A 55,537-nucleotide genomic window follows, 5' to 3' on the forward strand; every position below is an offset into this window, starting at 1 on the left:
CATGTCAAGCTTGACATAATTATATTATATTCGTTATATTAAACTGTGTCAGTTAACTGCGTTCACTGGCGGATCAACAATCCTACAAAAGGTTACGTGAATGAAGTTTTAAGCTCAATAATAGATTGACTGCTAATTACTAGACATGATTAGACCTTGCAGCCACCAGCCTGATGTAAAATAACTTTTGTATGAATTTTGAAGATACAATACGTTTTAAATGGTTGTACTTGTATTTTGTAAACAAACCAATCTTTTGAAATATAAATTATATATATATATATATATATATTAAATTAAATGAGAAGTTGCTGTTGTCTCACAAACCGTCACTGTGCTAGTGCTACTACTTTTAATGCATATAGTACAACTCCTTGAAGCCTTATCGGTTACACCTGCTATGACACGCATCTTTCTTTGTGTCCTCCATCTTCACCCCCTGTTTCTCTGTCTCTCAACATTATGTTCAAATCCTATAGTTGGTGGGTGTTGCTTTGTCGTCGCCGTTGCTTCAAAGGTTTTCTATTAAATTTCTGTCCCCTGCTTTTGTGTTTCTAATTGCTTAATCTTAATACCGATTCTTCATCATAGAAATAATACACCTACTTGATTCTTCATCGTAGAAATAATACACCTACTTTGTTATTGAATGTGTTTCATTTGGGGCTTAATTGATCTGATATGTCTCTCAGGGTTAGATTTTATGATTGGAACTCTTTGATATGAGGATTACTTGATTATGGTTGGGGGGTTGTATTTTGGATTATTTGATTGATTTGGGTTAATTGTTTTGCTGAATGTAGTTGATTTGGCATGCTTATAAGAGATTTTACCTTATACCTAATACATAATAAAGATCTGCATTGAGCATATATAACGATCGGGTATGATGTTGGTGCTAATTTTGTGAACAAAAGGTTGCGCACACACTTTTACTTTGCGTTTGTTGCTTCAACAGGGTTTTTTGTTTTTATTTGTTAAGTAAATGAGATTGTAATGCATTTTCATGTAAATAAATAACACTTAGGTTGTAGATATATAACCCTATTGAACATTTGTTAATCATCTCCTTTTGCTAATTTATGTTGTTTCCTTCCATTATTGCAGCGTTTGATTTGTTGCTGTCAGTCAACGTGTGTTGGTGGCAATTTCTGTTCCATTAGTGCTTTTTGTTAAATTGCAGGTATAACCGTTTCTGTTTGGTGTGTTGTTTGTTGCCTCGTTGAATACTTTGTGTTCTTTTAAGAAGTCTTCTTCGGTGCCCATTAGTTACATCATTTCGAAACTGTTCTTGCATTACTTTAGTTCATGTCATATGAAACAGTAATGGTGATTGTCTTATTTTGGTTGTCATTGAAAGTGTTCTTGGGAATTAAATGGTAATCTGTAGTTTTATAACTTGGTGTCATAAACTGCAAATATAAAGTTATCAAAACTTTGTAATATTCTTTAACATTCTTAGTGAATACATTTAGGAGAATAAGATATAAATAAATTGTCAGCTAAAGATAAGTTGTGTTATGTGTTTTAGTTTGTCAATTAAATTGTTCATGTTTCTATTATTTGAATGGCAACTTTTGTTTCATCAATGAAAGTTTATAATAAAAACCTATGTGTCGAGTATCTCAACTTCAAAACATTGCTTTGTTAAAAAAGTTGAATATTTATTAATGAGTTGTTGTTTAAAAGTAGAAGCCATTCATTACTTTTTTTTTGCCACTATTTGCTATTTATATGAGGTAATCTTTCGTTTTTTTTTTCTTCGCATATTTTATCTCTGTCTACCCAAACTATTATGTAATACGCCATGTCTGCATTTTAACTAAAGGCTTATGCACTCTATAGTCTATTGATACAATAAACTGCTCTTTTTAATTACCTCAATTTTTCAAAATAGCCATTATTAGCATAAAAAGTTCTCTTATTATTGTGCATTCATTACTTAATGTTCACTGATTTGGGTTCCTGTTCCATATATATGCTCAAATTTCAATATACTCTCATTAGACATTCAAGTGAAGTCAACATCTGCTACTATAGCCAACATCAACCCGCCTCTGCCAGACATTGGAGACTACATAAACAGGTACTAATAATTTAAATTACAATAATCACATACTTACACGACCAAAGTTTACAACCACATACACATATACTAAGATCACACAAAAACCACGACAAGGTCAAAGAAATAGCACCCACCGTTGCAATCAGACATCAAAATTAAACAATCATAGACGTCATGTTAAAACAAGCAAACCACAACATGGCAAAGAAGATGTGGGTGGACATGTGAAATTCAGCTTGAGAGAACGAAGGGATTAAAGTTTGTATGAATGTTTATATGGACAATTTGTTTTCTTTGTGGACTTGCGACAGGAATTGAAGTTTGTATGAATGTTTATATGGACAGTGTGGTGTCCTTTGTGGACTTGCGACATTCAATTAAAGACGATTGATATTCCTGGAACAAATTGGGCATATGCGTTGTTATCAAAATTTGCTATCGTCGCAGCGCGCGAGGGCCAAAATTCTAGTTATATTTTAAAGTATCACAAATTTGTATTTCCACTGTGTATAAGTTATTGGCACAATCACGCCGCATGTCCATTCTAATATGCCATAATTAGGGTGTGACTATGGCTCAATGCACTAGACTTCATAAACAGTTGAATTATTGTCTACACACATGGCCGCCTCTAGGGTGGTGCAAGCCGGACACCCACCGGGGCACGGCTTTTTCAGGAGCACATTGGAACCACCGGAGAGTTGACATCGTTATGGTAGTTTGACCTTTCAATCTATTGTTGACAAAGTAGTAGAACTAAGAGAAAAAAAAATGAAAAAGTCAAGTTGGAAAATTTTCTAGTGACCGAAGAGCAATGTTTTAAAAACCGGTACGTACTGGCCGGTTAAACCGGTTATACCGTGAAAAGGATAAGGTATATTAAGAAAAGGATAAGGTATATTGTGAAGATGAAGTAATAATGGAAATGATTCTCCCATCAATAAAGTTATAAGCTATAAGCTACTATTCTTTACGTATTAATATAATATTTTAATGAAAAAAGAAAAAATGAGTAGGATTGTAATAAATTTTAAAATAAAAATTCTATTTGATTTTTATAAAGTATTTTTATCCTTTTAACATAATAGAAAATTAAGAAATTTTTTATATCATTCATATTCAATTTTACTTTAACCATTATCTATACTTTTAACAAAATACCTAATTAAATTATCAGTTAACAATATTTTTATCATCAAAAGATTTCTCAGTTTTATTAACACGCATACATATTGCTATAATTTCTTAATAGATTTGGAGTTCTAGTAACATGGTAAACAACTTGGCCGACCCTAGGGTAGTGCGAGCCAGACATTTAGCAGAGGCTCGTAATTTTCAATAAATATTTGAAAACAAAATTATAAAATATGTATGAACCTTAATCATCTTCAATATATTAGGCCCAAACTTTCTTTTATCCATAACATTAATCATCATTAAAAAAATTAGCTTACGTATTTCGTTATTTCTTATAGGGCATATGGGTCTTTTTATTTCGGCTCGGCAGAAGAATTTAAATTCTCGAAGCTGGCCCTGTCTACACAAAACCAAAAATACTTAACGCAATGGCTTGAATAGTACCAAATTATTGTGCATACAAAACCAAAAGTACTTAATGCAGTGGATTAAGTGATACCAAATTATTGCCCAAAAAAAACCAAAATTTAAATTTTGATTATGAAATAAGAAACCGACGCCTTATGTACTACTCTTATTTTACACATTCCATTTAGAGCACATTCTCCAAAAGAAAACAAGATGTAGTTAGTAGTTATGCTCATTTATTATCAACCGGTTTGAGCTAGTTCAACCAGAAAATATTATCCTTACACACATGATTAACCCTTATTCCCAAAGTCCACATGGACTAATTTCTGATAACAAACAACACCCATAGAAGTTTACACGCTCGAGGAAAAGCTTTATCCCACCAAGTATAATATCCAAATGGGTATAGATGTACCTAATAAGCAGAGCTGTCTCTGATGATTTAAATACCTTGGCTGAGTCGAAATAAAAAGGTCCGTAGCCTTAACGAGTAACAAAATATATAAGCTAATTTTTTAAACGAGCTTAATGTTATAACAATAAACGTAGAAAAATATATTATTAAAATCAAATACCATAATAACTAACAATTAACCGATGATTCTTGAAGCTCTCCTAACATTGATAAAAAAACATGTGGTATGGTGGTTGGCTTGGTCAACCGCGGAGGATCCTTATGGTCAACGACGAACCAACAGTGGTGGTCGGTTGGGTTAGTTGTTATTCAAGTTTGTTCAGCATTCACAAAGAATGAAGGAACCAATGAGGAATTTCAATTGGCTGCTATTTCTTTGATTTCACATTGGGTTTTTATTTTTTTTTTGTTTTAGTTTGGACCCAATAATGTAAACTTGATTAAATGGATTATGGACAAAAAAAAATTGGGCTTAATAATTATAACTTGGTAAAGATTAAATAACATTTTATAAGTTTTATACTTTTAAACGTATATATAAAAAAAAATTAGCCCCCAAAAATTACATGCCCCGGCCGACGGTCCGACCGACAGTACCCCTTAGCTTGCCCTGCTAACAAGGCCAATCGAAACCCGATAAACTAATCAAAGACTAGGGTGACGGTGATAGTTACCGATACATAAACAGCAAATTGGTCCGGTTATAAAACCGAGCCTTTATAATTAATACAGAAGTGACAAATCCCGACACAACATAATATCCAGGTCCCGTTACCCGATACTAATTTAACTTTTAACCCAAAGCAGAGGGGTAAGCATTGTAACTTTCGTCCTATGTAAAGACCCACCCACCCAGCGGACCGGAGTGCAAAAACCAAGCCACTGCTTCTGCAGCCTTCTTCTCCAATCCAACACACAACACACTTTGGGCTTTTTAGGGCTCATTCTTCAACACCACATAACATAAACCCCCATCAATTCACTTCAATTTTCATGTTATGTTAATCAATCAATCCATCCTCTCTTCTGCCGTTTTCCATACGATTCAACCAATTCGATTGATTACTTTTAATTTAATTTCACCGATTGATTTCTTACCAATTGATGATGTTTGTTGTGTTTGCAGTGATATAAACGAGTGTAGAAGACTGGTAGTTGATATCTAATGGCCGGCACGCTAAGATCGAGCTTGCCGTCCAGGCTACGGCAGCTTTTGTCCGCCGAAGGCCATATCGGCCCGACTGTTAAACTTGATTCCGACACTGTAAGTGTTTGAGTAGGTGGACTGTTTATGTGTGGTTTAATTGATGGAACCTAGGGTTACATTTGGATTGTTTTCTTTGGTGTTGATTAATTGTTATAGAATTTACATTAATTGACTGATGATGTGTAATTAGGGTATTCTGTGATGTGATTAACCTAATTGTATATGTTTTGAGTATAGTTTCAGGTGTTACTTTGATCTACATTTTTTTAGGTTTTTAGTTTTTAATTACTATTTATTGAAATGCTAATATATTTATATGTAAATTGGATATGCCTTTTCTTGCAAATGTTGTTGGGAATTTTCTTTTTCTTTTTTGAAGTTTTGGAATCTATATTTTTTGGTAAGTAAGTTGTGTGATACATAAGGTGAATGGGAGAGTTCTAGTTATGCTGTTTTTGAGTATCGTTATTAGTTATTATGCTACCGCAGTGGGTTTTAGTTGTATTATTTGATGTTTAACAACATTATTAAAAGGTTTTTGTGACTTATTTTTGTAACTTACTATTAACTCATAGTTCGCTTACAAAGGAAAGTTGACTTTTTATGTATGTTTTTCCCATGCCACCAATTTGTGTTTGTTTAAAACCAAGCAGTAGGATGCTAGATTTTTGGCATCTTTTGGTGAAAGTTTGTTCAGTTAACCCTTTGATCAACTGTTTCAATCTGTTGCCAATAATAAGAAACTTAGAAGTTTACCATACAATCAGACACATGGTATCCTAGGCTATATATATATATATAATATTTTTCAATGCAACTTTGTAGTCACAAGAACATTTATCACAAAACCTAGTTAGGTTTGCATCACAGTAAATTTTTTTTTTTAATCTTGTACAAATTTTTAAGGGGTAAGTCTACATTTAAGGGTTGACATAATTTAGTGCCATGACTAACAAGAACAGGCTAAAAGTATAGTTAAAAGTTGCTGATAGGAAAGGTCCAGAAAAAGGCTGAGTACTTTTCATTTCACAAGAATAATTGTATCACCATTTGATGTTTATGGCTTGAAAATATTGTTTCAGTTCGTCTAATATGCAGTGAATTAATAAGAGTTATTGATTTGCTAACATTTCCTTTTATCTTGCAGCCCCCAAAAGTGAAGGCATTCATTGACAAGGTGATTCAGTGTCCATTGCAAGACTTAGCAATCCCTCTTTCAGGCTTTCACTGGGAATACAACAAGGTGATAAAGATTATATCTTTCAGTGTCTTCTTGTGAATTAATAAACTTCCCGCAATTTGTTCAACAAGTTCATTGGTTTCAGGGAAACTTTCATCATTGGAGGCCATTATTTCTGCATTTTGATACATACTTCAAGACTTACTTGTCTACTAGGAAGGATCTCCTTTTAGCTGATACTTTAGAAGATGATACTCTTTTTCCCAAACAATCAGTTCTCCAGATCCTGCGTGTGATGCAAATCATTTTAGAGAATTGCCACAACAAAAGTTCCTTTGATGGTTTAGAGGTACAGTGAAAACAATATTTTAACAAAGTTTCATATCTATCTTTTATTCTTTTTTACATTTAGTTCTGAAGTTTGATTTGTTTCTACAGCATTTCAAGCTTTTGCTTGCATCAACAGATCCTGAGATTCTCATTGCAACTTTGGAGACGCTTTCAGCATTAGTAAAAATAAACCCTTCAAAACTTCATGCAAGTGGGAAACTTGTAGGATGTGGTGCAATCAACAGCTGCCTTTTGTCACTAGCACAAGGATGGGTAGCAAAGAAGAGGGCTTGGGCTTATATTCATGTGTCATGTTAAATGAGAAATCCCAAGATGAAACCCTAAGTTTATTTCCGTCTGATTTACAAACAGAAAGTGACAACTCTCAAAACCGTGTAGGTTCTACACTCTATTTCGAGTTGCATGGTACAAGTTCTTCGAGCACAACTACCAACACAAGTGTTATTCACATTCCTGATCTTCATTTGCGTAAGGAGGATGATTTATCCTTAATGAAACTGTTGATTGAGCAGTATAATGTTCCTCCTGAACATCGGTTTTCATTGCTGACAAGAATTAGATATGCACATGCCTTTCGTTCTTCAAGAATTTGCAGGTTGTACAGCAAGATTTGCCTACTTGCTTTTATTGTTCTTGTTCAATCAAGTGACTCTCATGATGAACTTGTATCTTTCTTTGCAAATGAGCTTGAATATACAAATGAGCTAATCAGATTAGTAAAATCTGAAGAAACGGTACCTGGAACAATTCGCACACTTGCAATGATTGCACTTGGATCTCAACTAGCCGCATATTCATCATCTCATGAACGGGCACGAATTCTAAGTGGGTCCAGCATCAGTTTTGCTGGTGGAAATTGCATGATTCTTCTTAATGTGCTGCAAAGGGCGATTTCGTCTTTAAAGAACTCCAGTGATCCATCATCTATTGCATTTGTTGAAGCCCTTCTTCAATTCTATTTGCTTCATGTGATATCTACATCAAGTTCTGGGAGTGTTATACGGGGATCGGGGATGGTTCCGACTTTCTTACCCCTTTTAGAAGATTCTGATCCTTCACACATGCATCTTGTTTGTTTAGCTGTTAAGACTCTGCAAAAGCTGATGGATTACAGCAATTCAGCTGTTACTCTGTTTAAAGATTTGGGTGGGGTCGAGCTTTTAACTAACAGATTGCAGATAGAAGTAGATAGGGTGATTGATTCTGAAACAGGAGATAGCTAATTCAACGAGCATTGCGGAGAGCTCATACTCAAGTTCTAACCCTAATATTGATTGGCTGTATTCACAAAAACGGCTCATTAGGGTTTTGTTGAAGGCACTTGGTTCTGCTACTTATGCTCCAGCAAATTCAACACGGGCTCAAGGGGCTCATGATGTCTCCTTACCCGCCACGCTGTCAATGATCTTTGGAAATGTGAGTAATTTTGGTGGAGATATATATTCGGCAGCTGTTACCGTTATGAGTGATATGATTCATAAAGACCCCACTTGTTATGCTTCATTGGATGATGTAGGTCTTCCTGATGCTTTTTTACAGTCAATAAAAGCTGGAATTCTTTCTTCTTCAAAAGCTCTTACATGTGTTCCTAATGGTATTGGGGCTATTTGTCTCAACACAAGGGGATTGGAATCAGTTAAAGACAGCTCAGCTTTAAGGTTTCTGGTGGATATTTTCACTGATAAGAAGTACGTGCTTGCAATGAATGATGGGATTGTGCCTTTAGCAAATGCTGTTGAGGAGCTTTTGCGTCATGTAACTTCATTAAGAGTTACTGGTGTGGATATGATTATTGAGATTGTTAACAAAATTGCTTCAATAGAGGACAGTAAGGGTAAGTCGTTAAAAGTTAATGAGAGCAGTGTTATGGATATGGATAACGAAGATAAAGAAAATGTGGGCTCGTGTCTAGTCGATGCTACTGCTACAGACTCAGGGTCTGAGGGAGTTGGCAATGAACAGTTTATTCAGTTATGCATTTTCCATGTGATGGTTTGAGTACACCGAACAATGGAAAATGCAGAAACATGCCGATTGTTTGTTGAAAAAGCAGGAATTGATGCGTTATTGAAGCTTTTATTGAGACCGAGTATAACTCAGTCATCAGAGGGGATGTCAATTGCATTGCATAGCACAATGGTTTTCATGAGCTTTACTCAGCACCATTCGGCTCCTTTAGCACGTGCTTTTTGTTCAGCCCTTCGGGGTTATCTGAAGTTAACTTTGAATGGGTTCAGTACTCTTTCAGGGTGGTTTCTGTTGGACCTGTAAGCCACTCCAGATTCAGGAATTTTTTCTTCACTTTTTCTTGTGGAGTTCCTTTTGTTTCTTGCTGCTTCTAAAGACAACAGATGGGTTACTGCATTGCTTCAAGAATTTGGGAATGATAGCAAGGATGTTTTGGAAGATATTGGCCGGACCCACCGTCAGATCTTGTGGCAGATTGCTTTACTTGAAGATGTTAAGTTCGAAACCGAAGATGACAATGATGGTTCCGATTCTGCTCATGGGCCGCGCCAATCAGAATCTACTACCTCGGAATCCGAGGAACAGAGATTTAATTCCTTTAGGCAGTTTGTCGATCCTTTACTGAGAAGAAGGATGTCAGGATGGAGTTTTGAATCCCAATTCTTTGATCTGATTACTCTGTATCATGATCTCACTAATGCCTCTGGTCTTCCACAACACCTCAGAGGCAGTGGTGGCTACCAATCACCATCATCCGGCACTGCAGATGTTGCCAGCGGTGGTGGTGGTTCACAGGAAGCCGACAAGCAAAGGTCTTATTATTCTTCTTGTCGTGATATGATGAAGTCGCTCTCCTTGCACATTACACACTTGTTTCAAGAGCTAGGCAAAGCAATGCTGCTTCCTTCTAGAAGACGTGATGAAATGGTGAACGTTAGCCCCGCTTCAAAATCAGTGGCGTCTACATTTGCTGCTATAACATTGGATCATATGAACTTTGAAGGTCATGTAAAGCCTTCTGGTTCAGCAGCATCATGGTCTCCCAAATGTCGTTATCTGGGTAAAGTTGTAGATTTCATTGATGGAATTTTACTTGAAAAGCCTGACACTTGCAACCCGATCCTGCTAAATTGTTTATATTGCCGTGGTGTAATTCAGTCGGTTTTGACCACTTTTGAAGCTACCAGTGAGCTGCTATTTACAGTTAACAGGACTCCCGTGTCTCCAATGGAGACTGATGAAGGAGCTTCAAAGCCTGATTCAGAAGAAACAGTTCGGTCATGGATAGATGGCCCGTTAGCTAGTTATGGTAAACTCATGGATCATTTGGTGACATCATCATTTATATTATCACCATTCACCAAACAATTCCTTACACAACCAGTTGTAACTGGTGACGTGGCATTTCCAAGTGATGCCGAGGTTTTAGTGAAAGTTCTCCAGTCTATGATTTTGAAAACCATGCTCCCGGTATGGACACACCCACAGTTCACCAATTGTAGTGATGATTTCATTGCTACTGTTATATCGATTATACGTCACATCTTTTCTGGGGTTGAAGTGAGAAGTGTAAGCAATGCGGGGTCACGTCCTGCGGGGCCCCCACCAAATGAAACGACTATATCCACAATTGTAGAAATGGAGTTTTCAAGAGCTCGAGCTGAAGAGGCGTTAAGACAAGTGGGGTCCAACAGTGTTGAGCTGGCAATGGAGTGGCTGTTCTCACATCCAGAGGAAGTTCCTGAAGATGATGAACTTGCGCGAGCACTTGCTATGTCTCTTGGGAATTCCGGAACCGAGTCAAAGGATGATACTGGTACAAATGAAAATAGTCAACAGATTGAAGAGGAAACTGTGCAACTACCACCAGTTGATGACTTGTTGTCTACATGTAAAAAGCTTTTAGAAATGAAAGATTCTTTAGCCTTCCCGGTTCGCGATCTTCTTGCAATGATATGTTCTCAAGATGAAGGTCAATACAGGTCAAATGCTATATCATTTATTCTAGAACAAGTGAAGCTTTGCAGTTCTAATGCTGATAGTGAAAAGAATAACATGCTATCATCTTTATTTCATGTTCTTGCTTTGATTCTTAATGAGGATAAAGATGCACGAGAAATTGCTTCCAAAGGTGGTCTGGTTAAAGTTGCAGCCGATCTTCTGTCAGACTGGAGTTCTCGTTCACATGATAATGAAGCACTGGTTGTTCCAAAATGGGTGACAGCGGCTTTTCTTGCTGTTGACCGGCTTTCTCAGGTTGACCAGAACTTGAATGCTGATATTTCAGAATTGTTAAAGAAAGACGATGTTGGTAACCAGAACTCTATAGTGATAGATGATGAAAAGCAAAGCAAGTCACAGATTAATTCCAGGTTATCATCAAAACATATTGATGTTGAGGAACAAAAGAGATTTGTTGAGATATCTTGTGGGTATTTAACTACACAACTCCCTGCTGAAACGATCCATGCTGTTTTACAGTTATGTTCTACCCTTACAAGAACACATTCTGTTGCTGTTAGTTTTCTAGAAGCTGGTGGTTTGCCTTTACTGCTATCTTTGCCTACAAGTAGTCTATTTGTTGGCTTTGATAATGTTGCAGCTACTATAATTCGTCACATTCTAGAAGATCCCCAGACGCTTCAACAAGCAATGGAAGGTGAAATCAAACATAATATTGTGACAGCTGCCAATCGACAGTCTAACGGAAGGTTTACGCCCCGCAACTTTCTGTCAAATTTGACTTCTGTAATTTCACGAGATCCCGTGATCTTTATGCGGGCCGCACGAGCTGTGTGCCAAATTGAAATGATTGGTGAACGGCCGTATGTTGTCTTGCTAAAAGATCGTGAAAAGGATAAATCCAAAGAAAATGGCAAGGAAAATGTCAAACCGCAGACTACAACTGATGGTAGTATCAAAATTCCTGAGGCAAATAACAAGAATGTAAAAGCTCATCGTAAGCCGCCTCAAAGTTTTACAACTGTAATCGAGCTGCTTTTGGAGTCAATAATTTCGTATATACCTCCTTTAGAAGTGGCAGCAGAGAGCTCTTCTGTAACAGATATGGAAATTGATGTTGCTTCAAATAAGGGTAAAGGAAAAGCTATTGCTTCAGGATCTGAAGAGAATGAAGATAATGGTCAAGAATCTTCTGCATCATTGGCTAAAGTTGTGTTTATTTTGAAGCTTTTAAAGGAGATTCTCATGATGTATAGTCCGTCTGTTCATGTCTGTTCATGTTCTGTTAAGAAAAGACGCTGAACTAAACAGCAGCAATAATGGTGGAATATTTCATCACATTCTTTGCAAATTTCTTCCTCATTCAAGAAATTCCAAACGGGAAAAAAAGGATGCGGACTGGAGACACAAATTAGCAAGCAGGGCTAGCCAGTTCTTGGTTGCTTCTTGTGTGCGTTCTACAGAAGCAAGAAGGAGAATATTTGTAGAAATTAATCGTGCTTTCACTGAATTTATTGATAATTGTAAAGTTCATCGGCCACCTGGAAATGATACCCAAGCTTTTGTTGATTTACTTGGAGATGTGCTGGCAGCCCGTTCACCTACAGGCTCTTCAGTTTCTGGAGAAGTTTCATTTACATTTATAGATGTTGGTTTAGTGAGATCGTTTACACGAACCTTACAAATGTTGGATTTGGATCATGCCGAGTCAATAAAGGTTGTACCAGGGCTTGTAAAGGTTTTGGAGTTGATTACGAAAGAGCATGTTCATGCTGCTGAAGCTAACACTGCTAAAGATAACCCATCGAAAGCTAATGATTATGGTCAACAAGGCCAAACCGAGAATGCTGTTGATGTGGATGTATCTCGGTCAACTGAAACTGCATCTGTACCTAATGCAGGCTCTGCACCTACGGAAGTTATCGAGTCTTTTAGTGCTGTTCAAACATACGGTGGATCTGAGGCGGTTACTGATGACATGGAACATGATCAGGATATTGATGGAGGTTTTGCTCCCCCAAGTGAAGACGATTACATGCACGATACTTCTGAGGAAACAAGGGGTCTTGAAAATGGCCTTGGTTCTGTTGGAATAAGATTTGAAATCCAACCAGATATTCGTGAAAGCCTTGATGAAGATGATGAGGATATGTCTGGAGATGGAGATGAAGTTAATGAAGATGAGGATGGAGATGATGATGGACAAAACGATTTGGAAGAAGATGAAGTTCATCATTTGCCTCATCCTGACACTGATCAAGATGACCATGAGATTGAAGATGAGTCTGATGAAGATATGATTGAGGAAGAAGATGAAGATGATGAGGATGATGATAGTGGAGTTCTGTTAAGATTGGGTGAGGGAATGAATGGGATAAATGTTTTGGATCATATCGAGGTATTTGGTAGAGAACATAGCTTTAAAAATGATACACTACATGTGATGCCCGTTGAAGTTTTTGGTTCTAGACGTCAGGGTCGCACCACATCTATATATAATCTTTTGGGGAGATCTGGTGACGGTTCTGTTGCGTTTCAGCATCCTCTTTTAATGGAACCTTCTTCCTCACGTACAGTTTCTTCCCGACAAACAGGTATCTCTTATTATATTGACAGTCTCTTTTCTGTTTGGCTATTTGTTTTTTTAATTGTTTTAGTTACTGACCTTTGTGTTATGTTGTCCTCCCAGATAATGCTCGTGAGCCCCTTGAAAGAAATTTGGAGTCATCCTCGTCACGGTTGGATTCAATTTTTCGGTCATTGAGGAATGGTCGCCATGGGCAGCATGGAAACCGTCTTAGCATGTGGACAGACGACCAACCGAGTGTTGGATCTAATGCATCTAGCATCCCTTTAGGCCTTGAAGATTTGTTGGTTTCTCATCTAAGGCGCCCAACTCCAGAAAAGGTTTCTGATCAAGACAAAACGGTTGAGGGTCAAAACAAAAACGAGTCTGATCAATCCCAAGAATTGGCTGGTATGGTACCTGAAACAACTGTTGGCAACAATGGTAATGGTGATCAAGTTGGCTCTCGTGATACTGTAAGCACACCAACAGTAGATGCGTCTCCGCCTGTTGGTCAAAATCAATCTGTTGATATGCAGTTTGATCAAAATGATAGTGCTTCCCGTGACGTTGAAGCTGTGAGCCAAGAAAGTAGTGAAAGTGGGGCCACATTAGGAGAAAGTCTTAGAAGTCTAGATGTTGAAATTTGAAGTGCTGATGGTCATGATGAAGGTCCCAGGAGAATTAATGTAAATGCACCACTCAATCCAACATCAGTAACTGTTAGAGATGCATCTCTACATAGTGTAACTGAGGTTTCTGAAAACCCTAGTCAAGAAACCGACCAGAGTGATCCGGCACAGGATGCACAGCGTGATGGTTCTGGTTCCGGTTCCGGTTCTGCACCAATTGACCCAGCGTTTCTGGATGCACTACCTGAGGAGTTACGAGCCGAGGTCCTTTCGGGTCGGCAGGGTCCAGTGGCTCAGCCTTCAAATACTGAACCACAAAATGACGGTGAAATAGACCCTGAATTCCTTGCAGCACTTCCTCCAGACATCCGTGCGGAAGTTTTAGCACAGCAACAAGCACAAGGGGCCCACCGCTCACAGGAACTTGAAGGGCAACCTGTAGAGATGGATACTGTATCAATAATTGCTACATTCCCATCAGAGCTAAGAGAAGAGGTAACTTTTTAAAAAGATAATTCTAGTTCCAGGAACAATAATCATCTTCTTTGCTGATATTTTTTACTTTCAGGTTCTTTTAACATCATCTGATGCGGTTCTTGCTAATCTTACACCTGCTCTTGTTGCTGAGGCGAACATGCTGAGAGAGAGATTTGCTCGTCGTTACAATCGGTCACTTTTTGGTATGTTACCAAGAAGCAGACGTGGTGAATCTTCTAGAAGAGGTGACGGAGTCGGATCTGGCAGTGGCGGAATTGTTGGTCGCAGGTCAACTGGAAGTAAGCCTATTGAAACTGATGGAGCTCCTTTAGTTGACACGCAAGATCTTAAAGCCATGATTCGCTTGCTTCGTGTTGTTCAGGTCATAATTTCTCATACTGGTTGATTTGGGTTCTTTTTTTAATCTATTACGGGTAAAGTTAAACGTTTATTAAAAAGGATTTGGTCAAGCAGGTCAACAGTCATCCAAAGTATGTTCATATGCATAGAACTACCAAAATTGCTTTGTTATAAATATTGCATTTTTCAATGCATTCATTACTTGCAATATTAAAAATGAAAGCTTTCATGTTCTTATCAGTGTGTTCTTTTACATTGCGCAGCCACTATACAAACCGCAACTCCAGAGACTGCTGTTAAATCTATGTGCTCACGTTGAAACCCGTTCTTCTGTAGTCAAAGTTTTGATGGATTTATTGATGCTTGATATAAGAAAGCCTGGAAATAACGTGAATACATCCGAGCCATCATATAGACTTTATGCATGCCAGAGTCATGTTATGTATTCTCGTCCTCAGTGCTTTGATGGTAACAATCTTATCAATAATGTCAACTGTCTAGGTCTGCACACCATTTTCCATTTTGATGCTAAAATTATATTTTGCTTTTTTAGGTGTACCTCCATTGGTATCACGGCGTGTTTTAGAAACATTGACATATTTGGCCAGAAATCATTCATTTGTTGCAAAACTGCTGCTTCAGTTCAGATTCCCTCCACTGGAGTCTGAGAATCTTGATAAGTCTCGGGGAAAAGCTATCATGGTTGTTGAAGAAAATCAGACACAAAACGAACAAGAGGGTGATTTATTAGCCATAACAATGCTGTTAAGTCTCTTGAATCAACCACTTTATTTGAGGAGTATTGCACATCTTGAGCAGGTATCTTTTGAAAAATATTTATATTTGTAAAAAAAATGTTCAATATTATAACATTGATCACTGTTTTATCCTGTGTTTTTTCAGTTGCTGAACTTGTTAGATGTCATCATTGATAATGCTGAAAGCAAGCAACCTCCGGTTGATCGTGGTGTAACTGTTACTGAAGAACCATCTGGTCAAACGCCTGCTTTAGATGCTGATGATGGTACTAAATCATCCAAAGCTGAATTTACCTCTAAGCCTTCATCTTCTGGTGGTACTGCAGAATACGATTCTCACACCATTCTGCTAAACTTGCCACAAGCAGAACTTCGTCTTCTCTGCTCACTGCTTGCGCGTGAATGGTATCATTTTTATTTTATTTGACTCTTGATTTTTATTTTTTCAATTTGTGTTGTGCTAATGTAGTTTATTGATAATTTCTTTTTAGTTTGTCGGATAATGCATATGCACTTGTGGCGGAAGTATTGAAAAAGCTGGTGACATGGGCGCCACGTCACTGCCATCTGTTCATAACCGAGCTAGCTGGCGCTATGAAGAACCTTACAACAGCAGCCATGGATGAACTACACCGTTTTGGTGAAATTGAAAAGGCACTTATTACTACTACCGCCTCAGATGGTGCAGCAATCTTAAGGGTTATACAGGCACTGAGCTCACTTGTTGGGTCACTTAATCAAGAAAAAGATCAAACGCTTACTGACTCAGATCAAGCTGCTACACTTTCTCTCGTGGGTGAAATCAATTCGGCTTTAGAACCGTTGTGGACCGAGTTAAGCACGTGTATTAGCAAAATTGAGAGCTATTCAGACTCGTCATCTGAAGTATCCGATTCATCAAGACCTTCTGGTGCAATGCCACCACTGCCAGCTGGCACTCAAAACATCTTGCCGTACATAGAATCTTTCTTTGTCATGTGTGAGAAATTGCACCCCGGGAATCCAGGTGGGACCCAAGATTTTGGTGCCAATATTGATGAACCGACCACTTCTTTACCATCAGGTAAAGTAGATGAAAAACATGTGTTTTTGAAGTTTTCTGAGAGACATAGGAAACTTTTGAATGCGTTTATAAGACAAAACCCTGGATGCTTGAAAAGTCGTTCTCGCTTATGCTTAAGGTCCCGCGTTTTATTGATTTTGACAACAAACGGGCTCATTTTCGATCTAAAATCAAGCATCAACATGATCATCATCATCATAGTCCTCTAAGGATCTCTGTAAGACGAGCTTACATACTTGAAGATTCATATAATCAGTTGAGAATGAGGTCCACTCAAGATTTGAAGGGTAGGCTGACTGTTCACTTCCAAGGGGAAGAAGGTATTGATGCTGGTGGACTTACAAGAGAATGGTACCAGTTGTTATCAAGGGTTATTTTTGATAAGGGAGCTTTGCTTTATACAACGGTTGGCAGTGATGCAACGTTTCAGCCAAACCCTAATTCTGTTTATCAGACTGAGCACCTTTCTTACTTCAAGTTTGTTGGCAGAGTTGTAAGTTTCCTTTGTACTTTTGCAGGGTCAATTTTGAAAATTTTATATTTATTCATGAAGGGTTCTGAAATCTTTTTATTGTAGGTTGGAAAAGCTTTATTTGATGGTCAGTTGCTTGATGTTCATTTTACAAGATCGTTTTACAAGCACATTCTTGGTGCGAAAGTGACATATCATGATATTGAAGCTATTGATCCAGCTTATTTCAAGAACTTGAAGTGGATGCTTGAGGTGTGCTCAACATAATTTTTGATTAATTTTAATGAGTTTTTGTTGGGTTTTATAATAACTTTTGTGCTACTTGATTTTTTGCGTGTAGAATGATATCAGCGATGTTCTAGATCTAACATTTAGTATTGATGCTGATGAAGAGAAGATGATATTATGTGAAAGATCAGAGGTAAACTTACATAATTCCAAATTTAGATACAATATACTTATGATAATAATTAATTATTTATGATAATTATTATTTTGGCTAACCAGGTTACCGACTATGAACTGATCCCGGGTGGAAGAAACATTCGAGTGACCGAAGAAAACAAACATAAATATGTTGATTTAATCGGTGAGCATCGGTTAACCACTGCTATACGCCCACAAATAAACGCTTTCTTGGAAGGGTTTAACGAATTGATTTCTCGGGATTTGATAAGCATTTTTCACGATAAGGAATTAGAACTCTTGATAAGTGGCCTTCCTGATATTGATTGTGAGTTTCTTTTATGTCTTCTTATTATCTTTCTAACACTCATTATGCTCCTTTATTTATAAACAATTTGTATGTTTTTTTTTCTTTTTAGTTGATGACTTGAAGGCGAATACAGAGTATTCTGGTTATAATGCCGCATCTCCTATTATCCAGTGGTTTTGGGAAGTTGCTCAAGGATTCAGTAAAGAAGATAAGGCACGATTGTTGCAATTCGTGACTGGTACCTCAAAGGTAGGAGATCATGTTTTATGTTGACTTTACTGTGTCAATTGATCCGGGTCAACAGTTGGTTACATATATATGACTCATCATAATGGTTGTGAATGTTTACTTGCAGGTTCCGTTAGAAGGATTTATGCCTTGCAAGGTATTTCTGGATCTCAAAAGTTTCAGATTCACAAAGCATATGGAAGACCCGACCATCTGCCCTCAGCTCACACATGGTAAGTTAAATTATTTGCTATATTTGTTGGTGGATCAAATGATTATAAACAGAATGAGTGAAGCTTGATTTTATATTAAATAAAAGTTATATAAATAATAGGCTTGCTTATAGGCCTGTAAACGAACCGAGCATTCAGTGAAACGATCGACGGGGATCTGTTTATGTTCATTTTTTAACTAACGAACACAAGCAAGAAAACCTCGTTCATTTTTATGGTTCATGCTCAATTAAAGATAAACGAACGAGCATGAACATGCTCTGTTCATGTTTGTTCGGTTTGTTTACAAGCATGCATCATTTAGGCTCGCAAATCTAATTGAGCTCAATAAGTGAAGTTTGGGCTTGAGCTGGTTTTTAAATAAGCTCCTAGAGGCTCGAGCGCAAGCTTGAACTTTCAGCGAGCCAGATTTAAGGGAAGGGTATAAATGTTTTATTTTATAAATTTTTGTTGGGCAAGTATCATATTATTAATTTGATGGATTGGTAATGGTGGATGCAGTTTCAATCAGTTGGATTTACCAGAATACCCTTCAAAAGAGCATTTGGAGGAGAGACTGCTGCTTGCAATTCATGAAGCCAATGAAGGTTTTGGTTTTGGTTTTGGTTAAAAGGGACATGAAGATGATCAATGTAGATATAATTTATCATGTCAAAAGCCGATCCGTTTTTAGCAGATATACATGTGTTGATATACTGTACAGTTTCGGTTTGTTGAAACTGAAATTGTTTTCTTTATTTTGCGGTTTTCTTGGTTGCCTTGCAAATGTACATTGGGACGGTTTATTGACTATCGATTTGTTAGCGGATATACTTTGATTGATCTGAATTAATAGCATGCATGATTCATCGTCATTTGTGGTTGGTATGCTGGATGAGAATGAGTTTCGTTTTAATTTTATGATGATCAAGATGAATTTTTTTTTCTTAATTTTCATGAAAAAAAAACAGTTTTAACAATAGGTTTTTTCTATCTTTTTTTTTTCACTTCATGTTTTGTTAACCATTAATACTCGTAATTTCCGGATCATGTAAACATGCTAACGAGTAGGATTAGATTAAAACGTAGCTTGCATTAAGCATGTGTGCTCGTGGCTTTAGAAAGAATATGTTATGAAAACGGTTGAAGTAAAATTCGAATTTGAAAACTTATTAATTTTTAACTAAGAATATTCATATTCCATTCTCCATATCCGTGCCACAGCAACACCATTTCTTCACACTACCATGAACCTCTTTATCACTACCAGCACTATCTCAAATATCATAGATGATTGCTAGTTAGTAGTTACCAATTACTTAACTAAACAAGATTGAATAATATTTACTTAAAACCATATAAATATAATTTTTTTGTAGGACAAATTGTTTTACTTTCCGGAACTTGAACCCATGACCTTCAGGTGTTTAAGAGATTTTGTCTCTATCACTATAGCACCAACCATGTAACTTGTTAAAAGGAAAAATGGAAAAGAAAAAATAACACATATACGACAAATAGAATGGATTTAACTTGCCAAGCTTTTCAAGTTGGAATATATGAATAAACATCATAATTATTGATTTACTATGCGAATAAACTAATAATTCATGAAGAAGGATGATGGTTAACTTTTTATTCGACTATATATCAATATTCACTTTTTTTTAACTAATTAAAACATGTAAATTATCATTTATGATGTATCATATTTATAAAGGTGATGTGAATGGCAGCGGACGGGAAGTGATGTCCCATGTGACATTGAAGTGTCGTAGAACATCGCCTTACTCTTACATAGTATGGTATAAGATGAGTGTAGGCAGGAAATGATAGCCGAACTATAATTTAAAAAAAAATTGTTGCACAAGTTAATAAAATATTTTTAAAATTTAACCTATAATTACTTCAACGCATTAGCCATTTCCACACAAGTTTCTAACCAGTCTTCTTCACCCGGCCCTTCTTTCTTTAAAAATATGATTGGATCGTGACTGAAGACAATACTATACAAACCGGAAGTCCTTGGACCAAGAGCATTTTTTTAATAAAATGTAATTGTTATTAAGTATTTTATTAATTGAATATATTTAGTCAGGCCCGGTTCTTGGGCAGTGCAGCCCGTGCAGTGGCACAAGGCCCAAACGTTTAAAGGGCCCAAAGGTTTTTGTAACTTTTATACAATATATAAGGATTAGGGCCAAACCCAATTTGATTAAGTAAAGATGAAGAAGACCTGGACGCAGACATAAATTGGGCCACTACTAGTTAAATTTTAAATAATAACTCATGTTCAAACTTAGTGGATTCGTAATAGATCATAACACGGCTCCTGTCCAATTAATCTAAATAGAGCAGATTTTTTGTTTTTTTTTTTTTTATAGTTTTGAACATTTAACTTTTGTCTAGAGGTATTATTGGAAGAAAAACTTCAATGATGGAATTATCAAAACCCCGAACAAGCCTGTACTTGATTTTTCAAATAAATTGAATAAATTTGACAATAGGTTTATAAAGCCAAATTAATAACTGAAATGTAATATTGATTTCATATCATTAATAACTGAAACTTTAATATTTTTGTTTTTGTCTAGAAATCACGCCTCTCGTTTCCGAACACAAGCACCTCTCCAGTGCCCGAAAGCATAAATTGAAGTTGGGGGGGGGGGGGGGACAGTGGCTGACAAAGGGCCGCGTATACACGAGTTTTTTTTCTCAAAATAACCTCCATGCATTGGTATTGTGATTTTTTTTTATATATAATGATGAGCTTATATTATAAGAAGGAGGCCCAAATTTTATCTCGGACGAGGCCTAAATTCTTTTTATCATTCTCGGAGACGGCCCTGTATTTAGTCTTGGTGGTGATATGTAGTTTTTTTTAGTGTTTAGTAGTTTTCATTTATTTCAAATGTTTTAGTTTAAAAAAACGTTGAGAGGTGGCTAATGATACGAAAGTTTAACATTTCGATAGTTTACTTTATGGATGGTTTTAGAAAAACTGATATGACATTGACGTGAATAAGATAGAATTATATTTCATATGCCAACTTTTATAAATAGCGCATTTAGCATAAATAAAAACTACTAAAAAGATAAAAAAAATGTATTTTATTAAAAAAATATTACAATATTAAAAAAATAGACCGATTTATTAATTAAAAAAATCCCACGTCTAAAAAAACACATTTCGCTAAATAAAATATCTCTGAACCAACGTCTTCTTATTTACTTATTCATTTGTAGTATCGCTTTCAGCTATGAAGGTTCTGTTTGTTTTTACTTAAAAGGTCTACAAGGGGTTTATGTCTGCAGACGTGCTAACATAAGCTTCTGCATACTGTTTGTTTTTTTAGAAAAAAATATTTGAAAACTGCTTTTATAGTCTTAATAAATAAGCTATTGTTCAACTTCTTCACACTTCTTCACATCCTACCAACACCCAATGTCCAACACTACCACCACCCACCGTAAGCCACCACCACCACCCACCGTCCGTTGCCATCATCACCGTCCGCCACCAGCACCCACCACCACCGTCCGCCACCGGCACCCACCGTCCGCCACCACCACCGTCCACCACCCACCACCATCACTATCTGTCTCCACCACGGTCCACCACCCACCATCCGCTGCCGCCACCACCCACCACCACCGTCCGCCGCCGCCACCACCCACCGTCCGCCGCCGCCACCACCCACCACCAACGTCCGCCACCACTACCGTCTACCACCCACCACCACCCACCGTCCGCCACCACCACGGTCCACCACCCACCACCACCACCGTCCATCTCCACCACCACCCCATCGTCCACTACCACCACCCACCACCACTGTCCGCTACCACCACCGCCTTGACACCACCCACTGTTCGCCGCCACCACCGTCCATCACCACCACCACCCACTGTCGGCCACAACCATCATCCACTACTAGGCCTGTAAACGAACCGAACGTTTGGTGAACTATCGTGAACCGTTCGGCGGAAAGTTCGTTTATGTTCGTTCATTTAATAAACGAACGAACATGAACAAAAAATTTGTGTTCGTTTAATTAAATAAACGAACATGAACACATGTTCCGTTCGTTCATTTATGTTCATGAACGTTCGTTTATGCTCGTTTATGTCTGTCTATTTATGTTCATTTATGTATTAATATTAATAGAAAATAATTAAATATTATCTGGATATGTCATATGCTTAAATGTTTTATATTTGTTAATTTGTGTTCATTTAAGTGTTTTCATTTAAGTTCGTTTATATTTGTGTTCATTTACGTTTGTTCATACATGTTCATTTATCTTTATTCAGTTATGTTAGTTTAGATTTTAAACAAACGAACACAAATGTCCATTTCTAAATAAACGAACATGAACATAAATATTTGTTCGATTAAGTGTCCGTGTTCTTTTAAAGTTAAATGAACGAACGCGAACATGCTCTTGTTCGTGTTCATTTGATTCGTTTACAGGCTTTCATTAATCACATTGATGAATACATCGGTCTCAATCTCTAGGCTCTGCCGATTTTATTTGTGTTCGTTTGTGTTCGTGAACACATTAGTTTCCTTAATAAACGAACACGAACATAAAATCTCGTTCGGTAAGTGTTCGTAAACCGTTCGTGAACACATTATTTACTTAACGAACGAACATGAACAAGGCCTTGTTCGTGTTCGTTCGGTTCGTTTACAGCCCTATCCATTACCACCACCGTCCACCGCCACCACCACCCACCGTCGGCCACAACCATCATCCACCACCACCACCACCCACCGTCGGCCACCACCACCGCCACACCCACCACAACTGTCCATCACCACCACCGCACCGTCCACCACCACCGTTCAGCTTATACAAACGATATCCAGTTTATAAAACAAACAGTATTATATTTTCAAATTGTAGACCTTCAGACCACATCTTCAGTTGCAGAAATTAAATCAGATGAAATAAGATTGCAGACAATTTTTGTCTTACAAAACAAACAGCACCTTACATGTTCGTGAGGTTTAACGTAGAACTAGAGATACTTAGGTGGAGGTAGGGTTGCTTGTGGCCTGCTCAGCTGTTTGATTGGTTTTGAAAGCTATTCTTCGCTGAACCGGTAAGTATATTTTTAGAAAAGACAAATCGCATCAACTGAAATTGCTAGTTCGACTAAAACGGCACATCCGAAACTGCTTGGGTTGACGATTTTGATAGTCTTGTTTTTTAAGATGTAAAGATCAAATTTGTTTGTCTTGACGCATCTTAATTTGCCAAACCATCCAGATTATTCAAAAATGACCAACATTATTGAATTTGTTCAATTCAATTGGAGTCCATAGCTGACTATTTATTTCTTTCTCAATAATGAAAATAATATAATATAAAATTGTTTTTATATGAAATTTAACATGCTAAAACCTTAAAAAACTGTGTCTAGATTTAGAATGTAGGGAAAAAGTAGAGATATCATTCAAACCGGTTCCTGGAACCGAACCGGTGGACCCGAACCGGAACCGAACCGGTCCTACCCGTTTTTTGTAGGAACCGGACCCTATCTGATTCAACCCGATGATCAGTGACCGGTTCTTGCGTTTCTGAGTGGGGGCGGGTAGGATCCGGAACCGAACCGGAACCAGTTCCTAACCGGTTCTAGCCGTTGGATCGAGTATAGCCGTTGGAAATCGTTTTTTGGGCAATTTTTTGACCGTTGGGGTCAAAAATAGCCGTTTTTTGGCTCCACCAAGCACCCCACTACTAGTATAAATAGCTATTTGGTGTCATGGGTTCATCACAACACTCAAAACGCAAACCCGAACGCAAAAAAATACAAAAAAACGCTGTTACAACGTTTTGAGTTCTCTAATCTCTTGTTTTCTCTTCTTCTATATTCATATTTGTTGTTATGGCTGCCTCACAATCATCAGTTGGTCAAGGTTCCAACGCCGAACCAAGTTTCGTTCGTATTGTACCTCATAATCGTAATCAAGAGATTTGGTGCAATTGGGATTTGGTTGAATTGAGTGACCATTCATTGAAGGCTCGGTGCAAGTTTTGTGGGGTTTATTTAAACCCACTTTCGAATTCAAATTTGAATAAACACATCGAAAAACCGTATTGCAAGGCGTTGAAAAAGAACGTCGATTCGCAACAAACGCAAATGGATAGTGAAGGCGGAATATTTACATACCAAATTGATCGAGTTCAAGATCGTATGGAGAAGTTTGTGATTCAAGAAGCTTTGCCGTTTAGCCACTTCGACAACCCTCGCTTAACCGCCATGATTCGAGATACGCTTCAACCACAATACACTCACGTAAGTCGTCATACTCTTAAACGTTATTGTTTAAAATTGTGGAAGAAGGCCAAAGAGGTACTAATTGCATATTTTGAAAATATAAATACGGGAATAAACTTAACTAGTGATGTTTGGTCGGCTCCACATGGTCTACCCGAATCTTATCTTTGTGTCACCGCTCATTGGGTAGACCCGTCATCGTGGGAAATGATGAAACGCACCATTGCTTTCGAACTCTTTGAGTATCCACATACGGGAGATAATTTGTTTGAAATTTTAGATTATGTTATAAAAACTTATAAACTAGAAAATAAAATATTTTCAATGGCATTTGATAACGCGTCGAATAATACATCGGCGTTGATAAATTAAAATTAAAATATACGCCGATTTGCAATGGTGTATTTTTTCACTCAAGGTGTGTTGCACATATCATTAATTTAATCGTGCAAGACGGACTTGCTTCGGATGAGGTTACATCGGTTATAAACGATTTTAGACTAATGATACATGAAGTTTTTAAGAAAAGTAAAAAAAGACAAATGGATTATAGAAAATTTTGTAAAGATACGGGAAGAAAAGCTTTGGGAGCTAATTGGGATGTACCTCATCGATGGAATTCCACCTGCATAATGTTTCAAAGTGCTTTGGAACAAAGAGAAACTTTACAAATGTTTCATTCTAGTCTTGCCGAGAATGATTTGGCAATCCCCTTTTCAAATGAGAAATGGGAAATTATCAATGACTTATCGACTTTTCTTGAAGTTTTTAAAACATCAACTACGAAACTATCGGGAACGTATTATCCAACAAGTCCCTTGGTTCTTTCGGAGTTATTTTTAATGGTTAACAATCTTAAAGAATTTGAATATAAAAGTCCAATGTTTTCAAACATCATATTACCAATGAAGTTTAAATTAAAAAAATATTTTCTTGAATTGCCACCGGTTTTTACTTGCGCCGCCGCTTTAAACCCAATGTTAAATGTTACGGGGGTTGAATGTGTGATAGACGAAATTTTTTCAGCCTTAGATATGCATGAAGTTGACCCAAACTTTTCAACAGAGGCAAAAAAATATTTTAACTTAAATTTTAAATTTATGTATGACTTTTATTTAAATAAATATGGGTCAAACATACACATGCCTATGCCGGGGGGGTCTTCATCAAGTTCAAGTGCTACTAGAGTACGAGATCCCATGATTAGCCTTATGAACACCGTTCGCAACGTAACGGCTAAAAAACAAAGGGGTAACACCCCTTCAAGCGAACTAGGAAGGTATAGTGCAAATGATTACTCTACCGGTTTATCCGAAGAGGAATATGGCACTTTTGATGTTTTGGCTTGGTGGAAGGTAAAGGAAACCGAGTTTCCGATTCTTGCCACCATGGCCCGTGATTTACTAACCGTCCAAGCTTCTACGGTAGCTTCGGAATCCGCTTTTTCTCTTAGTGGCAGGGTAATATCGGTGAGAAGAACAAGACTAAATTCGGAGTCGGTGGAGATGTGCATTTGCTAAAGGATCACTTGGACTCAATCGATCGTATTCAACACGTAACCACTCTCGAAGATGAAACACCACTTGATGTTCGAGTGCACGACGAACAAGAAGGCATTTCTACAAGTAATTCCGAGGAAGAAGTCGCCGCTCAATAATTACGACGAACAAGAAGGCTTTTCTATAAATAATATGTCACAACTTTATATTTATAAGTTTAATGTTTTGTTAGTTTGTTTTTGAAGATTTTAAAACATGTAACCTTTTTTTTTTAACTTCTTAAAGTAAATAAAATGAATTTTATGTTAATTGTTTTTTTTATTTTTCATGTTATACAAATACGAATCGTAGTTTAGAATCCAAATCGCAAACGAAAAACGAAAAAAAAAAATTTTTTTTTACACTGACCGGTAAGAACCGGTTAGATAGGTTAGGGGTCCGAGGGTGGGAGAACCGGTTCGGTTCCCTAACCGGTTCGAGCCTGGAACCGGTTTATAATGGGGTTTTGAATATAGGAACCGATTAGGAACTGGTTCCGGTTCCTAGTCCCAAACCGTTTTGAACATCTCTAGGAAAAAGTGGTCAACATGATAGCAACTACAAAACACGATCATGATATCTTTATGCCAACAACATTTGTTTCTTTTTCAAAAACATCCCCTAAGGTATTGTCATATGTTTACAAGTGTCTTTTGACCCGTCATTTTGTTCAGCTAGGTTATGGTTTGAACTTTTTAAATATGGGATTAGTTTGAATACGAGATGGATATAATATTAGGCATTGCTAATCCAGTTACACGAATTTGTTTATTGTTTACCCGCATAAAAGCTTAATATATTAAATTATACAACATTAAAGACATACGATATAATATGTTGAAGTTGTCAGCTTGATATTATCAAATTACATAATTGTTGAAAGTGTACTTGAGTATTTTATATTTCTAGTTAGTTTTTGAGTTGAACTTTAAGAACAGGTTATAGACATTCCAATGAGTAACTTTAACAAAATAAGAGCATAAAGTGTGTAAGGCTGATACCCGCAACCTCGATGGATGAGGGGTACATGTATGGCGGGACCCGTTTTTACAATCATGTATGAGACTATGATTACAGAACTCGTCTCATATCTAATCAATATCCACCCTTGGTCATTGCATAGCCCCCATCTTTAGTCAACGTTGACATAAATTTCAACTCCGCGTTAGGCTCTACATCGATGAAACAAAGCATAATATTTACCTCCCATTTCACTAAACCATTGAATTTTGAGTTAACTTTAGATATTTCACTTAACCAATTTACCTGTGGTTTACCCTCTGTTTAAGCATTAGTTTGAACCATGGATCTATACACATGTATACTTGCACATAGCACACCTATGAAAATGAATCACGTCGGGTCGCCATCCTATGTTGTTCAATTCCATATGAACACGTACATGAGAAAGAAATAATTGTGGGTTGAAGGGGCTCATGGGAGTTACAAGTGTTAGGCACTTAAAGGGGGTCGGTGGAGGACACAGCCAACGATTGAAGAAGGTTGGGGACACCTGCTATAAATTTTTGAGGGGCCTATGGTTGGTTGAAGATGAGAATTAGAAAGAAAGTGTCACCCTTTTTTGAATATAAGAGTAAAACATAAATTTACATGATCATGACATTATTTTTCGTTGGATATTTGATGCAAACAATTGAGAACCGAGAACAAATCTATAACTTAATAAAAATCATAGTTCAAATATAAATTTTAGTTTACCACATTTTTATCTTACCCAATTCACTATTCTCACAATTTACTTTATATCATTTTTATTAAAGTTCGATTGGTCTAGTGAAAAGTCGATTGTTTGGTAAGGTGGCAAAACATGAAAAGACGTGTCTTGATAATCAACATGTATTTATTCCTTTTGTTTTTGACACTTTTGGTTTCCTCGCGCTTGAAGCTATGGAGCTACTTACCATTGTTCAGCGGGTCATGTATAGTAATGTTATGACTCCAAGATCAGCAAATATAGTTTTTAAAAGATTGGGTTTTGCGATTCAAAAAGGGATAGCGGCGCAGCTTGTTGCTCGCTTGCCTTCTGTTTCGATGTAATCCAATATCTAGATTGCTGATTAAAATCTAGATAAAGAACTATGAAAATCATTTGTGACTACTTCAATACATCTGCCGTTTAACTTTCATCAACTCTTTCTTCCTCAAACATATTTAAACTTGCAAACATTGTTACTCTATTCATAAACAAAAGCAGTAAACCTTAAATCATATTACTTAAGTCTTACACTGTTACATACCAAGACATTTACCGAGGAAGCAGAAGCCATTTTAAAAGAAGCTATTCAAGAACTGAGGAAACATTTTATACTTCAGGAACAAGCAGCCTAAACAGGTGCTCACACGATACGACAGTTGTTTGAAAACAAGCCTTGATAATCACATAACAATGCTATTCTAAAACCTTAACTTAGTTTAACCAAAACCCACCATCTCAAAACAAAAACTTCAATTTAAGACCCCAATTATAACAATCCACACTCCAAGGACCACAATTGTAACAACAACAAAACTCAAAGGATGCAATTCATAACTTGCCTCGAGAATGCCCCCATCCACACACCTCCCTTGATCCCAAAGATGTCTCGCACACACCACCAAAACCACTCTTCCACCCTTACGCACAACCATTAATCCACAGAGTACAAGCACGTACTGCATCCTTACTCTGGATTTAATAAACCCCATTCTGTAACACCAAATCACAACCGACAGACCACCACACACCTCTTACTGCGTAAAGTACAACTTACCAAAGCTCAGTCGCCCTGTCGGTAGTAATTTCAGCTCTGGAAAAACTAATTACCACAATTTTGGCTGTATTGCATCGACAGTCTATAAATCGTGCGTTTTGACCTTCTTTTACTTCCTTTATTTCAATTTCAATAATAATAATATATGTTATGTTTATTTATTATGAGGTAGCTTCGTGATCTGCTTATTATTATTTGTTTGTTAGAATTCGAATCGATTGGTGATGACCTAGGGTTTGCTGATGCTGCCGGTGGAGTGATGCGTACTCAATGAATTGATGCTGGCTGCTTGTGTGTTCATCGAATGAAGTAGAGCGAATTAGGATTTGATTCGAGATGTCGCCGGTCAAATTCCTGTTTACGTTTCTGTTTATATCGATTATATTATGGCTTCTGTTTATGTAAGTGATTGATCAGATGCTTAATTTTGCTTAATTTGATGCTCAGAGGTTCAATTGTGAGCTGTAGTTAGTATAGATTGATTTAAGTTGGATATTGTAATTGATATGTTCGTTAGACACGTTGTTTTATGTTTTAAGTGGCTAGTTGTATCGTGCTTATGTAAGTAATCGATCGCCTGGTTAATTTGATGCTTAGAGGTTGGATTTTGAGCTGTAGTTAGTATAGATTGATAAGTTGGATATTGTAATTGATATATTTGTTAGACACTTATTGTTTTAAGTGGCTAGTTGTATCATGCTTATGTAAGTACTCGATTGCCTGGTTAATTTTGGTTAATTTGATGCTTAGTTGAATTTTGAGCTGTAGTTAGTAAATATTGATAAGTTGGATATTGTAATTGATATATTTGTTAGACAGGTTGTTTTATTATTTAAAGTGGCTGGTTGTATTATGTTTTGTAATTTTGTTATGAATTGTGAGTGTTTGTTGTAAATGTAGTGCTGTGATTTTTATGTTTTTTAGGATGTGAAATTATCTATAGCTAGAAATCAGCAGCTGATTAGTGGATTTGCTAGTTATGATTTATGATGTTGGTATATATAGATTCATAAGTTGGATATCGTAATTGATTGTTTTATTTTTTAAGTAGCTAGTTTTATCATGTTTTAAGTGGCTAGTTTATCATGTCTTATAATATTTAAAGAAATTGTGTGTAAATTGTAAATGTAGTGCTGTGATTTTTATGTTACCAATAGATGCTATAGGTGTTTGGATGTGTGCTTAGGCTAGTTAAATGATTAGAAGTTACAACATGAATTATGATTAGGGTGTTCGGTTTATCAAGAAAAGAGTAGTTGGAAGAAATGTGAAATTATCTATAGCTAGCAATAAGCAACTGACTAAAAGCTTTTTAATTTTGATTTCGATTTAGCAGTAATCATTTTGAAATCCATTTTCAATACTAGCTTAATCACCTCAATTATTGGCAGTTTAATGTTGAAATTAACATAAAATTTTTCAGGTTTATGTTTTACATCAAGCTGTTGTGCATCATAATCTCATTGTTTTATGTCTGATCATGCTTTTATAGCCTACATTCTACTTCATCAACATTAATTGTGGGTTTAGATAACTTAACTGAAAATCTTATTTCAGATTTGCTTCCAAGTTAGTTGCTTGGATTTTGAGCCGGATTATGAAAGCATCAGTGGCATTTAAAGTTAGTGGATGGAAATGTTTGAGTGATGTTACAATCAAGTTTGAAAAGGTTATTAATCTTTTGCTTTGGTCTTCTACCATACATCAAATTTTGCTTAAATTTTGTTTTCTTTTTCTTCTGCTATGCCCCTCTTACATTTTGCATTGCATAATTATTTAATGGTATTAAATAATGTACATATTGAATTAGTCATGTTAAATTGGTTCACATCCTCGTTTGACGCTCTTGTATCAGAAATATTAATCTTAACTAGGAAGGACCATCGTTTATCCATTATACTTTTTCCTGGATTTCACATAACTTTTAATCTTAGTGCAGATGATATGTTTCTTTTATGCGATTTACAGTAGTTTACATTTTACCCTGACATTCTTTTTTTTTTCTCGGGTTAGTGTTGCTCTTTAGAGATAAACTACATACATGATGATATTTTCATCAAATTGCATCTATATTCTTTTGAGAATCTATTCTGACATCATCCTTGATATTCACGTTGGCAATTTTGCAGGGCGCGATTGAATCTGTTTCAGTTGGTGAAATTAGATTTAGTCTAAGACAATCCTTGGTTAAACTAGGGGTTGGTTTTATGTCTAGGGATCCAAAACTGCAATTGTTGATAAGTGACATAGAAATTGTTACAAGGGCTTCAAGCCAAGGTTCAAAGAAAACAGAGTCACAGAAATCTCGTAGGTCCCGCAGTAACGCAGGCAGAGGGAAGTGGATGGTTGTGGCTAATGTGGCAAGATTCTTATCAATTTCTGTGACAGATTTAGTTGTAAAGGCAAGTTGTTCCCAATGAAATTGCTTATGTTTATGACTATTTTCATTCTTGCTTTATTGCTTCTTTGGTGTGTGAAATTATCATTCACAATTCTAAGAATAGCGTTCTTGTACTGCTACTGTACTTTATCACATGCATGTTAGTGCAAAAATATAAATATAATTCTTTACAGAAAATGTACACAAAAAAGTGTTATTTGTTGATAGATTATGCTCATTCATGCTCAGCTGTCTGTATGACCATATTTTCCCTGATAAAAGAGAAAGAAGGGGGGGGGGGGGGGGGCTTTTTGAAATGCAAATTTATGTGGTTGTGTGCACAATTTCTGTTACTCAGATGGTTGCAAGATTAGGGTTCAACACAGAAGATTCTTTTAGTTAACATTAGGATCTTCTGTATTTGGGGACATTAGGTATGCTTGTGCTTGCCTGTTGCCATCACGACTCCTGGATTATCGTCACTCATATATTTATATAATTTATTTGTTTCTAAATTGCATGAAAAATGTTTGTAAAGTGCATGATATTTAATCAGGCCCGTAAAAGTATTTTATTAATAGGTTTGATTTTATCAACTGCTTTTGATTTTCTTGTATTTTGTGGCAGACACCAAAAGCTACCGCAGAAGTTAAAGATTTGGGAGTTGAGATATCAAAAGATGGTGGGACCAAACCTTCTATTCTTGTGAAGTTGCAACTTTTGCCCGTTGTTGTTCATGTGGTTGATCCACGTATCAGTTTTGATCAATCATCTAGCTTTAGCAATGCTGAAAGCTTTACTGCTGGCCAGACATGCTTTGCAACTATTGAGAAAGCATCTGCTCCTTTTGTTTGTGAAGAATTCCATCTCTCGAGTGAGTTTGGTCATGATAGGTTGGTTTTTATCTATTTTTATTATATTATTTTCACCAAAACTGCTGAAATTGTAGAATAGGGTTGTTTTTTGAGCAACTTTATCACAAGAAAAACCATTGAATACCATGTCTTTTTCATCTCACCTTATTCTTTCTTTTAGTAAAGATTAAATCTTTTTCTATTTAAAACCTTTGCTGCAGAGAAGCAGGCATTGTAGTGAAAAATGTAGACATTTCAATTGGAGAAATCACTTTGAACTTAAACGAGGAGCTGATTCCCGGAAAGAAGTCGTCTGACACTCAAGTTGATGAACTTTTTCAATCAGTCGCTGAACACAACATTGTTAAAAAGCCACGAAATGACAAATCTGCCCTTTTGGCTGCTACGAAGTACACTTCATTCATTCCCGAAAAGGTTAGAAAGTGTTGTGTTTTAAGTCAAGATTAAAGTTTACATTAATTGGCAAAGTGTGTCTTTTTAATAGGTTTGTCTCGCTTTGCCAAAGTTGAATGTGAAGTTTGTGCATAAAGAACACTCTATTGTTATGGAGAATAACATAATGGGCATCCAGTTAAAGAGTGTGAAGTCTCGATTTGTTGAAGATATTGGAGAAAGCACACGTCTTGATCTTCAATTAGATTTCAGTGAGATTCATGTATGGGTGTAATCAACATTATTAATGTTGTTCATAGTTTCATTCTAATGACTGCCTCTTTCTTATAATATAGATTCTTAAAGAAGCCGAAAGTTCTATGGTCAACATATTGAAGCTTGCTGTTATTTCCTCAGTATACATTCCATTACAGGTAGGCTATATGATTTTCAGCTTTTCACACATTGTTTCATAAACCAATTTCTTACCTTCTTTAATTCTCTTTTCAGCCTACATCACCAATAAGATCTGAAGTTGATGTAAAGCTTGGTGGCACCCAATGCAACTTATTCATGGGAAGGTTGAAGCCATTCATGAATTTGAGCTCATCAAAGAAGAAAAAGATGGTGCTTCGTGATGAAAATGCTAACCCGGTTAAGGTCCAGTCAAGTGGTTCTAAAACCATTATGTGGACATGCACAGTTTCAGCGCCAGAGATGACTATTGTGCTTTTTAATTTAAGTGGATTGCCTATCTATCATGTAAGTGATTTAGAATTATTATATTATTAACAATCTATTTTTCCTTAATGAATGATTTAGGGTGTTTTATGACTTCAAGGTATACTTTGTGCGACTTTCAACCAATTTGACATGTTTTATTTAAAGCTATATTTTTATTTTGCTTGTTTGATTCGTTATGAGATAAAAGATAATCTGAGACCTTTTCACATGTAGCTGGATTGAAATTTCTATATCCGCTGTTTAGTTTTAAAATCATTCAATTTATGCATCTTTGATGAACATGTGCATAGTATCATTTTAATAGAAGTGATTTATTTTTTTATCTTAAGGAAGTTCTAGTAAAGCTCGTGTTTTTATGGCATTCTTTACTGTCATTGGTTTTCAGGGTTGCTCACAGTCCTCACATGTCTTTGCCAATAACATATCCAGTTCAGGCACTGCAGTTCACTTGGAGCTTGGAGAACTGAATTTGCACATGGCAGATGAATATCAAGAATCTTTAAGGGAAACCCTATTCGGTGTGGAAACAAATACTGGTTCGTTACTGCACATAGCAAAAATCAGCCTGGATTGGGGCAAAAAGGAGAAGGACCCATCTCAAGAAGATAATCCAAAGTTAATATTGGTTTTATCTGTGGACATAACTTCCATGGGTTTGAACTTAACTTTCAAGCGCGTTCAGTCCTTGCTAGTAACCGCTTTCTTGTTTAAAACGCTGATAAAATCTTCATCTCCATCTGTTAAAACATCTCGGGTAACACGCTTAACAAAACCATCTGGCAGAGGGCTTCAATTGATTAAGTTTAACCTGGAACGTTGCTCTGTAAGTCTATGCAGTGACATAGGCTTGGAAAATGAAGCTATCTCAGAACCAAAAACGGTAAATTATGGATCACAAGGTGGGCGTGTTCTTATTAGCACCTTAGCTGATGGGGCCCCACGTACTTCAAAAATAACACCAACAGTTTCAAATGAGCACAAAACGGTAAAATGCGTTGTAGGTCTTGATATCTACCACTTTAGTTTATGCTTGAATAAGGAAAAACAGTCCACTCAGTTGGAGCTTGAGAGAGCTAGATCTGTGTATCAAGAATATTTAGAAGACAACGATTCCGGCACAAAAGTAACATTATTTGACTTACAGAATGCAAAGTTTGTAAGGAGAGCTGGTGGTCTTAGAGAAATAGCTGTTTGCTCCCTTTTTAGTGCGACTGATATAACTGCCAGGTGGGAACCAGATGTCCACTTGGCATTAGTTGAGCTAGGGTTACGACTGAAGCTACTGATTGAGAATCAGAAGGAGATTTATGCTAGTAAAGATAATGCTGTCCCAAAAGAAGAATCTACAGGATTATTACAGTCAGAAAAGAATAAAAGAAAAAAGGAATCTCTTTTTGCTATTGATATTGAGATGCTTACTGTAACTGCTGAAGCTGGAGATGGTGTTGAAGCCATGATTCAAGTTCAGTCAATTTTTTCTGAAAATGCACGTATAGGTGTACTTCTTGAAGGACTAATGCTCAGTTTCAATTCATCAAGGGTGTTTAATAGTGGCAGAATGCAAATTTCTCGTATACCGAGTGCAAAATCTGAGTCAGATGCCAAGTGGGACTGGGTGATTCAAGCATTTGATGTACATGTTTGCATGCCATACAGATTACAGCTGCGTGCTCTAGATGATTCTGTTGAGGAAATGTTGCGAGCGTTAAAGCTTATAACTGCTGCTAAAAAGAAACTAATATTCCCAGTCAAAGAATCTAGTGCAAAACTAAAAAAGCCTAGTTCTTCAAAAATTGGTTGTGTAAAGTTCTTTATACGTAAGCTGACTGCTGACATTGAAGAAGAACCGATACAAGGTTGGCTTGATGAACACTATCAACTTTTGAAAAACGAGGCTCGGGAAGTGGCTGTTCGGTTGACTTTGCTCGAGTCTATTATTGCAAAAGGAAGCCAATCCTCTGCAGTTGCTGATGAAGATGATTCTGTTCATAAAGGCACACTTCAAGTTAATGGGGAGGAGATTGATTTGCAGGATCCATCATCTTTTGAAAAGCTTAAAGAAGAAATACACAAACAATCTTTTCGTTCTTATTATCAGGTGTGCCAAAAACTTGTAAAAACAGAAGGATCTGGTGCTTTTAAGGATGGATTTCAGTCTGGTTTTAAACTTAGCACCTCAAGAACGTCTCTTTTTTCTATTACCGCAACAGAGCTTGAGTTCAGTTTGTCAGCAATCGAAGGTGGTGAAGCTGGAATGATAGATTTTGTGCAGAAGCTTGATCCCGTTGCTCTTGAATTTAAAATCCCATTTTCTCGCCTTTATGGATGCAACCTTAATTTGCAGACAGGCTCTCTTGTTGTTCAGCTTAGAGACTATACTTATCCACTTCTTGCTGGTTCTTCTGGTAAATGTGAGGGTCGGGTTGTTCTTGCTCAACAGGTCAGATTACAGTTATCTTTTCTTTTGCTTATTGTATTTACTATTTAAGGCTGTAAACGATCCAAGCCCGACCTCGGCTTGTTTAACTTGCAAGAACTTGAGCTTGGCTCGTTTCGAGCTCTATTTCCAAAGCTCAATCGAGCTCGGCTCGTTTATTATTTGTTATCTAATAGTGCACATCTATTATTGTCATATCTATTTTGATTATAATTTCTCTATATAACATAACTAGCTTTAGAAACCCGTGTATTACACGATATAGGTTAATGTATAAATTACAATGAATAATTTAATACAAATAAAATAAAAGATAATTAAGTCTCTTCATATTCTTATGTAAAAAATATATTACAAATATAGTCGCTTTATATCATCAAATGTATTTGAATTTTAAATCGATAATGGGTTGTTCTACCATCGGTATTCAATAATGAAACAATGCCACTGGAAGCAACATTTAAAACAATGAGACATTTAGATCTGAAAGATGTAATTAAAGTCTTTCATAAAAATGTTTTTTATTCTATACCCTAAACACTAAACCCTAAACCATAAACCAAAAGGGACACCAGATTTTCCTTTTTGAACAGCTTTCATGATGCCCTTATAAACACACTGTTGTTCAACTATCACAAAAGTCTTAATGCTAAACATAAAAAATAAAAGTTTTGTCTATGATTTTTAAGACTTATTAAAACATTGAATATTTGTAAAAAGTAAACAAAATTATTACAGTCTTCTTCAATATGAAGATGTCTCAAAAATTAAAAGTTAGTGTACTCTTTAAACATAAACTCTTTTATATATATTTTAAATTTTAAAGAAAATATCTCTATGGCACGTAATTATTATATATATATTAATATTTTTTTTTATATTAAGTATGTTTACAATATAATTTATAGCATTAATAATTCAATCAATGGAAATTGACCAATTAATACGGTGTGTTGAATTTATAATCAATACTATATTTAGAACCAAGATATTTTTTTCTTTTCCATCAATAGAAGAGAAGTGATTTGGGCGGGAATTTGATAGTGAGAATTAACTTCAGAATGCCATGTGTCCAGAATTATTTTCTTTTATTAGTATAGGTAGATTGGTAGATATATATTATTTACTTATTTTTTTCATAGTCTTATGTATAATAGTTATTATTATATAAATATATGTTTACTATATTAAATAAACATTATAAAAATGATAGGCTCATTTAGGCTCACGACCAGCTTGAGCTTGGTAAGTTAAGCTTGGGCTTGTTTACAAAACAAGCTTATTTTTAGGCTCAAGCCGCCTGGCTTGATTTGAGCTTTTAGCGAGCTGATATCGAGTAGTTCCTGAGCGGGTTGGCTCGCTTACATCCTTATTTATATTCATTTTATTTTGTTTTTCATTTTTATTATATGGATTGGACGTTGTAGGTCAGGCGGGTTAGGTAACGCTCAAATGGTGTTTGGGTGGAAAAAAACGAGTTTTTTGAGTAAAGATTTTTGTTATTTATGACTGCGAAAACAACTTCAATATAGTCTAATAATGCTTTGAATAAAACAATGTAAGAGACTATAAGCAATAACTATAGAGTATAGACCCTGACTTTGAGCTTTTGATCAGTTTGACTCAAGACCTTTTAGTCAATTTTTTTTGATTTTTTTATTTGGTGAGGACATGACTAAAGAATGAATAAAGGAAAGTGATTTTGAGTTTTTGTTGTAGGCGACACCTTTTCAACCCCAAATTCTGCAAGATGTCTACATTGGTAGATGGAGGAAGGTGAAAATGTATCGTTCAGCTAGTGGCACAACACCACCAATGAAAACATATTTGGATATACCTTTACTTTTCAAAAAAGGAGAAATAGCTTTTGGAGTTGGTTTTGAACCGGCTTTTACTGATTTAAGCTATGCATTCACAGTAGCTTTACGTAGGGCTAACTTAAGTGTCAGAAACCCAAATGCTCCTGATATTACACCTCCCAAGAAAGAAAAAAGCTTGCCATGGTGGGACGAGATGAGAAATTACATTCATGGAAAAACCACATTGTGTTTTTCTGAAAGCACATTTCATATTCTTGCTACAACCGATCCGTATGAAAAAAACGATCAACTCCAAATTTCTTCAGGATATATGGAACTTAAACACTCGGATGGGCGTATAGATGTTTCAGCAAAGGATTTCAAGATGTTTACAAGCAGTTTGGATGAATTGCTTCGAAATTCAACGATTAAACCACCATCTGGCGCACGTGGCGCTTTTCTAGTTGCTCCCAGCTTTACTCTTGAGGTTACAATGGACTGGGAATGTGCGTCGGGCAAACCACTCAATCACTATTTGTTTGCACTTCCTTCTGAACGTGTCGCTCGCGATAAGATATATGATCCTTTCAGATCTACTTCATTATCATTGAGGTGGAATTTCTCTCTCAGACCAATGATATCTCTTTCACAGTCCAACAGCAATGGTTATGCTGCATTTGATGCAGCTTTGCATGATTCATCTAAATTGGAGAATGATTCAGTTAATTCACCAACTTTAAATGTTGGTCCTCACGATTTTGCTTGGCTCCTAAACTTCTGGAACTTGAACTACAATCCTCCTCATAAGTTGAGATACTTCTCTCGATGGCCACGTTTTGGTGTCCCAAGAATTCCTAGGTCTGGTAATCTTTCATTAGATAAAGTCATGACAGAATTTATGTTCCGGATTGATTCGACTCCAACTGTTTTAAGACACATGTCGTTAGATGAAAATGATCCAGCTAAAGGGTTGACATTTAAGATGACAAAGTTGAAATTCGAAATGTGCTACAGTCGTGGTAAGCAGAAGTATACATTTGAGAGCAAGCGTGACATTCTTGATCTTGTTTATCAGGGTCTTGATCTTCATATGCCTAAAGTGTTTCTTAATAAAGATGATTGCACAAGTGTTATCAAAGTTGTTCAAATGTCAAGAAAAGGGTCAAAGTCTTCATCCACTGACCGAGTTGTAAATGATAACAGTAACAATGGTAAAACTACAACTACTACCGAACGACATCGTGATGATGGGTTTTTGTTGTCGTCTGATTATTTTACAATTAGAAGGCAATCACCAAAGGCAGATCCAGCTAGATTGCTTGCATGGCAAGAAGCTGGCAGAAGAAATTCTGAAATGACATATGTTAGGTCAGAATTTGAAAATGGGAGTGAGAGTGATGAACAAGCAAGATCTGATCCAAGTGAGGATGATGGATATAATGTGGTGATTGCTGATAACTGTCGCCGGATCTTTGTTTATGGATTGAAGCTGTTATGGACAATTGAAAACAGAAATGCTGTTTGGTCATGGGTTGGTGAATTATCTAAAGCATTTGCACCTTCAAAACCTTCTCCTTCTCGTCAGTATGCCCAGAGGAAGCTTTTAGAAGGGAACCAAGTACAAATAGCAAAGGAATCCTCCAGCGAAGATGTTTCAAAGAACGCATCTGCTAGTCAAGGTGCAAGTTCTAAACAAAAGGAGGCTTCAGGGTCGAACTCGTCTTTAGCAAGTTCAAGTAAAGTAGACAGACAGTCATTTGGGGCTATTGGTACAAAACCACATTCTTCTGATCACATTTACAAGCTTCACTTTGATTGTTATCATTCATGTAAAGTCTTAATCTTTTTCTGGTTAACTGATAGACAAACATGGATTTGATGACTCTGATGAAGAAGGCACTCGTCGTTTCATGGTTAATGTTATCGAGCCACAATTCAATCTTCACTCTGAAGATGCAAATGTAAGTTGTTAAGGTGTTAGAATTTAGAACTAAGGTTCTCTCGCAAACTGTGTTATTTAATCATTTTTTCGTTGTTAACAGGGTAGATTTTTGCTTGCTGCTGTTAGTGGGAGAGTTTTAGCTCGGTCATTTCATGCAGTTCTGAATGTTGGCATAGAGATGATTAAACAAGCACTTGGGAGTGGAGCTGTGAATAGTCCTGAATCTCAACCCGAATTAACATGGAATCGTATGGAACTATCAGTGATGTTGGAACACGTGCAGGCTCATGTGGCCCCCACTGATGTTGATCCAGGGGCTGGACTTCAATGGTTACCAAAGATTCGTAGGAGCTCACAAAAAGTAAAACGCACCGGGGCCCTTCTTGAAAGAGTGTTTATGCCATGTGATATGTACTTCCGCTACACCAGACACAAAGGTGGAACAACAGATCTAAAGGTGGGTGTGTTTGAGTTACGAGCCATGTGTCATAAATGGCTATGCAATTGTTTATGAATTATGATAGTCACGTGCCATAAATGGCTATGTAATTGTACATACACTAATTGTATATAGTATTCATAGTTGTTGAAATCTCTGTATTATAGGTCAAACCTTTGAAAGAACTTGCATTCAATTCCCAAAATATAACAGCTACCATGACATCTCGCCAGTTTCAAGTTATGCTTGATGTTTTGACCAATCTACTCTTTGCCAGGCTTCCTAAGTAAGTGATGTTTTGGCCAATCTACTCTTTGACATCCAACTGTTGTATTTGAATATGAGAAAGATGAAAGTTGATTAATTTTGTCCGGCTCCACATTTTTTGTACTTTGGCAATTTGACTGAAGTTTTTAATTCAGGCCTAGGAGAAGTAGTCTTCCCAAATCAGCGGAAGACGATGAGGACATTGAGGAAGAAGCAGATGAAGTGGTTCCTGATGGTGTTGAAGAGGTAGAGATAGAACGAGTCAACCTTGAACAGAAAGATCGGGCCCGCAACTTGCTTTTTGATGATATCCGGAAGCTTTCCCTCTTTATTGATACTTCTGGAGATGCACATTCAGAGAAGGAAGGGAATCTTTGGATGGTAACTGGTGGAAGATCCACATTGGTAAGATGCAAGTCTCATGCCTAAAGTATAAAACCTGCTTGTTTTGTTTTTGATTATAAGTAACAATGCTAAAAACTTACATTTACAGGTGCAAAGACTGAGGAAAGAATTGGTAAATGCACAAAAATCTAGAAAGATTGCTGCTGCTTCTTTTAGGATGGCAATGCAGAAAGCTGCACAATTACGACTTATGGAGAAAGAGAAGAATAAAAGCCCTTCATGTGCTATGCGCATATCTTTGCAAATCAACAAAGTGGTTTGGAGAATGTTTGTGGATGGGAAATCTTTTGCAGAGGCTGAGATAAATGACATGGTTAGTATCAGTGTAGATTGACCAGATTACCCCTGGTGGCTATGTTAGTTGTCTAACTAACATCTAGTTTTTGGTTTTTGAACGTCCATTTATAATGGAACATCTTGTTTGCAGATATATGATTTTGACAGAGACTATAAAGATGTTGGTCTTGCACGGTTCACAACAAAGTACTTTGTAGTGAGAAATTGCCTGCCTAATGCGAAATCTGACATGCTTCTATCTGCATGGAATCCACCTTCTGAATGGGCCAAGTATGTAACTGATTTTTCTTCTTGCATGTGCTTGATTTCAGTGTATATATTCTTAAAAATTTACACTTGTGTTTTGCTTTTGTGGTTGCAGAAAGGTGATGCTTCGGGTAGATGCTAAACAAGGAGCTCCAAAGGATGGCAACTCACCTATTGAGTTATTCCAGGTGAAAATTTCTACTCGCTGTTTACTATAAAATTGTATCAAGAATAGAAATTCAAATACTCAACTTTCATGATCTTGATGAATTCCAAGGTCAAAACTGACCTAACAAAAACTTTGGGCTCCTTAATCATTTTTATAATATTATTTATTGCAAACCAATCCAGGCACGCATATAATTTTTGCGCAGCTTAATACGCAGAACAAAATAAATTCTTGAATAGAGGCATAAAGCATGTAGTTACAACAATCCTAATATAGCAATATGTGATCTTGTCGTTAACCTGTGACCAGCATCTTTAACAATACCCAATTAACTAAAACAGTTGCTATTCATTAGTGCTTATTTGGAATTAAAAGCATAGCACCTTATACTAATTAAAGCTACTGTTTCATCACTAAAGGTGGATATTTACCCGCTGAAAATACATTTGACTGAGCAAATGTACAGAATGATGTGGGGCTACTTTTTCCCAGAAGAGGAGCAAGATAGTCAACGTCGCCAGGTTAGGTGGCAAAGTGGGCGGGTTGGTTTGACCTGACATACTTTTTTCCATTTTTTCAATAAATTATCAAGGGTGTTAAATGTAATTACTAAATTGTTTTAGTTTGACACATAGGAAGTTTGGAAGGTGTCGACTACTTCTGGTTTAAGAAGAGCAAAAAAGGTTTCCACTGTAAATGAGGCTTCTGCATCAAGCAGTCATCCAACAAAAGAAGTAGAGGGGTCCAGCAGATCTAACCCATCACTATCATTAACATCCCGAAGCTCTGATTCCATTCATGTGAGTTTATAGTGACCTGTCAAACTCAAATTATAACATTAATACAAAATGTAGATACATATTACAATTTATTTACAACTTATTGTTGATTTTCGTGTAGGGAACAAAGGGGCAGAATGGAAAAACCACATCGCCTGAGTTAGGGCGATCTTATTCGTTTGATAGAACTTGTGAAGAATCTGTAGCAGAATCTGTTACTAATGAACTTATGCTACAAATGCAATCTGCAAACCTCAAGATAGAGCCAGCTGGAAGTGTTGAGCAACAGGATGAATCAAGTAAAGGTAAATCTAAAACTGCAAAAACGGGTCGTTCTTCTCAAGAAGAAAAGAAGTTGGGTAAACCAAACGATGAGAAAAGGTCCAGGCCAAGGGTAATGAGGGAATTCCACAATATCAAGATTAGTCAGGTATGTCAGTTATACCAGGATTGAAATATTATTATTTTATTTTGTATATTGGTCAATTATGGACAGTAAGGGTCATTGGTCAATGATGGTCAGTTAGGATCAATATTGGTCAATAGTCAATGATGGTCATGTAGGGTCGGTATTGGTCAATGATGGCCAATTAGGATAAATTATGTATGTGTGTATTTTAAGGTTGCAAAGTTGGCAGGCCAGAAAAAGGGTCAGTTTTTGGTGTAATTTTACTTCGAACACCTGTTCCATAACATGTTCTTTGAACCATTTATAAAAGCTATATATTAAATCAGTAATAGTCTAATTTTTCAATGAAGTTATGCAGGAGGTTTTATGGGAGATTTCAAATGAGAACCCCTTTGGAGTTTTAAGATCTCGAAAGAACTCAACGTAACGATTTTTTTTTTCGAATTTTTTTTACACATGCGTAATATATGTAGGTTACATATACGTAAAAAAATTACAGAATTTTTTACGCACCGAGTCGACTTTTTACACATGTGTAACGGACGTAAAAGTTAGTGTAATCACTTACATCTTTATTCTCTCTTCTACTTTGACTTTTTAGTCAGATTTAATCTCAACCACATATTTCAATCCATTTAATTAAATGTGTGGCCAAGAATTGAGTTCTTAAGTTCTTAAAACTCAACATTGGTTCTCAAAATATCCCTCCCCGGAGGTTTTATGCTTAAAAATACACATCAAGTGTTTGACGTTTTTGACTCAATTCTCTTTTTAGTTGTTTTTATCGGCCGATGAGGCTAGTAGGGCCCTAGTCCAATGATAATTCCTAACCGAGAAGTCAACACGAGCATAACAATTATATTGGAACTTGAAAGAGAAGTGAATGGCTAACTGAACATCCTTGTTTGGTCTATGAAAATAAGAGCATAACATAAATCTACCTTTCATATGTTGGTCAAAATTAGCATCTAATATTCTTTTTCTTTGTTAACGAATCTTGTTTCACTGTGATGAAACAGGTCGAACTGCTAGTGACCTATGAAGGGTCCAGATTTGCCGTAAGTGATCTAAGATTGCTTATGGATACGTTCCATCGTGTCGAATTCACAGGTACCTGGAGAAGGTTGTTCTCAAGAGTCAAAAAACATATAATTTGGGGAGTTCTCAAATCAGTCACTGGAATGCAGGTAAAAAATCATGTTTATTATCAAAAGACCATAAAAAATACAAAAAAAAGTATGAACATATAACATAATTTAATTGCTTCAGGGTAAGAAGTTCAAAGATAAGCTACATGGTCATGGAAAAGAAACAACTGTGTCAGGTATCCCTACAACCGATCTGAATCTTAGTGACAGCGATGGCCCGATTGGTAAAGCAGATCAGGTTCCAATAACTTGGCCTAAACGACCTCCCGAGGGTGCAGGAGATGGGTTTGTGACCTCAATCAGAGGATTATTCCACTCTCAGAGGCGTAAAGCTAAGGCGTTTGTGCTGAGAACAATGAGAGGTGAAGGTGAAAATGATCACACGGGCGGTGGTGACTGGAGTGAAAGTGATACGGAATATTCTCCGTTTGCCAGACAGTTAACTATAACTAGAAAACTCATTCGACGCCACACCAAAAAGTTTCGTTCCAAGAAAGGTTCGTGCCACCTGCCATGTTGATAAAATATTAAAAAAAAAAACTTTGAATGCTAACCGGAATCTATTGTTAATTATCAGGTATACCTCCACAGCAAAGAGATTCATCACTTCCGTCTTCGCCAGTAGAAACCACACCATATGAAAGCAATTCTTCTAGTGGATCTGATCCTTATGAGGATTTCCTTGAATACAAGGCTGCTGAAGAGAAATCACTACCTTTACCTTAACCCGACCCGACTCACAAAGTGCTAGTTTTGTTGCAACGTCTTGCCTATGCTAACACCCATAGGCAAGGCTGAGTTTTTGTATCGTCAAAAGCAGGTTCCGCCATTGGTATAGCTATATATGTATACAAGGATTATGGTTTATGAGAGTTGTATATAACATTGGGCTCTATGCCCACAAGAGTTTGATGATCAACGTCTATGAATGTTATTTGTATATTTAAGATGGAAATAAAGGTGGTAATAGTGTTATAATTATTATAATATTGTTAGTTTTCTACTTATGATTTATAAAAGTAATAATTGCTAGGCTATAGAACTTTATTTCCCTCGTGAAAAATAGATTCTGTTTCTTTTTTTTAAGTATATCATGTATCTATTTAGATATTTGAGTGGAAGTTGTCACACTTTCACTGCTTCAGTTCACACATCACACTATTTCATGTCTTACGCAGTTAACTTATGTAAAATCTTTTGTTCGTGTATCATCAACAAAATGTATTTTGCTGATGACATTCAATACGACACGAGTTATTCTAACATATAGGTCTTTAATAAGTGTAGATGTTAGAGCATGTGTCATAAATATTTAACGCGCGACGTTAAAGAGTGGTTTTTCATCTAGTTTATGCTCATTTACAATGGGTTATGTCAACTTGCATTTTTAATCCTTTAGGCTCGTTTTTCTTACACGTCTAATGCTTTATACGACTTCATTACAAGAAGAGTAGAGATTGTGAGTGCCCGTGGCCATATTCCGTCTTACTATGCACTTTGTCACCATGAATGCAACTTGGAAAGGCACGGAAAGTCTTCAGATCGTAAGCATAGCATCACAAAACCCGGGCTAGGAACTGGGCATCCATGGGTTGATCTCATGGGCTTTCCATTGGCTGTGGACGCCTACATTACCTAGTCTAATCTAGAGGTGCACAAACCGGGTATTCTTAGGAACCGGAACCGGGTATAGTCAACAAAAGTCAAAATCGGGTCCGGATAGGAACCGGTTCCGGGTATAGTCGGGTATTTGACCAGGTTTTGACCGGTTCCATCGGGTTTTTTTCGGGTTTCGGGTAGGGTACAGCCGGGTTTTGACCGGGTATTGGTGGAACCGGTTCCACCGGGTCCGGGTCCGGGTCGGTTCCGGTTCCAGTTTGAGAGGGAAACCCAAGACCCGGTCCATACCTGCAGGTAGTGTAGGATTGGGTCCGGACCCGGTTTTTTTGTGCACCTCTAGTCTAATCTAGGTTGTTTGTGAACATTATGTTTGGTCTTATCCACTTTTGCAACACATTTTCCAGATATTTAAAGTTATTTGATTAGCCAAGTCACTTTCAAATATATTAACCATTTTGGTGGGTGTAGACTCTTGTATGCTGGATATCGACTATGCAATTGCCATATCTATTTTTGTAAGAGGGAATTTTTATTTTTACAAAGCTCTATCTTTGTTTTGTCTTATCTTGCAATTCAAATTCTTTTGCAAGATATTTGAAAATCATTTTGTATTTTGATTTCATTTTACTTATAACCTTCTTTTAAGTATTTTTGCCCTATAGTTTAGTTATTAATCTCTTTAAGAGCACAAAGTTATCCAATATTGTATTTCTATTTTGTGAAGCTCATGTCATCTTTAAATAAGATTTTGATGTAGCATTGTCGGTCTTGATCTTCCTGTAAATACTACGTTTTAGTATTAACTATTTGATGTATGCTGACTTGGTGTTATGACTTACGATGATCATTAAGTGATTTAAGGACATCACATACTATCAACAATGAAGAAGTAACATTATAAGACATGTTAATCTAAATAGTTATCAAAATAAAGGATTAAAATAAAATGTCAATTGTACCAGCCCAGCAGATACGTGCATTTCTTTAATTGTACCAACCTAACAACACGCGCAAGTGTTGATGTGGTTCTTTACTCTCACACACCAAAAAGCTTTGTTATCATTTTTTTTTAACTTTGAATATCATTAGTTTTTTTTATAAATTTAAAAAGTAATTCTATATATACATAATTTTTTTTTCTAAAGTCTTCTTAAAATAAAGATAATAATGTGTTTTTATTATAACGGTAGTACTATATGCGTATATATTTATTTATTGAACGATGCATAACCATCCCATCTTATATAAAAACCGCACATTGATTTTTTTTTTTAATTATGCACACAATTAAATACATAATAGTGATTAGTGAATAAACAAATGATGTGCTCTTTCCAAAGAAGTAATAGTTTATGTTAGAGACGTACAACATTTACATAATTCGATTGGCTCCTGCCATTGGTTTCCCCTAACATAATCGTCCAATCCATTACTTATTTTCGGAAAGCAAAGGTTTATTAAAATAAAACTTTTAACATCCAATCCATAGATATTTATGAAGCCACATATGTATATTTTCGGACGAGAATATTGCAAGTGGTTTAAGATGCAATCATTGTAACCAGTAGCTAACGTGATAGCTAATGAAGTTCCAAAGCCGTTACCGACCTTTAGTTTCACTAATAAACTTCAAAGTTTATACTGAACTTCAAAGTCACTACCGACCTTTAGTTTACCACCGAACTTCAAAGTTGATAACAAACTTCAAAGTCACTTTCCTCAAGAGGCCTACTCGTTGACCCGCCAAAGGGCACCGCCTAACTTGTCAATTTATATTTCACCTAGTGTCACATTAGTGTCATCAAGTTATATTTCACTTGATGACACTACTAGTCTAGTACTCTTGGACTACAAGTAAACCCAACTTGCTAATGGGCATCTCATAACTTGTATCGGTGTATATTGTGAAATCTCATTTGGTCTACAAGTAAACCCAATTAGATTGATGACACTAAAATAACTAAAATTTTATTCGGTAGGAGTGTGCATCCGGCCAAAACTGGACCGAATCGAATTTTCTACAAAATGAAACTCAAGAGTCAGACGGGTTGTCCTGGACCGAATTGTAAAGTCGACCAAACTAGAAACTCAATTCCTCAAGAAACTAACCACAACTCCATCACATTGAATCGATAATAAATTTGAAGTCGATGAACACTTGGTTCGGTTGTAAAAATATGATATTATGTGGTTCATTTGGTTGTCTCTAGTTGTTAATTCTGGCTCATCCATGACCTACATACAAATTAGATGCACATGTAACAAACAATAATTATACTAGCTCACGTAATATTGTCTTTGAGATGGATTGCTTTGTTGTAGGTTAGAAAAAGTTAAATGCTAAAATCAGGTTTCTCGAGTTTGGCTAAATACGAAAATTCACTAATAGTCAAGACCGAGACCTTAACCAGTGATGGCTATGTCAAGCGGTCTTGGCCTGGTCTTGTTTTGATCAGATTGCGCTCGAAAGTTGCTCGCCCTACATTATGCTAATATGTTTTCTGTATATCTACAAAAGCGTCACTACATATTTTGTATTTGTAGATTAAGTGCGATCAATGCCCATGACCACTTCACACAATCCTACAAGTTTCATGTTTCGTATGAGAACTTGCACTTATATATATGCGCGCGCGCACGCGTGTGAGGAGGAAAAAAAAGTAATTTTAATAAGTTTAAACGTTTAAGTAATTACAAGTATTAAAAGACAAGATACAATCCTTTAAAGCCTTCAAAACCCTTCAAATCCTCAAATCTCTTGGAATTTTGCATTTTTGCCCATCCTACATCGTATGAGAAAGAAATTAACGTCAAGAAATGGCTATAAAATGGTCTCTTCCTTTCCCAAAGATGTGACATTCGTCAATTTTCGATTCGGATGTGTATTTGTAAACCCGACCCGTTGGGTTGTTTCGATGTATTAAATATATTTTAATAAAGTGATTCCCGACATTTAATGTTCATTATTCGTTGTTCGTTGTTTATAAATTTCCGAACCTTAACGTTAATCGAGCCGCGCGAGTAAAACGCGTAAATAATCCAAAACTGAAAACTTTATAATTTAATTATAAAGTTTGGGTTAAAAATGTAAACTTGAAAACTTTATTTAACTTAAAGGATATTTATATTATCATTTAAAGGTTCTTTAAACTTCAGGGACTAATAGTGTAACATTTTTAATTCAAATTATATTAAAATAATAAACCTTACCCAGCCCCTCCCGTCCCCCCCTGTCCCGATTTTCCGGCGAACCTCCGGTGGCCGGAATCCGGCGCCGGAGGAAGCCGTTACACCCTTAAACGCGTTTTTAACTCGAATTTGTTTTTATAAAAATGATTCTCCGTCAATATTAAGCAATAACCAACTAATTAATTGTGATTCCTTGCCGTAAAACACCCGTAATCGACGCCGGATATCACGGGATTCACCATTAATGCAATAACCACGTCCACGCTCCTCCTACTAGTATAAATAGGACCCTAAGCTTCATTACAACTCGCTCATTCCTCTCAATCCCCCTCTAATACACTGAGTAATCTGTAATTGGGAATTCTTATAAATTCTTTTCAGGCAATTGGGTTTCGGCCAAATCTTAACATCTAAAGGTAATTGATATATGCTTTTTAATGCCGTTACACCAATAAACAAAACCCCTAAACTTACCGAAACAAACATGGAACAGAAACCCCAATTGGAAAATTAGGGTTTATGTTCTTGTAAGATGAAGAAGATGAATCTGGTAATTATACATATATAATCTTTTTCAAGCTCAAATTGAATGAACACTTAGACCAACTGGTTAACTTCACTGTGTTGTAAACAGCAGACCCGGGTTTCGAACCCGGGTCAAGCGTGTTTGTTTCTTTTTTATACTGTTACCATTATTATTATTATTATTATTATTATTATTATTATTATTATTATTATATAACTATAAAACTAATAATATATAAAAATAATTAAAACCATGTTCATAACGAATATGAGACCCAGACCAGTTGGTTAACACTCAGAATTTGCAGCATAGAGACCCGGGTTTGAAACCCACCCGGGTCAGACACTTTATTTTTTTTTAACCAGTTTTATTAATATAATAATTTTTATCATTTAAAAATCATAAATAAATCATAAAAGTCTTTTTAAATTAAATAAAAATTACGTAAATTAACTATAAAATATAACTCACCATCTCACCCTTAAAAACCAAGTTTCTCGTTTTCATAGGCCGCTATTAAAAATCATTTAATAATTGCAAAGTAAACTTTAATTCTCTAAAAATCGTTTTGTTAAAGCAACAATTATATTTTCGACTTATAAACAATAGTTCAAGCTTTTCGAACATATAAACTTTGTTTTCTCGCCATTAAAGTGCTTAAATTGTATTAATAACCAAGTCGTCGTTAAAACATAAATAATAATATAATAATCTAAGGGCCATAAGATTCGTAATAAAATTATAAAATAATAACTAAATTCTAAAAATTATTCGTGCAATTAATCAACTTTAGAATCCCGTTAGAATAGCTGTTAAAAGTCGTGTTTATTCTTATTTATAGTTCGTACGGATTGACCGCTTCGGTTTCCTTTGACGCCTTCAAGTTATTCTTATTCCTTTTTCACTACAACTACTAAGGTGAGTTTTTCACCACCCCTTTTTAATGTTTTAATGTTTTTGGGTAGCATATGTATCCTTATAAAGATTCAAGTATTATTTCTTCTATTACAAAACTACAATTCGTATATGGACTTGTGTGTTACTTGTATTACTTGCACGAATATTACTTGCACGATTGGGAAGCCTCATTAAGTATGATCATACGCCCCCCTTTGCACTCTGGTCCATTTGTATCGAGTGGAAAAGGGCCTCATTATCCAAATACGTTGGTTGTTACCAATTGGAAAGGACCTTACTTGCGCGATTATCCAAGTACGTTGGTTGTACCAACTGGAAAGGACTTACTTGCTCGTTTACCACATGTCTATGAATTGTATAGTTTTTATGTACGTATTTAAACTGTGGAAACTCACCAGCTATATTATAGCTGACCATATTTTATACATATGTTACAGGTACCGTGATTAGAGGTTGAAGTATTGAAGACACTTAGATTACTTAGGGTATTTCAATAAAAGAACTATTGTTATGGTTATGTTTTGGTTTGAACTTGTATTGTTACTTTCGAACTTGTGTTACTTGGCTTATTAAATGAATTAATGTTATTATGGTCATTTAATAGTGCCACGTGTGTTTGAGCAATCTGTACGTCACACTCAGGTGTTTCCGCTTAAGCCGGGGTGTTACAAAAGAGTTCATCGATTCCATTGTTCATTTGTTTCACATCGATAAAGAAACAAAAGTAGAGGGACCACCTACGTTGTAAGGGCGATGTAAGCCCTTGTAGTAATAAAAAAAATTGTGTAATTTACATACTTATTTCTTTGGCTAAATAAATTTTATTTTTAGTCCTTTGACAAAGATAAGTTATTTCTTTGGCCCTTTTAATAAACTAACTTGTAAAGTTGAGTCAAACTGAGTCAAGCGAGCTAGTTCAAATTTCTATTTGAACCTACCCGAGCCAGCTCGGTATGAAAATCAAGTCGAGCTCGAGCTAGTCTTGGCTCAACTCAGCTTGGCTCGTTAACAACCTTTACGTGTTGTGTTTCCACTGCATCGTACAGACACACCTCTATGTGCTAAAATGAGTTTTAATTTCTTGGTATAACTTAGATTTAGATCTTATTACGGAAATAATGAATAAAGAGTTTAAGTAATACTAGAAGTTTAAAGGCTATCATAATATCATTAATTTTATAACTTGATATGGTTTGTAGTTTTCACCAGCATATCTTGAATTGGAATACTAATACGGTAAATAAGTAGTTTAGTGACTAAACTATTAAAATCTTTAAAATGATTCATATTATTTTTTTTGAGAATAAGACGATCCGTTCCAATACTAGCTGCTTAATAAAGCAAACGAGAATAACACTAATACCAATTGAATGGTTGTCACAACGCACAGGCAATTCCTACTAACATAACTACTATACAATATATCACAAGAGGATTTATAAATTAACAGAAAATGAGTATCCACACTACAAATTGTCGTTGACAAAACATCACATGAGTTTCCTACTGGTGCGTATATTATAAATCTATAATCAACATATAACTTTATAATCCATTAGGATAAGATATTAAATATTGATCAAATATAGCATCTAATCTAATCTAACTATATATTAAAGCAACATGATTTTTCTACATGGCATCATTTTAAGGCTTCCACGTAGGATGTCACATGGATGCCATGTGAGCAGTTTTCTATTTTATCTTTGTAAATTTTAAAAAATAAATTATTATGTGATACAAGTCTCGAACATAAAACCTCATGTTTCAAACTAAAGATACTTACCAACTCCACTTAAGTAGTTATTGTGTTGAATTTCTTAACTTCTAAATGATATATCATAATGTATTGCATATAACAATTTTTTATTTTTATTATATTTTTCACCTTGTGGAACACGGGCTCTAACCTAGTACAATAACAAAGGACTTCCAATACAATGGTTAGAATGTATCGCTATATGTAATGTAGGTATAAAGTTGCACAAATTTAAGTATTTAACTGTTTATGTTTTACCTAAAAATAGCAAGCATGGAGAAACAACCACCCTTCAAGAATCCTAAAGAGGCAAGTTACTCTAAGCATCAAGAAAAAGGGTCAAAACGACAGTGTTCTTATCCGTAAATGTGTATATTACAATTAAATTAATTCATGCTCGTTTCTTAGGCTTTCTCTTCTCTTGGTAGGTAGCCAATAAACATACTTTAATAATTAATTTATTTGGGGTATCTTACTATAATTGGTACCACCGAAAACATTATAAAATTACCTTATAGAGTCAAAGTTTGACTTATAGATAGCCTTATCTACTGTCGTTTTAGGGTTATTTATTTATTTTTTACATATTCTTTGTCGAGTAAGCAATTGTCATACGGACCATACATTTATGGTATTTATTTTTCTGTATAGGGTGTCAAGTGTAGCATATTATTTGGGTGATTTGAGTTTGCTAATGTGAAAAGTGTAGAGCAAGAATGAGAATAAGACGGGCTTAGAGCATTCTTATCCGGTTTCCTAAATATTTGTAAGGGGAGTTTGTAAATTATAGGGTGAAGGTTTGAGTGGTTATGAATGTAAATTATATGGTAGAAAGATAAAAGGTATTGATTTTTTGTAAATTTGGGGAAAGGGTAATGATTTTTTGTAAATTATAGGATGAAAGAGAAAACTGTAATGAATAAAGTAAAAAAAATATATTATTTAATGAAACAGAAGAGAAAAACATAGTGTATTTTGTGTAATTATAGAGATTGGGATCAGCATTCTCATCCCACCTCCTATCCCTAAACCAAAAATTACAATAAAACTCACTATATTTTCTCTCTCTATTTCAATTAAATAATACTTTTTATACCTTTTATTATTACATTTCTCTTTCCTTCACTCACAACCACTTTCAAAATATATTAAAAAATTATAGGGGGTGAACAGCAGCTTTTCAAATATACAGAAAAATCACTACTTTTTCTAAAATATAAAAACTCTTCACTCACAACACCCTAAATCACTCTCTAAATTATAAATCTCACATAAAATGAGGGGTTGGATGAGAATGCTCTTAGAACGGATATTGGTAGTCTTAGATTCATATCCGACTATAAAATTATGTATTATATCCGGGCCCCTGCATCAGTCAGATATTTGCCAAACAATTACCCATGTAATAATAGGTATAGCCTTTGATTTGTTAAGAACGACACTTGAATTTTTAAAAACATTTTTTACTATTTTAGTTTTAAAATCACTATAGGTTATAAGTTATAATGTGTTTGGGAAAGCTAATTATAAAAATTGTGAGTGTATAAGTCATAAGTTACAACTCTGTAACTTATAACTTATGACTTAAATAATTCAAAAGGAGGTAAAATAAGAAATCCCAAAAACCGGACCCCTTATATAACAAGAAATAAAATAGAAATATAGCTACAAATTAATGAATTAGTAGATATCAACTAATGTTGAAAACACTGTTTGCGCCTTTGCGGCATAGTTTAGGTAAGCGAACATGTATGTTTTGAGTAATGAGATCGGATATCACCTATACCCGGTCTCAAACCCATGATATGTTTTAAAAATTTAAACTAATTTTATACATGAATACCATGAATATTTCGAGTTTCTAGTTTATCCGTCGATTTTGTTTCATTCGTGATCTGAAGAGGTAGGTCCCAGCAGAGCCCAGTTGGACCCGCAAGACTCACCTTGAACAGGGACGTCTGCGCGGTTGGACCCGCAAGACTCACCTCGAAGAGAGACGTCTGCGCAGTTGAACTCGCAAGACTCACCTTAAAGAGGGACGTCTGCGCAAAGACCAACTGGATCCGCAGGACCAACCATGCTCAGAGACGATACGTCCTTACGCGCAGTACGCAAGCTGTTCCCGCAGGAAAAGCCTCCCAATGGTGACGTACTCCGCCTGTTCCCGCAGCTACGGATACTAGCCATCAGGGAAGGCTACCCGCACAACAAGGCTACACGCACAAGGCACTAACTCTCAAATAATTCAGTAATGTCACCTGAAGAGGGAATGAGCAAGCCGGGAATACTCCCGCCCAAAGCCGGGAATTCTCCCGCCCAAATGAGCCAGTCTGTACGCTACTGGAGGACCTTTTGTACTATACCTGCCAAGGTATGGACAAAAGATCTGACCAAAGCTGCGACAGCTCACTGACAACAGTACGACGAGCAGCACGCTCTAGTACTTAATGTCACTATCAGCCGCTGCCTACTCACCAACCCTTGTCGTGGCATGTACATAGCCTGCAGTTAGTGGAAAAGGAATAGTACACAGCCGGCCATGTCACTATCAGCCGCTGCCTACCCACCAACCACCAGCACGGCACGTGCATAGCCCACAGTTGGTAGAAAAGGAATATTATACAGCCGGCTGTACCTTCTTGGACACCTACCTTCGGCTATAAATACTCCAACACCTTGGAACGGTATCATCATCTTCTCTCTAGCTATTTCTCTTAATATACACTTATATTCAAGAGCAATCTAGTCTGATTCTCACGCCGGAGGGTGGTCACCAGGAGGTACCCCCCCCCCCCCTTCTCAGTGACGAGCTCACGGTGTCTGTTTTGCAGGTCATCAGAAGAATAACCATCTTGCCGGACCTAACCCTCGTGAGAAACATCTATTTAACCCCCAGATTATCCGTAATCTGCCGGGGTCGATTAGTGTTTCTTCATGATCCCTAACCTAATCGCCTGATTTCCTGAAAATCCTTTCTAGTGCAACAGGAAAAGCATTTTTTAGCCTAACTAGGAGCTTCTTTTCTTTCTTTTTTGTATTCTTTCTTTAAAAAGAAAAATCAATCAATTTTCTATTTGAAGCCGTGGACAAAATTTTGGAAAGTAAAATGTCTATCTTCAAATTAAAATCAATGTAGAAATATTAATTGGCTGTTTCTACTTTTTTATATATAAATTAGAGGCTTCTGTATAAATAAGTACGGAATTAATAAGAGGTTCAAATGGTTAAGAAACCCTGAGAGCGTCGAGCCAGCGTTGAGTACGTCGATGTAGTGATGATTAGTGGGGATGAGGTGGTGCGTAAGTGACAGACTGAGAGTTATGAGCACATGTGAATGGACATAGGGACATAATTTTCACTTCGATGCGTTTTGAAGCTTAATAGGTAAAGGGTTTATTGATCAATTCAGAGATGCTGTTCTGATGAACCAAACACATAACATTGATTGATTGATTGATTAATAAAATCATTAAACTGCTACAAACGACCTCTTAGTTTATTTATTTAATTTTGGCTTATGGTGGTTGACAATCCATGTGTAGGGAGGTTGTCTTTGCTTCTAGTTTGGGAGGTTTTGTGAGTTTGAAATTATTTAATTTGTACAAGTAGTATAACTTTCAAAATTTCAATTAAATCGGCTGAGGATTTATTTATTTTTTATTTTTTTAGTTTAAAATTTTCATCTTTTATATAACTTCTTAAGCACTAGGACTTTTTACCTAATGGTATCAATGCATTAAATAAGGTTTTGTTTTTTCTTCTCAGTATTAGTTCTTATATACAAGTTAAGGTGTCAAAACACGAGTTTAATACTACTTAAATAGTTTTGATGTTCTTCGCATGCTATTTTTGATAAATAAAATGGTTATGGATATGCTAGTTTATAAGAGCATTGCTTGCTAAATGGAGAAACTTTTATACAAAGATTTGTCAGAGATCTTGTCCATATCTAATTTATCACTATGAATAAACAATTTTAGTGGATCTCAAAACCCATTAATAATGTTTCTTTGCCAATTATTCCATGGTAAGCAAGTG

The 55,537-nt window shown here is 36.1% G+C and overlaps 1 protein-coding gene and 1 pseudogene across 3 annotated transcripts; both read left to right on the forward strand.

The window, feature by feature from the left end:
* The first annotated feature begins 5,192 nt into the window (after positions 1–5,192).
* LOC143590373 (E3 ubiquitin-protein ligase UPL1-like) lies at positions 5,193–18,813 on the forward strand (annotated as a pseudogene). Its single transcript, XR_013145464.1, has 16 exons — positions 5,193–5,295; positions 6,386–6,481; positions 6,564–6,767; positions 6,857–13,293; positions 13,389–14,392; positions 14,466–14,756; positions 14,998–15,202; positions 15,288–15,553; positions 15,638–15,897; positions 15,984–17,048; positions 17,133–17,279; positions 17,368–17,448; positions 17,535–17,760; positions 17,852–17,980; positions 18,098–18,203; positions 18,705–18,813. The product of XR_013145464.1 is annotated as an E3 ubiquitin-protein ligase UPL1-like (transcript).
* Positions 18,814–29,092: 10,279 nt separating this feature from the next.
* Positions 29,093–44,451, forward strand: LOC143590365 (protein SABRE-like). Of its 2 annotated transcripts, none has more exons than XM_077070867.1 (23): positions 29,093–29,180; positions 30,337–30,448; positions 30,909–31,181; positions 31,787–32,052; positions 32,235–32,448; positions 32,519–32,689; positions 32,763–32,840; positions 32,917–33,168; positions 33,536–35,590; positions 37,307–39,155; positions 39,250–39,347; positions 39,429–39,785; positions 39,935–40,053; positions 40,190–40,439; positions 40,528–40,752; positions 40,867–41,006; positions 41,098–41,170; positions 41,571–41,693; positions 41,787–41,951; positions 42,052–42,360; positions 43,359–43,526; positions 43,615–43,984; positions 44,065–44,451. In XM_077070867.1, the coding sequence occupies exons 1-23, from the start codon at positions 29,116–29,118 to the stop codon at positions 44,211–44,213; spliced, it is 7,881 nt and encodes a 2,626-aa protein (XP_076926982.1). In that variant the 5' UTR covers positions 29,093–29,115; the 3' UTR covers positions 44,214–44,451. The 2 variants fall into 2 exon arrangements, with proteins under 2 accessions (XP_076926982.1, XP_076926983.1); XM_077070868.1 differs by having other exon boundaries at positions 41,571–41,672; positions 43,609–43,984.
* Positions 44,452–55,537: the final 11,086 nt, after the last annotated feature.

This window comes from Bidens hawaiensis, unplaced genomic scaffold (genome assembly GCF_021521415.1).
Source record: "Bidens hawaiensis isolate Kalapana, Puna unplaced genomic scaffold, B.hawaiensis_p1.1 tig00038508_1, whole genome shotgun sequence".
In the NCBI taxonomy this organism is placed as follows: Eukaryota; Viridiplantae; Streptophyta; class Magnoliopsida; order Asterales; family Asteraceae; genus Bidens; species Bidens hawaiensis.

What these genes read in the sequence shown, in the direction of transcription:
- LOC143590365 (XM_077070867.1), top strand. Translation starts at nt 29,116, where the DNA reads ATGTCGCCGGTCAAATTCCTGTTTACGTTTCTGTTTATATCGATTATA. An exon ending in TTACAATCAAGTTTGAAAAG is followed by an intron (nt 30,449 to 30,908) that starts GTTATTAATCTT and finishes GCAATTTTGCAG; the next exon opens with GGCGCGATTGAATCTGTTTC. An exon ending in CTCTTTGCCAGGCTTCCTAA is followed by an intron (nt 40,054 to 40,189) that starts GTAAGTGATGTT and finishes TTTTTAATTCAG; the next exon opens with GCCTAGGAGAAGTAGTCTTC.